Raw genomic sequence first — 72,089 nt, forward strand, 5'->3', positions numbered from 1 at the left:
TTTCCCCGCGAGAGTTCGAATCTCTCAGGCGACGCATCTATTTTGGTTTTTCTGGAAAAAAACATAGCAGTGAAATTTTTTTAAAAAAAAAATCAAGATCTGATTATTTGATAAAGTGAAACACCAATAAATTCACAAAAATTAAAAAAACAAATTCTAAAATTTGATCATTTTAATAAGGGTGAAATATTAGTAAATTTCAAATAGTGACACTGCTGGAAAAATAACTTTTAGCGGCGTTTCAAAAACGCCGCTATATGTCTGAAAACGCCGTTAATTCCTTTAGTGACGCTTACTACCAAACGCCGAAGACGCGGCCGTCGCTGTAAGTTTACGACGCTTTAAAAGCGTCGTAAAATTAGAATAATCATGACGTCAACATCAACGCTTTAAATGTGACAGTCAACATCAACATGACGTCACATAATCATTTAGCGGCGCTTCAAAAACGTCATAATAGCTTTTTTGTTATTTTAAAAATATAACTATAGTGGCATTTTGCAAAACGCCGCAATAGATTTTTTTTTTTTTTCTTCAACTACTAATTTTGTAAGATTTAACTTCAAAAATATACCTGTAAAATAGCAATAATGAACAAAACTTGTATAGACATATATTTATGTGAGATTAGTATTCCCTCACATCTATAATAGTACCCCATACAACATCCTTCAAGAAAAAAATCTAATAAGTTCAATCCCAAAAAGTAAAATGAGAATAATTTAAAGATAATACACATCAAATATTACCCTTCCTACATAAAGCAAGAACCACCATACTGCTAGAAATTTATTTTTTCACCCCAAGTCATGCACCTATACCACCGCTTCTGAAGCATTTGGAATCTCTGCCATAATCATGTGCGCATTTGAAAGACCAGCATCATCACCTTTTGTACAGCCAACCTGCTCACAGAGAGAGAGAGAGAGAGAGAGAGAGAGAGAGAGGATGAACTTATACTAATGGTAAAACTAGGAGGTTCAATCATGGTAAATCAACAATAAAATTCTGCTCTCAAAGAGTTTATCTTGCAAAGCATTTTAAGCAAAAAATAATAATTTAATTCTGAAACTAGTTTACTCAAATTGCATTCAATATGCCAGTATCACTTGTGTTCAACTTAAAATCTCAACAACCTATAGCAGTATTACATTTCATCGTACTAGAAGGTGAGGCACACACTGTGTGCCAAATTAACAAAATATATATATATATATATATATATAAAGTAGTTGTAACTATTTGTAAGTGGAAAGGCAGGTTTTACTTTTGGAAAATAAAAGTCCACAAAACTTCATGAACACCAAATTGGGTGCTCCCTCTATATATATATATAAGTATATAGCTAACATTTGTTTCTATTTCAACGAGGTACTGCTAAGGACAAAAAAGATATGATGGGACTTAAGTCTTAGTTTGGTTTGGTGTATATAAATACTTTACATGGAAGAATTTCTTACTTCACATGGCGACTGCGTTGTCACTTCTTTTAAGGTACTGCTCATATAAGGAATGATACTTTGCAGGGATATAATCCTTGAATCTGTCAACAATGACAACAAAAAGATTGAGATCCAGGAATGCTAAGGCAAGCAGATAAAAGACTTTCCACAAAAAATCAAATTGAGTAAACATCCATTTTTTGTAATATAAATTTGATTTAAACATATAATTATCAATATTTGATTATTTTAATTTTTGTATAAATATTCTACTCAACGAAATCGATTCCAAAACGAACCTATCAAATCTAAACATTCTCATTTGAAATGACCAACATGAGAAAAATTTAATCTTTTCTTTTTTGGTGAAAACTTTTTCCTTCAGATATTACCAACATCGCCATACTATCCCACCACCACCACCACGCCCTTACCATCACTACTACAATTACCAACACATTAGTTACAAGGTGATAATCAATCATATCAAAATATTTTTTGAAAGTTTTTCTCCGAGGCAAATATAAAGTTGTGAAAAATTTACTCCACACCCTCGTTTTTTTTTTGGTAAAAAAATCCTTATCCGCCTAAAAGGAAAATAATTTATTATTGATGGTTTCCTTATTTTTTTTAGTGATGCTGGAAAAATTGGCTACACATTGTCATCTTCAGTCCTGTGACAAGAGAAGCAGTCATCTTTGTAAAATGGTTTTCATTCTGCCATCATTTTGTGTCTCCCTTTCCCCAATTCTTAGGATCATGCATATACTCAACAATCGGCAAAGGTAGTTTTGTCGATGACATAACAATCAGCATTTCTATCCAACAAATATCAGTCTTTGATTGGTAGGCTCCACCACTGAACCGTGCGTGAGAAAGTGAAAGAAAAATGAGCATTTGTCTTAAGACATAAACTAGTGTCGTACAGGCTGCGTGAGCATGCATTTCATGTGTTTGTGTGTGTGCACATGTGTGTGTGTGTGTGTGTGTGTGAGAGAGAGAGAGAGAGAGGTACCAGTAATTCACAATCATCATTCTTAACACAATTTATGAAAAGCGGCAGCATATTCAGGAATGTAATTCACCACTATCAGAAACAACAACTTCGCTTCTGGGATCCCCACTCTGTCTGCCCTCAGCTTCAATCTTGGAGACAACATCCATCCCAGAAAGCACTTTCCCAAACACAGCATGATGCCCATCCAACCTGTACCCAAAATAAATAAAAATAAAAAACTGAAATTCAATGCAGTAGTTAAAAAATCTGCCAGGCCACAAACTATAGGCTTTAGTACCAGTAAATGCGCTATATTGATCAACCAGTAGTGCAGAATCTACACACTGTACCCTTGTTTATGAACATACTACCTATCTAGCCTACTTGCTGGTGTTTTCAATAATGTCGTAATTAAGTTGCCACAAACATTTAGATTTTGTTCATTATATCCTGAGTTCAAAGCTTGATGAGTGTTTAGTGTATTTTTTAACTTTAAACAAAAATAAAACTTAATAAATTGTATATAAGATTTATATAATATATAATTTATAAAACTATATATTGATAATCAGGCTGGCTCAAGAACTATTCCCAAGTGCAACCCATTTAATAAATGGGCTTAAAAAGTTCAGGCCAGCCTGGCCCAATAAGCCTAATTATCAATTCAAAGCCCTTAAAAATGTGGGCTAGATTAGGCAGGCCACCAAAACAGTGCCACCCCTATGCAGGATGTGTACTTCTCTAGTAAATGCTGGAAAAGTTCCTATAGAGAGGAGTACATAGTTAATTACCAGCTAGTTGTCACAGTAGTAATGAAGAATTGTGATCCGTTGGTGTCTGCAAATCACAAGTTCAAAATGAAACTGTGACATATATGACTGGGATAGAGAGAAAAACAATTAGCAGCCAATTATCAAAATATGAACTGAAGAGAAAATATGCCCAAAAAAACTTAAAATGACAATAGAGTAGACTTATAATTTAACTACCTAAGGAAGATCATGACAAAAATGTTTGGAAAAATGTTAACAGTAGCACCACCATCCACCCTAAGCAAGAATTCCCCCTTCTCATTTTTGACCTCACCATTCTCCCCTGCATCCTTATGCATTGAATCCAACACATCTTTCACCTGGAAACACATACTCTCAAGCACAGCTCAAGCAATGTGAAACTTGTTTGTAAACCTTGTAATTCCAACACAAACTCCACGAGCATCATCACGTCACCATGGAGCAAATAATCCATTAAATGCCGGCACAAAATAAATTCCACCAGTGGAGTCAACCTGCATAGCCAAGTCCTCAATCTCACTAGCAGTTTTAATTAACCCAAGACCGTCTCTGAGCCACTGAACAACAGCTCCTGCAATGGCAATTGAGCCCTCAATAGCATAGTTTGTCGGAGCATCTGGGCCAAGCTTAAAAGCGAAAGTGCTTAATAGACCATGAGTAGACTGAATCAACTCTTCACCGGTGTTTAGAAGTATGAAAGCCCCAGTTCCGTAAGTACTTTTTGCCTCTCCTTTCCTACAAGCTTGCCCCAGCATTGCTGCGTGTTGATCACCGAGACAGCCAGCAATTGGGATTCCTGGGATTGGCCATCTAGTTTATATTTTTCTGATAATCTCAGAAAGACTGACAATTTTGGGTAGAATGTCAGCAGGAATTTTGAGCGTCTGCAATGTGGATTTATCCCAATCAAGTGTTTTCAAATCCGTGAGCATAGTTCTTGACGCATTTGAAGAATCAGTGACATGTAAACTATTATTAGCCCCTCCAGTCAGATTCCAGATCAACCAGGAATCCAATTTCCTAATTTCCTGTACAAAATACAAAATATTATGGTAAATCTAAAATAAAATAAAAAATTATTTCTTCCAAGTTTACAAGTAAATTGAGTGCAATAGTATAACACCATATGATTACTAACACATTGTGTTACCATCCAATAATAGATGTAGAGGGATGGAGCCAGGATTTTATACACATTATAAATAAATCAAGTTACTTGTGTTCAACTATTTAAAAGTTCATTCAATATCGGCTCATTGTATAAATAAGATTGAGGAACAACAAATCTAAATTGATGCAATTCAAATTCTAGCTGTCAATCCATAATTAGTACTTTTCTACATCTGAATTGACAAACTCAGAACTAGATAAATGATAAATACATACCATTTGGTATATCCTTAAGCTGTGTGCCTTGACCCTGCATATTTACAAAACACAATGTGAGAAAATTCACAATTACTAAGGGGGAAAAAAGTATAGCATAAATTTACTGTCAACACCTTCTCAATGGACAATGCTTTGCTTGCACTTCTCCCAGTCGAAGGCTCCGAATACCGCTCGACAGTCTTCCTCTCCCTGATCGGCCTCTCAATTGGCGTAACAGGCTCTTTCGAGCCGGGCTCACTCTTCGCCGCCTTCTCATCTTTTGCAGCTTTCTTCGAACTACCCTTTCGGCCTCTCTTCGCCTTCTTGCTTACCTCCTCTGCTTCCTCCTTACTCTCTTCACCTTTCACCTCAAGTTCTTCCTTCTCCTCCTCTTCTTCTTCCTTCTCCGCCATTTCCGTATCCTCTTCTTTCTTTTCCGCTTCTTTCTCTTCTTCACCCTCCTCTGTTTTCCCTTATTCTTTCACTTCACCTTTGTCTTCGACGTTAGCTATTTCTTCTTGTTTCTTGTCTTCTAGGGTTTCAGACGCCATCGAAATGAACTTCCAGAAAAGAGCGAGAGACAGAGAGAGAGATATAGGGTGTGCTGTATGTATATGTATATAGAGAGATCAAAAAAGAACCTAACAGATCAATTCAACAATTCAACAAATATTGATGTATACAAATGTTATACATGAAGTAAAATTCGAAAGAAATAGAGAGAGAGAGAGAGAGAGAGAGAGAGAGAGTATTGATTAAAGTTCAGTAAATGAGGATCAAGTCAGAATGCCTCTCTCTGAATCTCTGCAAATGAGGTTCAAGTAAGAATGCCTTCAAAACATTGATTTCATAGATCTAGAGAGAGAGAGAGAGAGAGAGACGGTGGAGCTCGCTACCTCGCCGGTGCAGATGATGGTGGCGATGGAGCTTCGAAATCGCTTCGAAATCGATCTGAATCTTCGAAATCGCTTCGAAATCGCTCTGAATCTTCGAAATCGCAGGTGCAGATGGAGCTTCGATGAAGAAATGTGTGCATATAAAGATTGAGAGAGAGAGAGAGATGTGTGCGTATTCAAGCTTCAAGAGCAGCCGGTTGATCTCCTCCGTCTTCTTCGTCGTTGAGAGAGAGAGAGAGAGAGATGTGCGCGAAATTGCTATTACACTTTGCACTCAGATTAAAAAATAAGGGTTTCATAAAGGGGCGCGTGTAGCTACAGCATTCAGAGGCGCTTTTAAACGCCTTCAATTGGAAACGGTGCCGTTTTGGTTTTGAAAAATATGCGATGGTTGCAAAACGCCGTTAAAAATTAGCAAACGTGACATTTAATAAAACGCCGTTAATTAAACGCCGTTAATTGTCTTATTTCCTGTAGTGTGATCGTGTAAATTATTTGGCTTTATTATTATTATTATTATTATTTTTAGAGTGAATTACAGTTCCTGTCGTTTGGAGCTTGTGTCACTTTAGTTCATCACTTTTTAATTGTGATACATTTGACCTTAAACTTTGAATCTTGTTCTAAATAAAGATAATACAAAATGTTTCCGTTGTAAACGATTCATTTCAATGGAAACGTCATCATACAACTTATTTTGTTTTGATTAACTTCTATATAATTTGGGGCTTGTATCACTTTTGGTTCATAATTTTTCTATTGTTGTCACTTTACTTTTCATTATTGCTTGCAAACTAATTTTCTCATAACAACTCTCATATTGCTTTAATTTCTAAATTTATACTCTATTATTTATATCGTTTTCTTATTAATTCTACATTTTTTTGCTTGATTTTGTTATGAAAGAGTAGCAAACCAATGGAAGTTCAAACTCAAGCACAAATATGTCTGGTGATAGTAAAATCAGTGATAAAAATGTTAGTTTTTTCATGCATAATTTTTTTTTTCCTTTCTCGATTTTCAGTCGGACAACCAGTATCGAATTATTTCATTAATTCGGACATCAACTGCCAAAATTTTTTTTTTTTAAGAACAAATTTATCGAACTACTCACTTTTATTCAGAAGTTAAGTTCCGAATTAAATGTATAATTTCAGAAAACCAGTGCTGAAATCCCCAAACTAAAAAACATCAAAAAAAAAAAATTTGATAAATCAATCCAAAAATTTGAAAAGTAAAAAATAGAGACAAATTTGATGTCCTTGTTAAATCAATCCATTAAATCAAAAAATTAAAAATTAAAAATATTTCATATATTAAATATATTGATTACATATTAAATGCCTATCATTACAAATAACTATTAAAAAAATATCTGTTAACAACAAATATTACCACCTATTACTTGATAATCATCCAACAATATTAACAAAAAGAACCACCCATTATATCATCATCATCCAAACACATACTAAAAATTAATTTGGTAAAAAAATAGCAAAAATAAAAATGTAAAGATTTATCATTTTTATATAATTTTATCTTTGGTGTGTAGAAATAATTTATAAAAAATTTAAAATAATTTTTGACATTTTTTTTGTCAAACTAATTTATATTTTATCAGATTGATGACTTTACCTTTAAAATGGAGCAATAGAGTCCTCAATTGTTCTTATTTGGAACGAGATTCAAAATTCGAAAAATTCTATTTCACACACCTAGTTACCTTTGTGCACATATTTAATGAAATATTATTTTAATGGCAATTATACCCTAAACCAAAACAATCACAATAGATATCTAATAACACCCATAATATTATATGAAAATATTACATCTTTAAAAATAAAAAATCTTAATATACACCTTTTGAGTAGAAAAAAGCTAAACCCTAGTTTTTCTATTGTTGTCACTTTGCTTGCTACATATTCTATACTCCTTTATTGCTTGCAAATCAATACTCTTATAACAACTCTCATATTATTTTAATCTTTAGGTTTATACTCTATTATTTATACCCTTTTTTTTTATTAGTTCCACAATTTTTGCTTGATTTTGTTATGAAAGAGTTGTAAATCAATGGAAGTTCAAAGTCAAGTAAAAATGTAACGCCTCGAAATAATTACAATGAACCACCCACAATATTAATTACATGTGATGAAATAGTTATCTTCTATTAATCCTAATTTCTTGAACAAAAAGGTAACATATGCAAATATACATTCACAAGTCTAATCCTAAATCTATAGCATATGTTACAACAAGAGATAACATATGAAAATAAAATAGATAACAAATGCCTTAAAAGCTTACAACTTTCCAAGACTGTTCTTGGTTATAACAAAAGTGGAATTCAAGTCCAATATAGTTAAAGGCCCTTGGCCTGTACAAACGTACACACAAAAAAAGAACCAACAAAATGAAACTCTTACTCCAAGTTTTCCCAAGCTATTACCTTAGCGGATGCATATTATCAGCACCTGAAATGTTTTCTCACATATGGTGAGTCAAAGCTCAGTAGAAATAATCCAACACAGTATATGAATCTTAACGAAGCTATAAGGTGAATGCATATGCAATGCTCGTGCCAAAACATTTCATATCTCTTTCCAAAACTATGCCATGCCAAGTTAATATCATAATTCATAAATTATTTCATTCACAATAGAAAATAAGGTAGTAAATCACACTCTGAGAATCTTAAAACCAATACAACCTTTCACAAAAAAAATTCCCGCAGGAAACCGTGAATTGGCACCCATGTAAACGTAGGCTATACAAGTACTACTATTGTTATTGTTAGTTTTTATTCTTGGCAACCCCGTTTGACAAAACTCCTTTCAGTCGTATTTGTTTTCGCACTTTTTATTTCAGTGAGGCTATGAGTTTTTAGATGCGAATCCAACCCGAATTATGCTTTACAGAGAAATTTGGGATGTTAATGCATTCAAGATTGCCACTTCGCTGATTATGACGGGGATCGAGCTGCCCAGTCAGCTTGCAGGGGTCGAGGGGCAGCGCCCCCAAAACAAAATACAAAATTGCATTCGAAGTTGCCTGTCCGCCCTTGATCGCTTGAGCGAAGGAGTTCTTGCTCGAGCGAAGGACTGCGTTTGCATAAAGACCTAAAAGAGGTGTTTGTTCGCTCGAGCAAAGGATGCGTGGCTCGAGCGAAGCCACTTATGGAAAGCACGCGTTTTTGGTTCCTTGCTCGAGCGAGAGAGTCTTTGCTCAAGTGAGCATCGCGATTCAGATTTCTATAAGTACGTGTTTCTGTCAACTTTTAGGATTATTGCTCCAGATCTACTTTTTGGATATTAAGGTTTATATCTGGGGACATTTTGCTAGTTTTCTTTGATGTTTAATTGAGTATTCAACTCATGGGTTAAGAAGAATACATCAAATGTTTGTTTATTCATTCTATACAAAAGAGAGGGTTGTTCTTCGGTGGATTCTGAAGAATTTGAGCCTGAAGCTTTGGTGGATTCTGGAGTGGCTTATCGTCAAGACAATTCCGAGGTGAAGACGTGGTTGGAAGAGACACATAGGGGTTGGTTCAATTCGGGCGTGGATTCGCTAGGTAATTGAGAATATACCTGTGTAATTCCTTTATATCTTCTTAGTGGATTGTTTTGTGGTTGTTGCCCGTGGTTTTTTTTTATCACAATTAGAGGTGTCCAATTGTGGTTTTTCCACGTAATACCGTTGTGTCGATTTGTCTTGATTGTTTGATTGGGATTGTTGTTTACTGTTTAAAATTGATACATAATCACAAATCAACTTCTAGAGGATTTCTAGAATTTTCAGTTATTTTAAGAATATTTTGTCCGCGGGATTAACACTCGTGTATACGCGCGATTTTTAGGTCTTTCACCATAGACACTCAGGCCAACTTGTTTCAACGAGACAATACATGTTTCCTAGATTCACCCATTGTTTTCAAAACGATAAACATTTCTAATGTATAACTATGAAATAATGTTCAATGCAAAAGAGTGAGAAAATAGTTTCATTTCTCTTAATTCACATGCAACTTTTACAACAATTATAGCTATCCTCCACCGATAGCCCAAAACTGATATTTCTAAACAGGTACATAGTTCGCAATAAAGGTAAACTTTTAAAATTCTCAAGGTGTGAGTGACAATACATATCTAGCTCCACCGTCCTCTTCAATATCAACCCAATTTCATTTTCCCAACATTAATTTCATTATTTACACAAAATCAACATTTGACAAAATTAGGGCAAAATCCCCTCTTTATTCCAAAATCAATTTTACATAACAAAACCAACTATTTTTATCACAACTCAATCTCATTTTCAATTCCATAACCATTTCCACGAGACTATTAAAAAAAACCCCTTTTTTGAGTTTTGACCAAAAACCCTAGGTTTGTTTAAAATATCCCCAAAATCATAATATTGTTTAGAAATCGCAAATAACTAAGTTAAAACTCATAGAATGTGAGAAGAACCTCAAGCTTGGAAGACGAGAGAGAGAATGGAGATACTTCAAAGACGCCGAAACCTACCTTTGTTCAGATAAAAAGGAAGCCCACGTCATGCTCTACCTTTTTAACAAAGGGACACGGGTAAGGAACTCGACGAATCTAGGTGTATTTGTAGAGATAAGTAGAATTTTAGAGAGAGATAGGGAGTGCATCTAGGGTTTGGAAAAGTTTAGAGAGAGAGATATGAAAAAGTGACTCAAAAAAGGCTTTTCACGGACTGATATACACACAGATCGCTCGAGCACAAGAAGTGTCACTCGAGCAACCAGACACATTAAGTTGCACCACTTGAGCAGAAAATACAAACTCTTAGAAGTTTTACAGACAAAAGACTAATGCTCGAGTGTAATAAGGGCTACTTGAGCCAACATTGCTCAAGCGCAAGAAGCTCTGCTCAAGCGAAGAATACCACTTCCCAGTAGTTTTGCAGACCTGCAAAAATACTGAAAAATTCAAAAAGACTGCTCGAGCTTAAGAAGTGAAGCTCGAGCGCGGAGCAAAATTCTGGGCAACAACAGTTTGAAAAACAAGCTATCAACCTGTTCCAAACGTAACCAACACATCCTAATAGCCAAACTCAAAAGAAATAGGAGAGAACAAGACAAGAACAACTATACAAGGAAATGAAACCCGAATTCGAGATGTCAAATGGGTCAGGTCTAAACCCGAATCGCTATAAAAAAATATATCTGGTAACAACAAAATTAGTGATGAAAAAGTTAGTTTTTTCATGCATAATTTTTTTCCCCTTTTGCGGTTTTTAGTTGGACAACCAATACCGAATTATTTCATTATATTTGGACATCAACTGTTGAATTATTTCATTATATTCGGACATCAACTGCTAAATTTTTTTAAAAAAATTTTTTGGGAAAAAATGTATCAAACTAATCACTTGTATTCAAAAGTTAAGTTCCGAATTAAATGTATAATTTCAAAAAACTAGTGCCGAAATCCCCAAATCAAAAAACATAAAAAAATAATAATAATAAAAACAATTTTAAAAAAATGAGAGTTTTATGGCAATGGAGTGCACAGAGATCTAAAAATGGTAAATGCAATAACAAAATGATAAATACAATAACAAAATGGACAAAATGGAAAGATGCCTCATCTTTAACAATATTTTGGAGAGTTTTCAGTGGTGTTTGAATGGAGGTTCAATAGGGTCTTCAATGGAGGACTTTGTCTTCACTTCACTTTGCATTATGGTCTTGAATGGTCTTCATGTGGGTCTACAAATCTGGAAGTAGGATCACTCAACAAGTGTGTGGAAATGAGGGTTGAGTGATGTGTGTACAATGGTTATGAGTGAATGGTATAATTGTAGCTTTTAGTGTGTAGATTGAAAAAATTAATTAACAATCAAATTAATAAGTGTGTGTACTGAGAAAAAATGTGCGCTGAGGTAATTAAGTGTGTGGAAATAGATTTTTTTCTCAAAATTCAATATCAAATATATCACAATTGAAAGGTCAAAAACTAAAGTGACACAAGTCCCAAACTATAGTGTAATTTGCTCTTTTTCTTATGGACCTAAAGGTTTCATTCTAGTGTGAATTACATAAGCGTAAACACATGTGTTATGTGTTTAGGGACAAATGTAAATTTTCTCATAATGTTGAAATTACTAAACGTAACACTTCAAAAAAAGAAAAAAAAAAATCCATAATGTACTTTTTTCAAACGTAACATTTCAATGTAACACTCAAAAAACGTAACACTCTAATGTAACATACTAAAAACCTCCTTAGTGTACTTTTCTCAAACATAACAACGTAACATTCCAAAAAAATTCCTTAGTGTATTTTTTTCGAACGTAACATTCCAATCAATGTAACATACAAAAACTTCTTAGTGTACTTTTCTCAAACGTAAACCTTCAATGTAACACACTACTTTTTTGAAACGTTACAACGTAACATTTCAAAAAAATTCCTTTGTATATGTTTTTCCAAACATAACACTTCAATCAATGTAACACATAAAAATTTCTTAGTATATTTTTTTCAAACATAGCACTCTAATGTAACACTCCAATATAATATAAGAAAATCACACTAAATATAGATTTCAATACTCAACAACCAGCACTTCAGCAATCAATCCTCCTAAAAAGAATCTTCCACACTTCACATTTCTATTCCTATCCCAAAAGCGAATCAAAAAATTAGAAAAAGGTATTCACTTAAACTCAAATGACACCAAATCAAATAAATATAACTTTCTAAAGCAAAAAGTACTTGTTAGTTCCTAAGAAAACTCTAACATTCCCGCATATGAAATTTATGAGTAAAATTTCCTTTTAACAAATCAAACTCTAAATTTTTAATTGTATCAAGTTAAATGTTAAACTTTTAAATTGTAATTTCCGTTTATCAACAAACTAACGAATTTCTTTTTGAAATGCTGGCAATTTTTCATTGTTTATTTCAAAGTTAATATCAATCTCAACTTCACGAGGAATTTTCCTGTTTTTTAGGAATTTTGATTAGGTTATGTATTCTTCCAATTTTTTTTTCTTGGACAATATTGTCAGAGTAACATGTTACTGTTTACATCAATTTTGACGGTAATATTTTTTTTTCTTTGAAGTATTTCATAACCAATATGAATCGTATTTGATTAATCTTGATAAGATGATTCTAAAAATACTAATTTTATTAAAAATTGACATTTAAATCAAAAGTTATATTATTTTAAAGTTTAATATTGTGGTAATAGTAATATGTGTTAGACATTTTTTTAAAAATTATTTATTTATTTATTTATTTTAATCCTTAATACATTAAAATTTTATTATAAGAGAGTTTTGACCAAATTACCTGATTATGACCTTCCTATCAAAACATTCTAATCATCCTAACCATCCATTTAAATATTACCATGCACCTGACTTAGTGGATCAACTTTCTCTTTCTCTCTCTCTCTCTCTCCTTCCCCTTCTCTGTCGCCATTGAAACCCACCCTCCCCTTTACCCCACAACTGATTACCACCCTCTCCATCGCCAACAACCCACCCATAATAACCTCTATCATGGACCCATTGAAACCTCCACCACTAACGCACTGAAACTCTCCATCACCGGCCATCTATGAAGTATGTGGTACGAGTACGAGTATTGGTATTAGTACAATAGGAGTACGTTAATACGGTAAAATAAAATAAAAAAGTAGGGTACGGATATGGCTTGGTGCGCTTGTAAAAAAAATTATTTTTAATTTAGAGTAATGCAAAAATTAATTAAATGGTTTAATTTGTTAATATCCAATCTATAATTAATATTTAATGCGAAAAGTAAATGTATAAATCAAAATTAAATGTTAATATATTAAATAACTTACAAACCATAGTTTAATTTCAAAATTGATGGGCGTAGCCCATGAGGGCCCATCCCATGGCCCAGGTAGGCCCAATCCCCTCTTGTCCCTAGCTTTCTAGGCAGTCGCACGGTTAAAGCCAATAGCTTTGGAAAGCTATGCTGGGGCCAGGTCCAATAGCGTTTAGACATCTGTCAAAAAGGAAGTTAGCCACATAAGCAGACAAAGATACTGCAAAGTTATTGAGCCCACACATCAACCATTAAATGAGGCCATCATAGCATTAAATACAGCAGAACCCTCCACGCGGAGTATGCAGAATCACCGTGAACGATGACTACTAGACTATAAACTTTTGGCCAATAAGACACCTTGGAATATACAAGGAAATGATGAGCAAAGGATATAAGGAAGCTTCTGAAGTACGTTTGGCGAGATATGGCACTCCTCCTTTTTCTTCTACTCTCTCTAATTGACCACTATCTGCTTTTATTTCTCGACTACTTCTAATCTAACTTGATCGTCAGAGGGTCCACGAGGAGAAGCCACTCCAATCTTGGTACCTCCCCTTCGGACCTTTTTGCAGGCAAGCGTCAAGGATTCGAAGGCTAGCAAACCCGTTAAATGCATGGATCAGTCCGACCCATCCTCCATTGTCCATATTGCATTATCAGTTTGTGCCATCTGTGGGAAGTACCCCTAGTTGACAGTTGTGTTCATTGCCATCCGGACGAAGTTCCGCTATCACCCATCTTCTACAACAGGGTAGATGGTTACAACGAGATCCAAAACTTCACAACACAATACCAGTAATCCTGAAGCTGAGTCCTCAAACCTAAACATCACACCTCCGTATTTCGCAGAACTCACTAATAGCATCAACCGGCTAATCGAACAAAACCAAGCCCTGATTAATGTGTTTGCTCTAACGTGACCTACCTATCCCCCCTTTATCACCACAAGCAACCCCCCAAACCCGGAACAAGCCCACCATCATCATTCATTCCCACCACATGTGTCTCAAGGAACATCCCCGCCTTTCGTCCCACAACCTCAACCGTTGAATCTTGAAGATCTGCGTACCCCCCCACTAGGCTCGCAGCTCCACCAAGGGGGACCACCGCTCTTTTACAACAACCCTCCGCAGCACCACGCTGCTATCTATCAAGGGGAAGCTAGCAATGTTCAACCCTTGATTCATCCTAGTGGGGACAATGCTCCCATTTGGGACGAAGAACTATGGGCCATGAAGCTCTAGCTCCAAGTGGTCATGCAGAACATACAGAACAAACTAGCTTCCACTGTCACCTCTCCTTTTACCGCTTCTATTAGAGACAAAGCTCTACCCCCTAAGTTCAAATTGTCGTCGATTGACACCTTCGATAGTACCACCGATCTGATCAACCACGTGGAAGCATATCAGACACTCATGATCCTCTGTGCCTTTCCAGACAAAAAACATGTGTCACGCTTTCCTTGTCATGTTGAAGGGGTCAGCGCGACTCTGGTTCAGTTAGCTTCCGCCAGGCTCTGTCACTTCCTTTCACCAGCTTAGCGACTCTTTTTTAAAGCCATTTCATCGGTGCCCAGCGACAGCAACATCTGGCGACTTAACTGCTAAATATCTAGCAGACGAAAGGGGAATCGCTGTGTAACTTTGTCACCCGGTTCAATACATAGGCCTTGTAGGTGGAGGAGAATGATGACAAGGTCATTCTCATAGCCTTCATGGTTGGCCTACGCCTGTTGGATTTTCCTCCCTGCCTTCATCTCTACCACACTCTCTTTCTCTCTCATTTCCTCTAAGGGCGTAGGTTGACGGTATGTTCCTCTCTTTGCCTTTGCTCCACCGCCACCAACTCCACCATCTCCGCAATTGGGGGCTTAGACTTATCCTCAACGACCATCCCTAGCCTAGGCCCCACTTCCACCTTGTCATTCACCACCGCCATCACTTCTTTAGTCTTTTTCCGAGTGGCCACTCTCTCTACACATTTGGTTGTCACTTCTTTTTTTTTTTCCTCACTACCTTCTCCACCTCTGCCCTACTCGTCTTATTTTGCAAGTCCACTGGCGCTTTCAGCGGCACAAAGGTACTCAAGTCCTTGCCTGCCAAAGGCTTGGGCCTTGGGCGTGCCACTCTCTTCACAATGGCTTTAAGCGCTTCCCTTAACTCATTCTCCTTGTATTTTTCCGCCACCGCCAGGATCCGTCTCTCTTCTACTTTCTAGGCTCTCCTTGTCACATCTATTTCCTCAAGCGTAGGGTTTCCCTCTACAAGCTCCAGCGCCAAACGTAGGGGAAATAGGGCAGAGGGCTTCACTAGGTCATCCCACTTCAACTCCTCTTTTTCCCTCTATTGTCACACCCGTTTCACCATGTCCTCTGCCGTAGAGTCCAATTTCAGCTCCAGTGACTTGGTGGGGACTTTCTACATTGTCCGTACCCCTTTCTTCCCATTCTTTGTTATAAAGAACCACTTCTTCTACCACCCTTTGATAGACGAGGGCAACCTTATGACCAACCCTCTACCCGTCACTGCTTGCAAGGTTATCCACATCTCTTGTTGACTGGAAGCCTGGTAACATAAAAAAAAATTCCTCTACTGTCATCGCCCCCTTATCGGTCTCCAATGGCCAAAAGATCATGTAAGCCAATAGGATCTTCCATGCGTTTGGCATCAACTGGCTAAGCACTACCTCTAGCCAGTTCAATACATCCACGATGATTTGGGGAATTAGAAGCCTCAAATCCCCACGTAATGCCTCTTTATACAGAGTAAACTCCTAGGGCCTCACATTTGACACCCTCTCTGTTGTCGTTGGCAACCTCAACTCCACATTTGCTGGGATCTGGTATTTCATACATAGTCCCTCCAGATCCTCCACTGTTAGTGTTGACCTATTTGCTTTGGTGTGCCAATGGTCGAGGGCCATTTGGCTTAATGGTTGGATGGCCAATATCATCATCGCCGGAACGGGTCGTGGTGGCGTTTCCCCAATTCTTTCTACCAATCTCTTCACCTTGTACTTCTCTGCTAAAGCAATCCTGTCATTCTCACCCAAGGCGTCTAGAGTCATCACAAGGGCTCTCTCTTGTGCCATTTCTCTCACGTTTCTATAAATCGCCTCGGTTATAAGGAGAAGGAAGTTTGAGATGTGGAACAAGGGAGAATCACATGAGAACAAAGAGGTAAAGTCTGAGATCTGTCGATTTCTTGTAATCAAATACGATAATCGCACAAGTCCAAATGTCCAAAGTTTCCCTGTGTTCCAAGGATCACTGTTAAACTTAGCCAGTTTGAAAATCCAACAACAGGTTAAAACTCCGACCTTTTCGAAATCCCCCGCTGTAAAACCCTTTCCATTGATGATACAACATCTTAATCAATGGCCTAGATCACCCCACACGTATGGACTTGTGCGATTATGTGCGTTTCTATCATTAACTCTCTTTCTTTTCCCGTCTTTTTCACTTCATCTTAACATCTTAACAAAGAGGTAAAGTCTGAGATCTCTCTTTCTTTTCCCGTCTTTTTCACTTCACATCATTATGTGCGTTTCTATCCCTTGAGCCCTGCACATAATCAATGTCACCTTCATAGTCAGCAGTCCTGACGATCGACTACCCTTGTCAGTCGCCCACTTTTTTGGTCGGCTACCTTCATAACCAACTTTCCTCACGATCGGCTACCCTCATGATCATCCATCTTGACGGTCAACCACCCTCATCGGTCGGTCACTTTGTGGATCACCTTGTTGGTCGGTCAACCACCTTATCGATTGACCTTCCTCACAATCGGCCATTTTCACAGTCGGCCATCCTGACGATCGACAATCTTTATCGGTTGGCCACCTTGTTAGTAGGCCACCTTATCAGCCCGCCGTCCATCACGCTTGGCCACCTTCATGGTCGGCCGTCCTGACGATCGACCATCATCATCGGTCAACCACCTTGTCAGTCAGCCACCTTATCGATTGGTCGTCCATCAAGCTCGGCCACATTCACAGTCGGTCGTCTTGACGGTCAACCTCCCTCGTCGGTCGGTTATGTTGTTGGTCGGCCACTTTATCGGTTGACCACGTTCACGGTCGATCTTCCTCACGATCAACCACAAAGACGGCTTTCCACCCCCGAAAGTTGAATTTACCCCCCGCCTTATATACCCTTTCCTACCTTGAGGGACTACTTTCACCTTTCCTATTCCCTTTATTGGACTGAAGTTGCACTCGGGAATGGAGAACTACTGATGGGCGTAGCCCACGTGGGTCCAGCCCATGGCCCAGGTAGGCCCAATCCCCCCTTGTCCCAAGCTTTCCAGGCAGTCACACAGTTAAAGCCCAGTAACTTTGGAAAGCTATGCCGAGACCAGGTTCAATAGTGTTTAGACACTTGTTAGAAAGGGAGTTGGCCACATAAACAGACAAAGATCTTGCAGAGTTATTAAGCTCATACATCAGCCATTAAATGAGGCCATCATAGCATTAAATGCAGCAGAACCCTTCATATCGGAGTATGCAGAATCACTGTGAATGATGGCAAATAGACTATAAACTTTCGGCCAATAAGACAGCTTAGAATAGACAAGGAAATGATAAGGAAGGGATATAAGGAAGCTTTCGAAGTACGTTTGGCGATATATGGTACTCTTCTCCTTTTTCTTCTACTTTCTCTAATTGACCACTATCTCTTGATCGTTGGAGGGTCCACGGGGAGAAGCCACTCCAATCTTGATACCTCTCCTCCGGACCTTTTTGCAGGCACGCATCAAGGAGTCGAAGGCCAGCAGACTCGTTAAACGCATGGATTAGTCCGACCCATCCTTCATTGTCCATATTGCATTATAAAAAATCATACTTAGTATAAAACTAAAAATAAAAAAGAAGTCTAGTGAAAAGAGTTTTATCTCTGTAGTAGAAGAAAATATTGTTACAACTGAGATACTGTATGGTTTGGATATATACTAGGTACGCTAAAAATTAAGAAGAAAAAATTTGCGTACGTGTTTCTTGTATCCGAAACGTATGCAGAAATACTATACAAAATACCATATACCGATAAGTACTCGATATAGATACAACATATTTTTCAAAGTACCCATACTTCATAGCCGGCCATGAATCTCAACAAATTCATCTTTTGTTGATTTCAGTTTGCAGAGCTCAACAATTAATTCACCGATTTACAAAATCCTCAATTTGCAAAGATAGAAATCATACATGTGCTCTTCTATCAATGATACAAACAAATCTAATCAAGAGGAATAAAAATAATCACAGAAGTTATGTGGGTCCTGACAGTATCAAGTGATTGAATTCTGTATTATCACGTGTATAACAATTCACAAATCCTAATCAAATACTATTACAGCATTATATGTGTAGTAGAACTCATGATGAGATATAGAAGTCCTAAATAACTTGAGATTGTTTGAAAAATGATTTTTAAAACATTCAAATTATTTGCTAGGCAAATCACCAAATATTATAAATAGATCACACTCCATGAGTTGAGGTACGCTATTTGTGTCTATAAATTTATCCATTAAATATTTTGATAATATTGAAGGCTAACTTAGGGTTCGACTAGGCTGTTTTATCTTGTAAATGATGATTGTGTGATGGTGTTGATCATTAAATTTCTTTATCATCAAGTGAAGAATGTTCTCTGTTCGTACACTGGTTATCCAAACAAACAAATATACAAATTCAACCATAAACCCATCTTTCGTTCCTGTTAATTAGTTGTTTTGACAGTGACCCATTCATCTATTTAGTTGGCCTGAAGCTAATAGCACCACAAGTGGGAGAATACGGAAAGAAGTTGGTGTATATGGCGATGCGAAATCTAGGATTGTTGGGGGTGGCCATGAGAGAAGTTGTTGGAGTATCGCAGTGGGCAGCCCATGGTAGGAGGGGGGGAGGGGTCGGTTGCTGATGGTGGAAGATTATGCTGATGAGATTGTGGAATAGATGATGGTGGTGATGAGGTTGTGGAAGAGTGCTGATGGAGAAATGTGTGTATATATATATGTATTTGTATGTATAATTATGGTTTTTTATTTTTTTTTTTCCCTTAAAAATTCTAAAAATTTGAGGAATTCTTTGATTAAAAATAAAATTGGTCACTTCTCTTGAGTCGTGCATGCCAAGGGGTGCAAACCCAATCTGAACCCAATCCAACTGTTGTTTGTCTACCCCTACATACCACATGGCAAAATGAGTTTACACCCTGCAAATTGGCAATGCAGAGACGTTTTACTATCTTTATGTTTGGTTGTTTTTTTTATTTTGACTATTAATTTTTTTTTTTTTACTTTAACTTTTTATGTTTTAATTTTTTTTCAATGTACTCTTACAAGTTAATTTTTGTTCAAAATTAAACAAAAAATGTCACAATAACTGTCGCACAATATAAAAATACTAGCGTATGCCCGTGCCTAAAGGCACGGTGTAAATAATATTAAGATTAAAATGCAGTTATAAAAATATATTTAACAGACTGTACTCTACAATTCCAAACAAATCAAATATAAAAAAATTAAATATCAAATAATGCACACCAGCTAGTACTCTGTAATTTAAAAGAAATTAAAACTAAAATGCGTACCAGTTGTCACCCTTATTTTCGCTTGCCTTATTATCACCCTTATTTTCCTCAACCTATTCTCGTAGCCATAGAAATTGCGAGGCTGGTTGATTAAAATTGTCTGTTAGGATCCTCCCTCAGTTACCACTGGAATCTTTAGAATAGGCTCATGATTATTTGAACAAAAACCTACAAACAATATGCTTTTTACAATTCATTTATCTGAACTCGAGTATTTGATTTGTTTTGGAGTTTCGTTTTTTTTTATGTTTGTTTGTATTAAAAAGCATCCGAACTTATAAAAGTGCAGTGCAGTGCATAAGACAGCATCTTGACTCATAGTACAGTACTGTTGTATTAATGGAAGGCAAGAACGATTCATTTGTTTTCTGTGTGTTTGAAAACACTTTATATGATAGTTACATATCAGAAACAATTTCTGTTGGTCAACTATATTCAAAACCTCAACTTCTACAATTGGAATCTCTTCTTCAGATATGTTTTTCTATTAATTTGTTTTTTCCATTATTCTTCCTCTTTTTCTTACTTTTAAGTTTTATCACTTGAGAATCCAAAGAAGTGAGCTTAAGCTTTAGCACATTTCTTTCCTTGCTTAAGTTTTCAGATGTGATCCTCTCTCTCAATATTTTTTTGTTTTGCTATAACTACCCTTATAACTTATTTGTGCATATTTTCTCAGAAAAAATTGCCAGATATAAATTGCAGTTTTTACATTTGACATTTGTATATGGGGAAATAATTCCATTTCTTGTACTCTACTATATTATTTGAAAATTGTAGTTGCTTTACCAATTTAATTTGGATGAAGGTATATATGAAACGTTGTATCCAATTATAAAGAGACATATATAGAAATTTACATGGGCTTCTCCAATTCCTTGAAAGTATTTAAACAACTCTTGTATATGAAAACAATTCCAACCTTTTGATAATTTTTGTTTCCTTTTATAGGGGCCTAAAAGTTGAACAAATTGAATCATGGTAGAATTTATAGACCCAAATAGCACTTGAAAACTCACCTGAAAACTTTCTGCTTTCTTCGCAAGCCTTTCAAGCCAAAATCTAGAATTTCAAGCGGAAACTGAAATCATTAGATTTTATTTTTTAACATATCAAATGTTGATCAGCACAAAGAATCCCAATTGATGTGAATTCTCTATGGTTCTTTGCATTGAGATTGTTTGTTCATCCTATTTTTGCTTTAATTGCTGAAAATTTAGTTAATTGTTTATGGTTTTGACGATTTCTTATTGTGATGCGAAGTTCGGTGATTCTTTGTAAATTCATGTATACTATGTCTGTAAATTCATGTACACTCATGTACACTATGTTTGTAAAAATATTTTGAATACCTTTACCCATATCATAGTTTCAACAACAATAAAACTAATCATAAAATTAATCACAAAAGATACACGGGAAAAAAATATAACTACAGGACCATAGCAAAAAAATCTTCTCTTTCCAGAAGGGAAAAAAATATGTTCGCAATTAGAAAGGGAGAGATAAAGAAGAGGAACAAAGAGGGATTACTGTTTGATTAGTTTGTCAATAAGCAGCTTTCTTCTTCCAGCTATTCAACTGCTATTTATTTTACATCTAATATAAAATATCAATTGTATTGGCTGAATGTCACTGATGATTGACTGTAACTTTTTATCAGGTATTTTCTCAATATGTTTGGACTAAGGGGTTTATTTAGTCTCATTTTGGGGGAAGAAAATGGTTAGTATCCTTGTGACTTTTTTTTTTTTTTCAAATATATATTGCGAACAATTTGTTAAAGAAAAATGGATGAATAAGAAATTGCCTCATAAATGTATATATAACTCACACATTTAAGGCTCATAAGTTTTACAAAATTGATTGGGCAGTTTTGCTAGCATTAGTTGCCAGCCTTGATGGCTAGAGGCTCCTCCTCTCACCCCCATGGTGTATAAAAGGAGGCCCTATTCCTTGAAAAGAGATATAGAATTTTTCCTTGACATCCATACACTGTCAGTCTACTTCTCCTATAATTTTCTTCCTGAAAGAGAGTGCTGCCGTTGTCCGTTCGCTAAGCTAATCAGAAGGTGCTTTTGCTGTAGCTATTAAAAACCGTCGTATCTTGGGAAGTAGACGCCGGCGTACCTCCAGCACCCAACGGTGAGGTGGCAAATCTATTTTAAGGAGACTGTGGTATCACATAGGCTTCGGTTTGCTTCCTTTAACCATTTTATATTTTATCTGTATTTTATTCAGCATTTTATTTTTCCTGAAATTGAAGGTTTGTTTTGTTCATCTCATAATTTTGCGATATGCAATGTGAAATTATGTAATGTGAGTAATTTTTCCCAACAAGCTTAAAATAGATTCGACGCCTATCATAGAATTAAATTAATAGATTCATAGGTGTGTGTAATAATTTTGCATGTAATTGGCCACTGGTAGTACTAGCGAGTTAATTGGTTTATTAGATGCATGTACACAGGGTTAAGCTTTTGATTTTGCCATTTTGTGTATGCTACTGTTTGGTCTTCCCATGGCATGGAATAGGCCACTGTTATCAATAGGGAAGAAGAGTTCCATTGGTGCAACGTTAATTCACTATATTTTCTAATTAATTTATTAATTTATGGTGTACAGGTTCATGCCTTGTATTTCTAGATTTACATGCTTCTAGTTCACATGCTTCTAGTTTACAATACAAATTACATGTTCATTCGGGTTTAATTTTTAGTGTAATTTACATATCTGGCATGTTTATTAGGTAGTAAATTTTCATGTAACTTGTACCTATTAATCTTTAATTTAGGTGTGGAGTTGTAAAGTTTATAACTTGCCTATATTGAAATTCATGTTAATTTCTCTAGAATTATTTGCATGTTAATCATGTCATTTGCAATTCTTGCCTAGTAATGTGATTTAAGTATTTAGGAGTTATAAAATGTTTGTAACTTGCCTCAGTTAATTACATGTTTATTATGTAATTAATTTTTTACAGTTTTTTTTAGTTTAAATTCTAGATATGTAACTTAAGGGTTGGTTTTAATCTTTACTTACAGTTATTTATTAGTTTGTTTGCTAGTACCCTCCCCTTCAATCACTACTTTGCCAAAAGCAAAGAAAAGCTGAGGGAGGTTTTGTTGTATTTTGCTGCTAACTCTTTATTGCAGGAATACCTTTGGAAATGAGAAAAAGGATTAATTTGGACTAAATATTTGAAGCAATTGTTTGTTTGAGTGTTCATTTGTGGTTATTCACCAATATGTAAAGCATGTTTTATTTGCTTGTAATTATTGTAGCAATTTTGTTGTAATTGCTTGTACAGTTTGGAACTTGGTGTGTTTAACCTAGTTCATCCCTTGGAAAATTTAATTCTTAAAGTTGTTTCCCATGGACTAGGAGTCAATATGCTCTTGAAAGTTTTGTCTAAGGTTAACTGGGTTTTAAGTGGGACTGGTGTGACCCCTCCAGTCTTCTTGGAAACTTTCCTGACCATGTTCGATTCTAGGTTGCGTGGTGAGACTAATTTTGAATTAAATTTCCAATTGTGGGATTTTCTAGTGTTAAGTTTGATTTCTGGAAATACAGAATAGTGAAAATTTGGCTGTAATTTTTCAGAAATGGCAACTGTCTCTGATGCTGCTACTGTTGCTGCTAATGTTGGTGGGGATCCGAACCCCGGGATGACTGGCTTGCCAACCCCTGCTGTGACCTCTGTGGTCAATCCTCCTGTTGTTACTCCGGCTGTTCCGGGAGGACCGCTCAATCATCACGAGCGCCTGGAGAAGTTCACGGGAGTGAATTTCAAGAGATGGCAATAGAATATGCTGTTTTATTTGACTACTCTAAGCCTTGCGAGGTTTCTGAGTGAAGATGTACCAGCCATAGAGGAGAATGAGCAAGATAAACAAAAGCTCATGGCTCTGGACGCTTGGAAACAAGCAGACTTCTTATGCCGGAATTACATTCTGAACGGCTTGGCGGATCCGCTTCTCAACGTGTTCTATGCCAAGAAATCGGCTAAGGAGTTGTGGGATGCTTTGGACCAAAAGTACAAGACCGAGGATGCTGGGATAAAGAAATTTATCGTCGGCCTGTTCCTGGACTTCAAGATGGTGGACTCTAAAATTGTCCTGAGTCAAGTCCAAGAGTTCCAAGTGATTCTGCACGAGATACATGCAGAAGGGATGGTCCTAAGTGAGTCATTCCAGGCAGCTGCTTTGATTGAGAAGCTGCCTAACGGCTGGAAAGACTTCAAGAACTACTTGAAGCACAAACGAAAGGAGATGACAGTCGAAGAACTCGTTGTCAGGCTCTGGATTGAAGAGGACAACAGGAAGAAAAGAGGGAGTACCTCCACTGTCAAAGCCAACATGGTTGAGCATGGCGAGTCCTCGGGGGCGAGAAAAAAAACAACCGACAGGCAAAAGCTCAAAGTTGGGGGCTTGAGGAGGAATCTCCAAAATGCCAGCCTATAAGCCAAAGGAGCCTACTTTTAGGTTCGATGGCAAATGCTTCAACTGTGGAAGTGACGGGCATCGGGCAGTTGATTGTCTGAAGAAGAAGCCCTACAGGAAAAACCCTCTCCAACACAAAAACCGGGCATATATGGCTGAAATGGAGGAATTGTCACACGATGTGGACGACATGCATCTGTTAGCTGTCGTATCAGAAGTGAACATGGTGGGGTCAAACCCGAGGGAGTGGTGGGTGGACACTGGGGCCACTCGCCATATTTGTGCAGAGAAGAGAATGTTCACAACTTTCGAACCGGTTTCAAACGGAGAGAAGTTGTTTATCGGAAACTCTGCAACCTCAGCTGTTAAGGGTAAAGGCAAGGTGATACTGAAGATGACTTCAGGAAAAGAACTGACTTTGAACGATATCCTTTTTGTGCCGGACATTAGTAAGAACCTTGTCTCGGGGTCTCTCCTAAGCAAGCATGGCTTCCGCATGGTGTTTGAATCAGACAAGGTCGTGTTGACCAAGGGCGGGGTCTATGTGGGGAAGGGATATATGTCAGGTGGTATGTCAGGTCCCCTAATTTATGGCATGGTAGATTGGGTCATGTAAATTTTGACTCTTTACGTAGATTAATCAAGTTAGATCACATTCCATCTTTCAAGATTAATCCACAACACAAGTGTGAAACTTGTGTAGAAGCAAAATTGACAAGGTCTTCTTTTCATTCTATTGAAAGAAGTACCCAGCCTTTGGGTTTAGTGCATAGTGATGTGTGTGACTGGAAAGTTGTACAATCACGTGGTGGCAACAAGTATTTCATCACTTTTGTTGATGATTGCACTAAATACTGTTATGTGTATTTGCTTAAAAGCAAAGACGAGGCTATTGATAAATTTATTCTTTTTAAGAATGAAGTTGAGAATCAATTAAGCAGGAAAATCAAGGCATTGAGAAGTGATCGTGGTGGTGAGTATGAATCCCCGTTTGCCGAGACTTGTGCTCAATTTGGGATTATTCACCAAACCACAGCGCCTTATTCGCCTCAGTCAAATGGTGTTGCTGAGCGGAAGAACAGGACGCTGAAAGAGATGATGAATGCAATGTTGATAAGTTCTGGGTTGCCACAGAACTTATGGGGGGAAGCAATTCTCTCCACGAATTATATTCTTAATAGAATACCACGGAAGAAAGTGGACAAGACTCCCTATGAGTTGTGGAAAGGTCACAAGCCTTCATATAAATACCTACGAATGTGAGGGTGTCTTGCAAAAGTGGCAGTACCTACACCCAAGCGGGTTAGGATAGGTCCGAAAACCGTGGACTGTATTTTCATTGGTTATGCACAAAATAGTAGTACATATAGATTTCTTGTGCATAAGTCTGATATTTCAGATATACACAAGAATACTATCATGGAATCTAGAAGTGCATATTTCTTTGAAGATGTATTTTCGTGTCGTTCCCAAGACAGGGTTCCGAGTTCCATGAAAGAAATAGATGATCACGAAGACAATCACATAGATGATCACATGGATGATCAAACAACTGATCAAATAACTGATTAAGTAGATGATCAAGCTGATGAAGTAGATGAGCCAAGAAGGAGTAAAAGGGCTAGAACCACAAAGTCTTTTGGTCCAGACTTCTTGACTTATATGTTAGAGGGAGAACCTCGAACGTTCCATGAAGCTGTGACTTCACCTGAAAGTCCTTTATGGAAAGAAGCAATTAAGAGTGAGATTGACTCCATCTTATAGAACCATACTTAGGAGTTGGTTGATCTACCCCCAGGCAGTAAGGCCTTGGGGAGTAAGTGGATCTTTCGAAGAAAGATGAAAGCGAATGGGTCAATTGACAAATATAAAGCTCGGCTAGTTATCAAAGGATACAGATAGCGAGAAGGCCTGGATTACTTTGATACATATTCACCTGTGACAAGGATTACATCCATTCGCATGGTGATTGCAATAGCAGCTTTACGTGGTTTAGAAATATATCAGATGGATGTAAAGACAACTTTCTTAAATGGAGATTTAGATGAAGAAATCTACATGGAGCAACCCGAGGGGTTTTCAGCTCCAGGAAAAAGTAAGAAAGTCTGTAAGCTTGTCAAGTCATTGTATGGTTTGAAGTAAGCTCCCAAACAATGGCATGAGAAGTTTGACAATGCTATGTTGTCAAATGGGTTTGAATCAATGAGTGTGATAAGTGCGTATATGTTAAAGACACTGACAAAGGTTATGTCATTTTGTGTCTATACGTTGATGACGTACTCATTGTTGGTATCAATGATGAAATGATTAAAGCTACCAAAAGATTGTTAAACTCTAAGTTTGACATGAAGGACATGGGCCTTGCAGATGTCATTTTGGGTGTTAAGATCACCAGAACATCTGGTGGTATTGTACTTTCTCAAGCTCATTATGTTAATACGATACTTGAGAAATTTGGAAAGTCAGATACAAGTATGTTTAGGACACCGATAGACTTAAGTCTATATTTGACCAAGAATAATGGTGAGAGTGTCTCTCAACTAGAATATTCTCGGGTCATTGGGAGTTTGATGTATCTGATGAGTTGTACAAGGCCGGATATCGCCTACGCTGTTAGTAGGCTGAGTAGATACACGAGTAATCCTAATGCTACTCATTGGAAGGGCATTATGCGGGTGTTGGGGTATATCCGTTACACCCTGGATTATGGGCTGTATTATACCAGATACCCAGCGGTACTAGAAGGGTATAGTGACGCAAATTGGATATCTGATATAAAAGATTCCAAATCCACTAGTGGTTATGTTTTTACCCTCGGAGGGGTAGCCTTGTCTTGGAAATCTGCCAAGCAAACGTGTATCTCGAGATCAACGATGGAATCTGAGTTTATTGCTTTAGATAAAGCAACTGAAGAAGCTGAATGGCTTCGCCAGTTTGTTGAGGATATTCCACGTTGGCCGAAACCTGTGCCAGCTATTAGTATTCATTGCGATAGCCAATCAGCGATTGGTCGGGCATAGAGTAATATGTATAATGGAAAGTCTAGACATATCCGTTGTAGACATAATTCCATACAACAACTACTCTCAAATGGAGTTGTCTCTCTAGACTATGTCAAGTTTAGAAAAGTGTGAAGAGGTAAATCCTCTTGCCCATTCCTTTATACAGTGATGCCCTGTGGGGGTGGAAGGTTAAGCTAATGCTTTTAATGACCTTAGTGATGTGGTATAATGAAATACCGTATCTAGGTCACCTATGTGAGTGCGAAGTGGGGCCGCTTCTTTAAGAATTGCCAAGGCTGAATTCTTTAAAAACACTCACAGAACTAGGCTAGTGTTCTAAGGCCATACCGGACACACCAGTGAGAACAAGAACAATGGTTGGACTAACTCATGTGTGAGGTCTATTGTCTCGGTTTACATAAACGGCAGAACAGTTCAAGACATCACGTTCACTGGTCAGCCAGTAAATCCGATAGGCTTTCACTACGAAAGGTTCAAGCCAACAGCTACCTTTTCTGATGCACGGTTAGTCTATGTGCTCTCTCTCTTTCTGAGTCTTTGTTGATAAACGTTGAGCGTTTGCTGTATTCGATCAATTTTTGTTCATGTGGGGGATTGTTGGAGAAAAATGGTTGAATAAGAAATTGCCTCATAAATGTGTATATCACTCACACATTTAAGGCTCATCAGTTTTACAAAATTGATTGGGCAGTTTTGCTAGCATTAGTTGCCAGCCTTGATGGCTAGAGGCTCCTCCCCTCTCCCCCATGGTGTATAAAAGGAGGCCCTATTCCTTGAAAAGAGATATAGAATTTTTCCTTGACATCCATACACTGTTAGTCTACTTTTCCTATAATTTTCTTCCTGAGAGAGAGTGCTGCCGTTGTCCGTTCGCTAAGCTAATCAGAAGGTGCTTCTGTTGTAGCTGGTAAAAATCGTCGTATCTTGGGAAGTAGACGCCGGCGTACCTCCAGCACCCAATGGTGAGGCGGCAAATCTATTTTAAGGAGACTGTGGTTTCACACAGGCTTCGGTTTGCTTCCTTTAACCATTTTATATTTTATCTGTATTTTATTTAGCATTTTATTTTTCCTGGGATTGAAGGTTTGTTTTGTTCATCTCATAATTTTGCGATATGCAATGTGAAATTATGTAATGTGAGTAGTTTTTCCCAACACAATTCATGTTTGCATGTCAATCATCTTCTCAGAAGAAGGGTGTGTGATTGATAGTTGCTATTTCTGTGGATATTATAAAGAAACTGACATGATGTTCTGATGTAGCCACGGATGATACACAGTGTATGATGTAAATGAGTGGATTTGGCTTCAATCCTTCCAAGGTTTGTTTTTCTCCAAGGTTTTTTTTTATCTTAGCAAAATCAACAACCCGCAACCAAGCTTAGATATATACATATCTCTTCTCAAATCAACACTTCACAAATTAGAGTGCACCAAATAAACAGGTTATAAACCTAGATAAACCCAAATAAAAAATGGATATAAACCCAAATAAACAATCAAACCCAACCTCAGGAAAGAAATCATTTACCCCAATCGCAGAAGCTGTTTGATAAACAGGTTATAAACCCAGATAAACCCAAATAAACAATCAATATAAACCCAAATAAACAATCAAACCCAACCTTAGGTGGGAGAGATAAAGAAGAGGAACAAAGAGGGATTGAAGATTCAAAGCAGGGAGATGATGATAAACAGAAATGAACCCAAGTCAAGGATTTCAAAGTTAGAATCTCACGTGAAATTTTTCTGCTTTCTTCGCAAGCCTTTGAAAGCAAAATCTGAAACAACAGAAATGAACCCAAGTCAAGGATTTCAAAGTTAGAATCTCACCTGAAATTTTTCTACTTTCTTTGCAAGCCTTTGAAGGCAAAAAATTTTCTGTTTTCTTCGCAATATAACTACAGGACCATAGCAGAAAAATCTTCTCTTGTTAGAACAGAAAAAAATATGTTCACAATTAGAAAGGGAGAGATAAAGAAGAGGAACAAAGAGGGACTGAAGATTTGAAGTAGAGAGATGATGATAAACAAAAATGAACCAAGGCAAGGATTTCAAAGTTAGAATCTCACCTGAAATTTTTGTGCTTTCTTCGCAAGCCTTTGAAGGCAAAAGCTGAAACAACATAAATGAACCCAAGTCAAGGATTTCAAAGTTAGAATCTCACCAGAAATTTTTCAGCTTTTTTCGCAAGCCTTTGAAGGCAAAATCTGAAATTGCAATTCAAAGCAAAGGGTTTCGAATTGAAGCCAGTCGGAGAGAAGTGAGAGATAAAGAAGAGGAACAAAGAGGGAGATAGAGATAAGGATGAAATGGGAGGAGACGTGCAACAGAAAGGGAGAGAGATAAAGATGGAAGAGGGAGGAGATGTGGGAGAGAGAGAGAGAGAGAGTAGAGTGTGTTTGAGCGGGAAACAAATTACTCTCAACCATTAGATATTTATTAGGATTGATCTAAACCATTCAAATGGACTGTATCTCTGATACATTTTATATATTTTCAAAAACCATCCTGCTTTATTATATAGACTAGTGTATGCTCGTGCCTAAAGGCACGATGAAAATAATGTTGGGATTAATATTCTCCTGTCCAATCTTTTATGTAGTACATGAAAAATTTATTCACAAAATAATTTCGGAAAAAAATTGTTCTTTTCTTATAGTATCACTGTTATTCTTATCCAAGCTATCAATCTTTCTCGTTCTAATTGAGGAGGTTGGTCTCATTTGAACTTCGGCTAAAATTCAAAAAAGAAAATAATCTCAGTGATTGCAATATTAACAAACCATCTCTCCTATAATGTTTTTTTTTAAAAAAAGGCATGGAAATAAAAATCGTGCACTGCTACTCACCCCCATTGTGCAAAATTAAAGTATATCAAAGCCCAAAATGTAGCAAGAAAAATGTATCAATTAGTTAAATAAAATGTATGATTAGCAAACTCATGAACATATTACACTCAAGTCTCAGTGATATTGTAGTATTAATTAGTTAGAACACTCATTCCACTTTCCTAAGCTTAAGTGTCAGACTCTTCATATTACACTTCTCTCTTGGTAAAGCTTAGTTAATAAACCAATTATAGAGAAAAAGAAAAATAAAAAGTAAAAAAAATAGAAACTAAACCTTAATCAACAAAACCACCCCTCTTTGGGCAATCAACTAACCCTCCAATCAAGCATATATGTCTATGGATTACACCAATCTTAAAAGATCAAGCACTATCTATAATAGTTGCAAAAGAAAAAATCATCAAGCACTAATTGAAAGTTCTAAACACATTATTAGATTTTAGCTCTTAAACACATTATCAAATACTAATGTTTATAAATGACTCCCTCCATCATCAAGCACATTCAGTAAATATATTTAATTTCTAAACTTAAGCATGTCAGTCTTTTAGAGACATGGAATTCAGCACTTAGGTAGATACCTTTTCAAGAAGCAATTTGTCTCACACGATTTTATTCATTTATCTGCACTTTTTGCCTCCCTCTATCTCTACTACCCCTCATCCCACACCCACACACCCTCTCTATTTTTTAATCTATGTAGCAAATATTTTATGCAACCAGACATGCGGGGTTCACCCAGGAAACTACTATATATCAAAAAAATGTTTCAAAGACACATCCATATAGAGGGCAAAAAAAAAGAGAGATTTACTGACCAAGAAAAATGCTCCTTTGATAACCTTTATGGATATTTTTGGCACCACCATGCAAGGAGCATCCATTTCAAAAATCTTCAAACCACAATCTCAAAAGAAATATTTCATAGACTCACAACTAAGATCCAATTGAGAGCATTCAAACTATTTAGAAGTAATGCAAACAAAAAAAGCAAAAAACTACTAATTTTTTTACTCTTTCCCAAAAACAATAAATAATAATAAAAATAATTAACAAAGAGAACATCACCCAAAAAATAGATAAATTCATAAACTTAACCCAATCAAGCAAAGGGGAACCTTTTCCTCACCCCAATCAAAAGTTTAGCAAAGGAGAACTTTTTCCTCAACCAAAAGTTTGATCATTCGATTAATCTCCCCTCACCTTCCATTCCCTGTGAATTAATAAACACATCAAACACATCGAATAGAGAAAAAATTTATCAAGCATTTGGTGAACATTGTAGTAATAGAAATTATATAGTGGTAAAACCAATTATTTTGAACTTTAATTATTGCAAAACTTCAATTATTCCAAGTGACATGAAGAAGTTGGTCTTTGAACTATGGAAATGGAGTAAAAGATTAAATCATCAACTTACAACATGAATGAACAAAAAATAAAACATAGAAGCAAAAAAAGGGATGGAATCTTGATTACCTCTATTGATGGAGCCTTGAAAACTATTCTCTTCACCAAATTTTGATGCCTCCGTCGCATGTACAAAGCATTAAGAATAAAAACATCAGCCTTACATGACTTGCTAATTTCTTTGCAACACTCCAGCTCAACAAAAAATTGTGCATTAATTTTAGGAGAAAATATCTTCATACTTAAAACTAATTCCCTAGATAACAACTATCCCCCCCCCCCCCCCCAAAAAAAAAAAAAAAAAAAAAAAGAAAACTACAACAATAAAAGACGGGTGTGTCCAACACAGATGAGGAGCTGAAGGGTTTGCACAATTCGAAAGGAAGATTCATCTTAATTTTATATATATTTCAACAACAACAACAACAAAAATAAAGAAATCTATAAATAAAACTAATAAAACTCCACTGACTTATGGATATAATGTTAAAGGGAATAAAGAGATATGAACAACAAACAAAAGAGGGAGGGAGAAAGTCAAATGATGGCATATAGTCAAAAGAAACCCTGGACGACATTTACAAATCAAACGAAAGGAAATTGATAGTTATATTTTCCATTTTAATCGACCATAATGAATCTAAGGAAAACTTTAACAGAGATACGTAGTAGGATCAAAATTTAAATTAAAAAATAATAAGAAATTAATAAAGATTAGTCATGCATTGTGTTTCAATATGCATTATGAAACGTAAATTTAGTGAAACATGCATTACTTTATCAACATAAATGGGACTACAGAGCATCAATCATAGAGTACACAACTAAAAGCAGTCATATAATATATATTTCGACAAAAGTTACGGTTGCATTCCCATAAAAAAAGACAAAATGAAGTAACCAAACATGCATATCAATGAATTTGAAATGTAGAGGTACCTGCATGAGAAGGTTAGATAGGAGGCGATGTTCAACTCCGGTAGATGCTAAGGGTGAAGCCAGATGCTGCAACCCGGCAGACTGGAGCCAACGTGCCATGACTGCATCTCCACCATCGCTCTCTGGACGACATTTACAAATCAAATGAAAGGAAACTAACATTTATATTTTCCATTTTAATTGACCATAATGAATCTGAGGAAAACTTAACAGAGATACGTATTACGATCAAAATTTAAATTAAAAAAATAATAAGAAATAAATAAAGATTAGTCTTGCATTGTGTTTCAATATGCATTATGAAACTGATAGCTATATTTTCCATTTTAATCGACCATAATGAATCTGAGAAAAGCTTTAACAGAGATACATAGTCGGATCAAAATTTAAATTAAAAAAAATAATAAGAAATAAATACAGATTAGTCTTGCATTGTGTTTCAATATGCATTATGAAATTGATAGCTATATTTTCCATTTTAATCGACCATAATGAATCTGAGAAAAGCTTTAACAGAGATACGTAGTAGGATCAAAATTTAAATTAAAAAAATAATAAGAAATAAATAGAGATTAGTCTTGCATTGTGTTTCAATATGCATTATGAAACGGATAGCTATATTTTCCATTTTAATCGACCATAATGAATCTGAGAAAAACTTTAACAAAGATACGTAGTAGGATCAAAATTTAAATTAAAAAAATAATAAGAAATAAATAAAGATTAGTCTTGCATTGTGTTTCAATATGCATTATGAAGCGTAAATATAGTGAAACATGCATCACTTTATCAACATAAATGGGACTACGGAGCATCAATCATAGAGTATAGAACTAAAAGCAGTCATATAATTCATAGTTCAACAAAAGTTACTGTTGCATTCCCATTAAAAAGACAATGAATAACCAAACAGGCATAGTAATGAATTTGAAATGTGAAGGAACGTACATGAGAAGGTTAGGTAGGAGGCGATGATCAATTCTAGTAGATGCCAAAGGTGAGGCCAAATGCTGCAAACCCGACGAACTGGAGCCAGCGTGCCAAGACTGCATCTCCAGCATCGCTCCGGGCACCCTCATTGCGCATGGACCCTCTGCCAGGGTGATCATACGGAGCAATTGTCGTAGCAGCATTGCTCTATTGCATCTGGCCATCCATGTGGCGCTGCTGGCGTTGGGGAGCCAATTTTTTAAGATCTATCAAACAAATGCTACAATCACAGCACACACGAACAATTCAGTCAATTCAAAAATATACATCAACAAATCTACTAATCCAAGTAAAATATGCTCACCCGTAATTGATAAATTAAATTCAAAGCAACCACACAAGAATGTGATTTCCTTTCAAATGAAATTCAAATCCACATCAAACAGAATTTAATTGACTTCGATTAAAGCCTTCCAATGCAGATAAAAAATTAAAAAACATTGCGGAGAAAATAAATGTAGGAGATAATGCAATTGAAAACAAAGACAAACATACTTAAAGTACCAAATCCAGGGGAAAATGAACAATTTTTGGAGCAGATCGTGATTTCGACCTGTTGAATTGAGTGGTTCGGCATAAGAATTGTTGTTAGATCTGAAGCACCCATGAACAATTTAGTCAATTCAAAAACATACATCAACAAATCTACTGATACAAGTAAAATATACTCACCTGAAATCAATAGGTTAAATTTAAATCCAACAGAATTGTTCAAACAGAATTCAATTTGAAGGGAAATCACGATTGTAGGGAAATCACGATTTCAGAATTCAATTTTGGAGCAGATCGTGATTTCGATCTATTGAATCAAGTGGTTCGGGATACAAATTGTAGTTAGATCTGAAGAAAATTGTCAAAATTTGAACAGCAGCGAAAGCTGAACCTATTTCCTCCGTATGTGAAATACAACAGAGAGAGACCAAAATTACCTTGCAAAGGAAACAACCGAGAGTGGGAGAGAGGGAACCTTGCGAGTGGTGATGATGAGCAGCGGCAAATCAACTTCAACAAAGACAACAACGATGAACAACAGAGCTAGATTGAAGATGAATTTTGGAAGAGAGATAAATAGGGAATGAGGAGGAGACGTGAGAACAGAGAGGAGAGAAAGACAAAGAGAGAAGGTGGGGAGGAGAAGGGGGTATGTGGGAAGGGTAAAGCAGAGACGTGTTTAGCCAGCTGTGAGAGAGAGAGCAGAAAGTGTTTGGGTGGGAAAAAATTCATCACAACCGTTGGATATTGATTAGGAATTATCTCAGCCATTTAAATGAAATGTATCTATGATACATTTTATATATTTTCAAAAACCGTTCTGTCTTATTATATAGATATTATTATATTGAGATTTGAGTTTGTATTGGTGTGAATTATATATAATAAAATATTTTTATATTAGGTGATCGTTAATGTGTCATTTTCTATCTAATTTTTAACAAAAGTTAACTTTATGAGTTAATTAGGAAAAACATGAAATAAAAAAGGCTAAAGGGAGAAAAATTAAAATTTTAAAGTTAAAGTAAAAAAGTAATTAAACATAAAAGAGACAAAATATAATTTATCCTGTTTATATTTCATACCTATATGTATATAGGGAACCATTCATAAGTTCATTAAGCTGTCCCTATCCTCAACTTTGAAAATTTTTAGCTGTTAAACCACACTTTAGTGTTTTTTGGTTGAATACCACACTTTAGTTTTGGTATTTATACGAGCATAAGAAAAGTCATTGGAATCAAACTGGTAGTATGAAGGCAACTGACACTACACTTTTGGCGATTAAAAAAAATTTAGTCGCCAAAAGTTGTGGGATTTACGACCAAAAATTATATTAGTCTGCAAAAGTACAAGATTTAGCTGCTAATTTTTTTTTTAGTCAGGGTATATTGCTTATTGGCGACTAAATTTTGTTTAGTCGCTAAAAATGCCACAATTGGTGACAAATGTTTTTTTAGTCGTTGAAAAGTTAGTTTTGGTTACTAAAATTATTTCGTCGCCAAATGGAAAACAAAAAATTACTTTTTATCTTTGGCGACCAAAATTTTCAAGGACTAAAACATATTTAGTCGCCGTAGAGTTAGTTTTGGCTACTAAAATTATTTAGTCGCCAAATGGAAAACAAAAAATTACCTTTTATCTTTGGTGACCAAAAGTTTGGTTTTCAAAAATTTATTTTCAACGACTAAAACATATTTTTAGTTGCTGTAGAGTTAGTTTTGGCTGCTAAAATTATTAGTTGCCAAATAAAAAAAATTACTTTTTATCTTTCGGCAACGAAAAGTTTGGTTGCCAAAAATTTATAATTATAAGTTTTGGAGGGAGAATTTCGAATTTTGAAGGGATTCTAAATTAATTGGTGACTAAAGTATTTAGTCAGGAAAAAAATACACATCCATTTCTTATTAGCGACTAAAACAGTTAGTCGGGAAAATGTGGATTGCTAGGGTTTCAAAATCAATTACCGTTTTAATACAATATTTACCTCTACGTCCCTCTCACGCCTATCTGTCTGTCTCTCTCTGTCTGTCTCTCTCTCTCTCTTTCTCTCTCTTATGCATAGTGACTCTCTCTCTCATGCATCTGTCCTCCTCCTTCAACGCTATCTCTCTCTATGTCTCCATAGCCGTTGAGTATAGGAGCATCATCGTCATCGCACCAACGTCGATCCACCATTGGAGCATTACTCCAGGTATGTCCCTTTCTCTCTCTCTCTCTCTCTCTCTCTCTCTCTCTCTTGCTATCTCTATTTTCTTCCAGTCGCATACCTTCACACAAACCCAGCCCCAAATTGACCCATCTACTACCATTGAGTTCAATCCAGATTCCTCCTTCACCATGAACAACCACCATCAGCCCTATTTTCCCTTTTATCGCTACTTCTCTCTCTCTCTCTATATATATATATAATTGTTATATGAATTTGGCTATGGTGAGAGTATGCGGATGGCTTGTTCGATGAAATTCCAAAACAGGTTTTGAATTAGAGAAATCATGATAGTCTGTTGGATGACTTGGGTTTGAAACTAGTCCGTAGAGGACTAGTTTATCGGCATCCTTTGTTGTTGGAGGCACTAATTTGGCCTTCTCAGCAATTTCTTCAAACTCGTCTTGTCAATTGCCACATATATGTATATATAGTATATAATAATTTGTGAAAAATGCAATGTTAATTAGGGTTGAAATCTTTCCAGATACAAGAGGAACAAAGTAGAAAATTTTGTCACAATATAGAGATTGCACACTCAGAAGATTGCCAAAACATTTGATGGCATGAATTTATTGCTTTATAGTTATGTTTAGCTTAGAGTGGACAAGTTAGGTGGATATAACTTATTCTCATATTTATGGTTATTTTTTGGATTTCTTTGAGCTTCTATTATTTGTTAGAAAAAGAGTAAGAGACATGGCTGCTGAGTTTTGCTTTGAATTTGACTTATTGTGCATGTGTTTGATTTTTGTAATGGTTGTGATTGAGGTGTTCTAGAACTAATTTCATAGAAATAATTTTAAACGAAAAATTTATATGTACTAAACTTGTAAGCATTTTGATTTGGGCATTTGGACTGAGAAGTTAACCATAAAAACCATCACATAATAGAGCATAGCAAGATAAGATGGCATGTTGCCTGGATTTTCTTAATCGGTGCAGTAAGTGCATGACCATGGTTCAATCCCAAGTTGCTGACAAGGGCTGGTTATACTTTTCAATATCAATAGCATAGCTTATGATTTTTTCTTCTTGTAAAGTGCACTAATTAGTTGTATGTTGCTTTTTGAGTTTTGATTGCATTAAATATATATGTATCTATGTACCTCTATCTTTGTTCCCTTAAGTTCAAGCTCTAGGGTTTTTTTTCCTTCCATTTGCATACCTTCTTCTCGCAAACCTACCCCCAAATCAACCCAGCCACCGCCATTGATATAGTGGGCAAATGGTTTCCTCTACTCTTCCCGTCTTCACCTCCATATCTGCGAAATCTATTTTTGAAACCCCTCGAAAAACCTTCCTTTCCTAGACAATTAAAAGCACCAAGTATTTATTTTAAATGTCGTATAAAAAGCATGATATGAGATTAAACATTTTGATTTAATTGCCTTGTATTTGTATAAAGTTGGGTTTGCTCTGAAACTGTGTAACAAAGCTGATGCTAACATTTAGAGCCCTCAATTTTGCTTATTGCAACTGTGTAACATTCAGTCACTATAGAGTTCAATAATCTAGATTTTAACAATATGAGTCTAAATAATTTGAAAATTGACTGTATGCTAGCATCTGTTAACTGTTTACATTGTTACTTTTAACTTCAAATGAAACTTGGATTTTAAATTGTATAAAGAAGTTGTGGGAACAGATGGTATGTAAATAGGACAACCCCCAAACCACTTAGGGGATGTTTCTAGGTTTGAATTTGCACTTAGGGCTTTGGGTTCATTGCTATCTTGCGCAAAACTACTTGCTGATGTGAGAAATTATGGAAGTTATAGTATTTGATAGTACAATCTTCATAGCTATGTGAGGTTAGATTCTGCTACCATGAGGGCTCTAAATGTTATGGACAGCAAAACTGATGCTAACAAACTCATCGTCCATTTGCTATTTTCCTGGGTAAGCTATCTCTTTTGTTGTAGTTCATGAATACACACTTAGTCAAACAATTAAAGTCTCACATGTGCATCATGTAGAGGAAAAAGACATGAATTTCTTATTTTACTTGATTTTGGTTTAGTTTTGTTATTGCTTCTTCAATTGCCTTAACTTGTTCTTCAAATGCCTTAACTTGGTATATCATCAATCTTGATGTCTATGAGTATAAATTATAATCATAATTGCATCAACTTATAGTTCTCATATTGTTTTTAACTTTTGACTATGAAATTGCTGACATTTCATTTTGTTTGTGTTCACAGTTGCTTTCTTGGATTATTTACTTCAACACTATTTTACATTACTTCTGTACACTACAAGAATTTTCACTTTTGGCGACTAAATTTTTAGTCGCCAAAAGTCAATTTTTAGTCACCGAAGGGCTTTAGCGACTAAATTTTTTGGTCGCAAAATTAGTAGCCGAAGAGTAGTCGGGAAAGCTAATTGGCGACTAAAATTATTTTAGTCGCCAAATATATTCATTTGCCAACTAAATATTTAGTCGCCAATAGGTTGGACATTAAATTAAATTAGACCATTTTCGGCGACCAAACTTTTAGTCGCCTAAAGTCCCACCTTTTTAGCTACTAAAATTTTAGTCGGCAAAGAGTTCTTTTTTGGCTACTAAAAATTTAGTCGCCGAAAGTTTCCATCTTTGGCTACTAAAGGTTTAGTCGGCAAAGAGTTCATCTTTTGGCTACTAAATATTTGGTCGCCTAAAGTTCTACATTTTTGGCTACTAAAATTTTAGTCGGCAAAAGTGTGTTTATAATTTAGTTTTTTGTTTTTAGCTACGAAATATTTTAGTCGCCAAATGTTTGATTTTCTTTTGGCTACCAAAGTTTTAGTCGCCAAATGTCTAATTTTTTTTTTGGCTACTAAACTTTTAGTCGCTAAATGTCTTTTTTTCTTTGGCTACAAAACTTTTAGTCGCCAAATGTCTTTTCCCAATTTCTTTTTAGCTACTAATTGTTTTGTCACCAAAAACATGATATTATGTTTTATCGCAAAATTATAATTTCTCCACAATCTGTCTATATACAATGCAACTTGTAATACGTATAAAAACAAAATGATACATACTATCAATCATTCCACAATCTGCATCCATATACCAAAAATAAATAACATTAAATATCAAAGTCTATACAAATCAACTATTGTCCAAACTAAAATAATAATTCTATATAAAATATATCATACAAAAATCAAAGCCCTCCGTATACAAAAAAATACATTTACTACCAAGCGAAATTACCATTTGGCATAGTACAAATTACCATCGTAATCTATACCACAACAAAAGGTGATATATGTACCACGACAAAAGTTTTTTATGGACCATGACAAAACATCCTATATGTACGTCGACAAATGGTATACATGTACCACGACATAAGGTGATCTATGTACCACGACAATCATTATCTGTTAATTGCCAAAAGTTTTCTGTATCAGTAACAATGAACTACACAAAAGCTGAGGACAACAAAAGTATTATATTAGTCCTACACAAAAGTGAAAATTCTTCTCCATACACCAATATGGATTATCCACAAGTCCACGCAATAAAGCCATCTACAAAGAAAAACAAAAAATGAAACATTAGAATTGGTTACAAAATATCAATTCAGTCAGCCATATGGAACATGTTCTAACATGCATTTAAGGTAGAACAATCGAGAAATGTCTTCTTGAAAATAAAAGAAAGTATTTATATATATATATGTATCATGCAATATTTATTCCAACCAACACAAACAATGTAATATGTAATTTCTTCGTCCTATAAATATATAAAGGTAATTATTAGAATATTTAGATGTTATTTTAATAAAGTTGTTTCTTTTTGAATTAAGTGTTGCAAGTTTTTCGACTAAGTATAAGGCATATTCAGGGGTTGTTATGAATTTTCGTCCCCAGAAAATCCTTTTTCGAGTAAGTTTAGGGCGTATTCGACTCTAACTCCCAACCTACGGGTCTGAATTACATTCCACCATATCTCACAAGTCCTATTTGTCATGGAAAAACTATCCGTGTGAGCCACACGGTCGTTCGGGGGTTGTTTTGAATTTTCGCCCCCGAAACGTCCTTTTTTGACTAAGTTTAGGGTGTATTCGACTCTAACTCCCAACCTACGAGTCCGGATTACATTCTGTTAGTTGTCACAAGTTCTATTTGTTATGGGGGAACTGTCTGTGTGAGTCACAAGGTGGTTTGGGGCCTGTTTTGAATTTTCACCCCCGAAACGCCCTTTTTCGATTAAGTTTAGGGCGTATTCAACTCTAACTCCCAACCTATAGGTCCAAATTACGTTCTGTCTATTCTCACAAGTCCTATTTGTCATGGGAGAACTGTTCGTGTGAGCCACACGATCGTTTGGGGCTTGTTTTGAATTTTCGCCTTCAAAACGCCATTTTTCGACTAAGTTTAGGGCGTATTCGGCTCTAACTCCCAACCTACAAGTCCGAATTATGTTTTGTTAGTTCTCACAAGTCCTATTTGTCATGGAAAAGCTATCCGTGTGAGTCACACAGTGGTTCGGGGGCTGTTTTGAATTTTCGCCCCCGAAACGCCCTTTTTCAACTAAGTTTTTGACATATTCGGCTCTAACCCTCTACCTACGGATCCGAATTACATTTTGTCAGTTCTCACAAGTCTTATTTGTCATGATGAAGTTATCCGTGTGTGCCACATGACCGTTCGGGGGCTGTTTTGAATTTTCGCCCCTGAAACACCCTTTTTCGACTAAGTTTAGGGCGTATTCGGCTCTAACTCCCAACCTACAGGCCCGAATTACGTTCTATTAGTTCTCAAAAGTCCTATTTGTCATGGAAAAGCTATCTATGTAAGCCACACAGTGGTTTGGGGGCTATTTTGAATTTTCGCCTCTGAAACGCCATTCTTCGACTAAGTTTTGGACGTATTCAACTCTAACTCTTTACCTACGGGTCCGAATTATGTTTCGTTAGTTGTCACATGTCCTATTTGTCATGAAGGAACTGTCCATGTGAGCCACATGGTGGGTTGGGGGCTGTTTTGAATTTTCGTCCTCGAAACGCCCTTTTTCGACTAAGTTTTGGACGTATTCGACTCTAACTCTCTACCTACGGGTTCGAATTACGTTCCGTCATTTCTCACAAGTCCTATTTGTCATGAGGAATCTTCTTGTGACATCTATAGAGTGGTTCAAGGGCAATTTTGCATTTTCGCCCCCAGAATACATTTTTTCAACTAAGTTTAAGGCATTTCCGACTCTAACTTCCAATCTACGTGTGCTAATTACATGTCATCTGTCCCTATGGATACTATTTTTCATGAGAAAGCTGCCTGCGACATTCATGGAGTGGTTCGGGGTCTGTTTTGTATTTTCGACCCCCTGAATGCCTTTTTCCGACTAAGTTTAAAGCATTTCGACAAAGTAAACCAGTTGTTTGGTTTGCTTTTGCTTTTTTTTTTTCTTAGAACAACTAAAGAAATCTTGGTTTGATTGAATTCAAGTTGTACAAAGCTTTGTTTGTACTTTCAGAAGCTCAAAGTAAAAAAGTAAGCAAAAATAGTTTGAAGAGAGCTGCAAGAAGTTCAAAAATACTAGAGCTTCATATAAACAAATAGTCTTAAGGGCATTATATAGCATGAAGATAAATTGGGCACAAACATTTTGATGAACATCAATCAAGATAGTTTAAAGAGAGCTACAAATCCGATCATCACGAGCAATTAGTTGAATAAGAATGATGTAATGAGAAGAGGAAGATATAATGATACATAGTAATAAAATTGTAATCAAATATCAATTAATATAAAATCCTGTAACAAGATAAATGGGATGTAGAGATAAACCACTTGGGCTTTTTTTTTTAGTTGAATTTGAAGAAGTTTCAAATGCAGCAAATGCCTCTTCCCGTGTCACCCACCTGCCTGTTTCATTTCATGCAAGTAAATATTATATCATAAGAACACATAACCAAGAAGGATATTTTGGGAGGGGCAACAAAAAATGACTCAAAGTAAATCTACAAGAATAATCAAATATGAAACACATCACTACTTTTTAAATGCAATTGCTAGCTTATGAGTTCTGAAACAAAATCATAATTGTGTATCCAAGTGAAATTTCAGAAATATTACTTAATCATTATATTACATAGCTGTAGAATCTTATCATGATCATCATCCTCAGAAACAATATCATGATCATCATCCTCAGAAGGATGCCCAAAATGCTACACACCATCATCAATTGCTATCAACATCAATAAATCTATTAAAAAAATCTAATATTAAATTGAAGAGTTTGTCTAAATTTTATATAGGTTGAAGTTGTATGACACTACATCAGACAAACCCAATGTAGAAAGCACAAGGAGACAAGAGAGCCTTCTAAAGCAAGAACAAACAGAGGAAAAGAATCAATGACAGTAAAACTGCTGCATGGTTGGCTAGTGAGTCTACAGTGAAATCATGGTAATAATGTATGCAAAAGAATGACGCACTCATTAGGAAAACAAGTAATGAGTCTTTGTCATATACTGATCTTCCAAGAGGCCTGCAAGCACTTTTGCTCAATAAATAATATTTGAAGGAGTCCCATTCATCAAAAGATCCTTGAAATTATCACTATCACAATCCTCAAACTCAAAAGGAATAGGCATTCCACTCAGTTCCCTCTCCCTAGCCTAAGGCACAGTTATAAGATATACAAATTTGGAAATAAAGATCATAAAATAATCTAGAAATATTTCCTAACTGTAAGAGTATATTATTTAAATCTTCTCAAATCAGCAGCTATATAACATGTAGTATGCTTACAGGAACAACACACAAATAATGAAAGTTATGAAACCATAAAATCTTGTGAGTAGAAAAGTGTCTAACAACCACTAGAATTATTTGATTTGTAAGAAAATTGACGAAACAAACCATTCATTGTGAACTTGCTAAAGTCATTAATTAAACAGAGCATAAAGTCATTAATTTAAACAGAGCATAAAGTCATTAACTAGTTTGTTATTCTAATAAATCCTACATACATGTGACAGATGTGCAAATTTATTTTAAAACTAATGACCTTAACTATTCAAATGAATAAATAAAATTACATGATCCTATTTAACTCAAGCATTGACAATGAAACAACTAGTCAAAACTTTGAAATTATAAGAAATTTAGACATTGTGTTTGTTCACAAGACAAGAGATTGGGGGTATACATGTTGTGACCAATTGACTTACAAACTATCTATCCATCATTTACGAATTGCTGCTTAAAAATTTTACTTTACTTAAACCATGCAGCCAAAAAGTAAAAGAATTAAATAGTTCTACTCCTTCATTCACAATTATAAATCATGAAATAAATTTTGCACTTTAGAATGGCAAGATTGATGAGCAACTAGAGAAAAAAGAAGCTGTTACTATTATTTTTATGAAGAAAAAAATTGTAAACCAAATTAATATTTCTACCTCTTTTATATATTAAAAACATTTATAGTACTTGGACAACTAATTTTTTGATAAAAATTTACAACTGAACACCATATGAAATCAATAGTGCAAATTCAATAAGGGTTGTTAACCCAAGTTCTTGTTTGTAAATGGAACAGTTAGTAGTTCTATAGATGCAAAAGAATAAAATCGCCACCAGGATAGATAGCAAGGATCTCTCTACCCCAGGCCTGCTAACCAATCCCCCCCAATGCAAACTTTGACTTTTTGCAAGTTGAAAATAATATCATTAATTGAAAAATCCAAAAAAGGGCAAGATACTTCGATCCACATTGCAATCCTTAATTTAATAGTCTCACACAGCTCCCCTATATATGGCTACGACCCCTTAAAAATGCAATTATTCCTCTATTTCCAAATGGAATAGAGCATAGCCAAAGGAATGGCCCTCCAGATGATATTATTCTGTTTTTTAAATTTAATACCAGCCCACCATTGTAGTAAGCAATTCACAGAGCTAGGTAGTACCAATTGCAAGCCTCACCATCTGATAATATGAGACCAAACCTTCTAGGTTAAAGGATAAAAGAACAACACGTGGTTTAAGCCTTCTCCCTTTTCATTACAAAAAATGAAGTTTACATTAGCTTCACCACTTAGAATGCTTCACGTGATGGTGTTACTCATGCATATATCTAAGGTGTCTTGTATAATAACCCATGTAAAAAAAAGTTAGAAGTCAAATAAAGCTAGTAAAGAAATGGTGATGAAGAAGGAAAGCCTGCAATGCAAGGCAGGGATTGAATTTGTCATAGTTAGTAATGTGATAGGACAGAGTGATAATTTCTTGAAAATCAACAATATTTTTTCATAGATATATTATGAAAGCTGATCCATTTCTGGATAGATCAGCTAAAGTTGATTAGATTTTAATTGTTGCCTTTTGTTTTAAGCCTTTTGCTAAATCCAATTTATTTATTTATTTTCCTGTAAGATGGGGGGGAAAAAACTCTATTTATAAATGCATGTGTTACACACAAACACATAAAGAAATATATCTTCTACCTTTTCAACTATCCCTCCATTAATGTAATCACCAAAGCTTTAGGTAGAAGTCAAGCATCATGCGTAGAAGAAACAACTGAGATAGCCTCATTTAGAAATTTTCCCCAAACAAGCTCAAGTGGTTTATCAGATTGTACAAATCAACCCCCAAAAATAAATATAAAAAAATGGCAAAAGAATCAATAGATTTGAAGCAAAGAGACCCATTTACTTGATAATCAGTTCAAAAAACCCTAAATCTAGAACAAAAATCAAAACCCATTTACTCGAAACATAGAAATCAAAATCCTACAGCATCAAGGAAAAAACCTGAATGTCGATGGGAGGCGAGGCAATGGTGAGCTGCGGTGGCGATATTCGACAGTGGAAGATTGACGGAAACTGTGGTTGTCTGCGATGGCGAGATGAGGGGCAGTGGTGATTGATTCTTTATGAGAGAGAGAGAGAGAGAGATAGAATAGAACCGCGTGAAGACTAACAGATTTGGGCAAAAATTTAGGCGTCTATATGAAATATTTCCCACTAAATTTTTATACACATTTGGCGATGAAATTTTAGTCGGGAAATATTAACAAATGACGACTAAAATTATTTTAGTAGCCAAAACATGAACTAATGCTAACAAAATAATTTTTTAGTCGCCAAAAATAATCAATGACAATTTTTCTCTTTGAAAATTTTAATTACAATTGGCGACTAAACATTTTAGTCGGAAAAAGTGAGCTAAAGGTGACTAAAATAATTTTTTGACCCTGAACGTTTTTGGCGACTAAAACTTTAGTCGCCAAAGAGAAAAAATAATTTTTTTATTTTCTATTCGGCGACTAAATATTTTAGTAGCCAAAAATCAGTATACGACGACTAAATTTTTTTTTGTCGCAGAAAGTAAGTTTTTGGCGACTAAAACTTTAGTCACCAAAGAGAAAAAAATATTTTTTTTATTTTCCATTCGGCGACTAAATATTTTAGTAGCCGAAAGTCAATATACAGCGACTAAGTTTTTTTTTTCTCGCCAATTCTGGTATTTTTAGCGACTAAATTTTTTTTTAATCGCTAATAATGAATATACCCCGACTAAAAAAAAATTAGTAGCTAAATATTTTACTTTTGGCGACTGAAAAAATGTTGGTTGCCAATTCCATAACTTTTGGCGACTAAATTTTTTTTGGTCGCCAAAGGTGCATTTTGTTGTAGTGGTATGTGGAATTGGTATAGCGATTTTGGTTTAGACCCGACCTATTGGTTCAAATTGTTGTTGCCTAGATTTTGGCCTCTTCACTGGAGCGAGCTTTGTGAGCTCCCAGTACTTTTGCAGGCTTGCAGAGATACTAGGGAGGTAGTGTTTTTCGCTCGAGAGAGACTTCTTGTGCTCGAGCGACGGTCTTCTATCTGTAAAACTTCTAGGAGTATGCATTCTACACTCGAGCAAAACAACTTGTTGTGTCTAGTTGCTCGAGCGACAACTTTTGCGCTCGAGCGAGCTGCGTGTATACCAATTCGCAGCAGCACATTTTTACATCACTTTTTCATATATTTTTCTCTCAAAACCCTAGATTGACCCTCACTCTCTTTAAAACCCAACTTCTCTCTACTTTTGCACCTAGATTCGTTGGCTTCTCTACCCTAGTGTCCTTGGAAATAAGGTAGAGCGTCTCAAGAGCTTCATTTTGATCCGAATAAAGCTTGGTTTCAGTGTCTTTAAAGTTCCTCCATTTCTTCCTTGGTCTTCTGAGCTTGAAGTAGGGACTTTCTACACTCTTCTATGAGTTTTAACTTAGTTATTTGTTGATGTGTAAATAATATTGAAACTTGGGGTGATTTTGAACAAACCTAGGGTTTTGGTTTAAAATCGAAAAGGGATTTTCAAATGTATGTATTAAAAATGGTTATAAGAGTAGATATGAGGTTGTGGTGTGATTAATTTGTAGATTTTGATACTTGGGAAGGATTTGGAAGGTAATGGAGTTTTGCCCTAAAATGTCTCAAATGGTTATTTTGTATAAATAAATGAAATTGGTATTGGGAATGTGAAATTGGATGAGTGTTTATATAAATAATGAAGTTGGATGTGTATTATCTCTCACCTATGGAAGTTTGATAATTTATCTATTATGGAGATTGTATATCTGTTTAGAAATATCTATTTTGGGCTATTAGTGGAGGATAGCTATGGTTGTTGTAGAAACTGCATGAGGATTAGGTGAATTAAAACTAATCTCTTATCCGTTGTCATTGAATATGGCTATGTCTTTAATACATTGTAAATGTAAGATGTTTGAGAGAAGAAATGGGATGTACTCCATGTTTGGGAGAAGAAAAAAGATGGATTCCATTAAATTAAGTTGGCCTACGTGTCCAGCGTGAAAGTCCCGCATATACATGTATGCCGATTCTCGAGGACGAAATATCCGTAAAATAGCATAATGGAAGTATTTGTATAATGGTTGTGTTCATTAGAGACCCCTGAGTTGTACCCTCAGTTTGGTTGTTTGAATGAAATGGAAAATGATTTATGAGCTGAGATAAAGTGAATTGAGATATAAAGTCGGCATAGCATGGTTTTGTAGAAGAATTATGAATAATTTTATTATAGGCATTGTAGATGTACATCATACTTATATCTTTGTTAAGATTCATACATTGTGTTAGATTGTTTCTATTGGGCGTTGGCTCACCTTATTTGGGAAAATCATTTTCAGGTGCTAGTGATATGCCACCACCAAGGACTTAGCTTGGGAGGATTGTGGAGCTGAAGGCTCAGTTTTATTTATTTTATACTTAACTTTTGTACAAGGCCAGGGCTTTATTTATATTGAACTTATGACTCATTTTTTATGTACTCAAACCTTGGCTTGGAAAGATATAAGCCCTTAGGACATATGAACATTTGTTTAGCTTATTTCTTATTCCCACTTGTCATACATGCAGTAGATTCACGATGAACTATTTATGAATATATATCGCATGTATCACCTTTTGTATATCAATTTTGATTAATGAAAGCTTATCATTTCAATTATGTCATCTCGTATTAGTTGTTTGGAGTTGGATTATTGTGATTATTTTAGGGCATTACAATTGGGATGATGTATTCACTCTATGTCCCCAAACCTTTATGCACTCTTAACATATTTTTCATCTCGTGGACTGCAATTTTGCTTTTAGTGATGCTTGCCATATCCTTACATTCAAAGGTATGTCTTTCACATGTTGTCAAGATTGGACAGTATTTTTAGTGGAATTCCTCAAATCACATATTTTTTTTCATAGGTCAGATACTGAAAGTGTGGTCAGATACTTCCTCATTCCTTATTGCTATAATTTGGACTTGCTCAAAAAAAATTTTAGTGATTAACTTTCTACTTTATGCTTATCTTCATGCATTTGGTGTACTGCAGTGTCTTGGATCTAAAATGCAACCATGTGGAACCAATTTTTGTTTTTGCAACAGCATCTAGAGGGTACATTCTTCATAGACTCAATATTTTGTATCGAATTTTTGATTTCTGTGAGTGGGAATGACAATTCTTTTCATGGTTTAGTGTACATAAAAATTATCATTTGTCTATGTGCAAGGAGACTAAGGCTGAAGAGGATATGGATTGAATTTTTTTATATATAATTTTAAATATGCCAATAAGTAATCAATACTAATGATTTGCATTAGTTTCACAGATGATTTTTGACGTGGAATTGTGGATACGACTTTTATTTGTCAAGTACGTAAAACATTGTGTTTATACCTTCATCCTTGTAATTGTTCGTACAAATTACTTTTTTGGCCTGGTACATATCTAAAATTTGGTGAGGTTATTCACCCAAAAAAAATAATAATAATTTGGCGAGGTATAGATTACCTTTGGATGTGGTACAACTTAGTTTTTTGGTGCGGTACAGATTACTGTTTTGTCATGGTATAGATTACCTTTTGGATATTAAATTTACTTAAAAAAATGTTATGTATGGAGTGCGGTACAGATTACTGTTTTCGCATGATATACACTACCCTTTGGATATTAAGGGGTGGTTTGAGATGTTCTAAATAAGTGTACTTCTTGATTTTTTATGAAATATGGGTTGAGTTTGGATTGGGTTTGAAGTGATGTGGTACAGAGGTGATGTAACTTAAATAAGATGATGTGACTTAAATAGGATAGTGACTTTTTGACTTTTTAGCTTTTTTAGTATATGACAAACAACGCCTAAATTTGCTTAATCCTATGTTATCTATGGAATTATATTTTTGAGGCTGGATTATACTTGGTCGATATGAAATTTCTATTACATTTATAATTTTCTATTAAATATGAATTTTTTGGATGGTTGGAAGTTAATGAATGTGTGCACGTTGTCGCGTAGTTGCTAATATAATCAATATTCAAGGATTATTTTGTTTATATATACAGGGTACAGGTTGTATTAATAATGGAATAAATACAGGTGGTTGAGAAATTAAATTTAAAAAAAAAATTATAAAGTTTTTGGCAACTGAATATGTTGGTAGCCAAAACGAATCAGAATGAGAGAATAAACTATTGCCAACTAAATATTTTGGTAGCGGAAAACACGGGTATCCTTTGGTGACCAAACAATTTGGTTGCGAAAGAATGAAATGAAAAAGATCCACCCTTTTGGCAACTAAAATGTTTACAATTTGCTCGCGAAAGAATGAAATGAAAACTTCCACCCTTTTGGCGACTAAAATGTGTTGCCTCCAATAACTGAATATCACTTTTGGCGACTAATACTTTTAGTTGCCAAAATATTTTATTTGCCGACTAATAAAAGTTTAGTAGCATAAAGTATAGTATTAGCGACCAAGCAAAGTTTATTATCTGCGACAAAATTTCTATTGGCGACTAAAACCTTAGTCTCTAATAATTGAATTCAGTTTTATGTGAGAACTTTCAGTGACTAACATTTTAGCCGCCAAAAGATAACCTTCGCCGACTAACCAAAGTTTAATAGCCAAATTTTCACTTTCGGCGACTAATCTTTTAGTCGCTAAAAGATAACCTTTTGCCGACTAACCAAATTTTAGTCGCCAAACGTTCACATTCGGCGACCAAAAATAGTTTAGTCGCCAATACTATCACTGATAGGGTATAGGCAATGACCTTGGCGACAAAAAAAATTAATCGCTAATTAGTTTTGGTGACCAAACATGAGAATTTTGGCGAACAATATTTTAGTCGCTGAAAGTGTCATTTCCGGTAGTGTGAAATTGGTCTATTTAATTCTGAAAAACTATACATCAGTACTGATTAACCAAAATAATATATTAAAATATTTTTTATATCGGATTCTTTATTATAACATAAGCAAGCAATCTTTACATACTTTGCAACAAATGTTAGGAAATGAGGCATTTACATGACAACCCGTATCTGCTCTTCATTTATTCTTAATGTGGGATTTCATTAGTTTTTATAAAAACCCATAAAACCTATAAATCTCTCCTTTATATTAGACTAAAACCAATAAAAAACATGCTAAATGTTTTCTTTAACTCAAACCAAACCGATTGCACTACTAATTCAAACCAAATTTAAGATTAATTAAAGAATGTCTGCTGAAGTAGTTGATCACTCGTGTCCTACAGTATTGTCTCATTGTATGGTTTAATGCCTTTGTCTTGTACTTTCAAACGTTATTATTCTTTTGTTATTCAGAGAAGTTTTGCCCACATTGAAAGGGACTTGAGTTACATGCTAATCTCAAACATAGAAGTCATGAGAGTTTTGGAAAATTATTAAGACACTAATGTAAAGGACAACCTCACATGAAACGTGAGATACAACTAAACTTACCAAAAGTCATAGTCCTAAATTAAACTAAGATATAGGTTTGAATTTTTCAGAGCCATTTGGTTCATTATAATAATAAAATAAAAAACAACAAAGAAGTAGCGGAAGGAAATTGAATTGGAAATGAGGAAAACTATATGTCATGCATGGGAATAGTTAGTGTTTGTCATTGAGCTATTTAACTTGAAATTTGAAAACTTGAACCACATCTAACAAAAACTGTCTGTTAGTTATTTGGTGGGAGATTTCAACTAAAAGGGCAAGAGCTTCAGCTTTTGATGTGTCTATGTGTTCTTGGAAGCTTCTAGGATTCAAAGATGCCATTTTTGGGTAGGGAACCCGCCCCCATCTTTGTGGGTATTTTATATTGGGTCGAGGTTATTTTAGGTGGAGTTATTTATTATTTTATTATAAATAAATGTGAATAATTTTAATAAAATAAAACATTATAAATTAAAGAGAAACTTTCAAAAATATTCTAAAGTTTAACCTTTTGAATAAATTAACTCTGAACTTTTAACTGGTTTAGTTTAAACCTTGAAATTCTGAATTTGTTTCAATTTAAAATCATTTGTCCAACTTCATGGATGTACTGATGGTTTGAATTGTAACATGTTTATAAATTTGGGATTTAGATTGAAGAATTAAATAGATTAAGCATTTAATTTATTACGAGAGCCAAATCTTGAGATTTTTTGTAATTTTTTTTAAATAATTTTTTAACAATACAAACAATCATCAACAAGTGAGATAAAAATGTCTTCCAAAATATATATATTTTTAAATCGTATAAGTAAAACATCAATATTTTATTTTATTTTTAATTTTAATATACTTAAATTGGGATTGGGGTGGGCTATAACACCCATTTTCCCCCATAATCCTTTTAAGAGAAATCTACATATTTTGAAACGGGTACGGGCAAGATGGGAGAGGCGAGACAAAATAGTGATTCCTACTTTGAGAGAGAGAGAGAGAGAGAGAGAGAGAGAGAGAGTAATTTATGTTGTTTGGGGAAATGAGAGAGTAGTCTCTAAGATACACTAGTTCCTTAGTTAACCAAATATTTAAGAATACTTCACTTGTCATTTAATCAGTTAAGAAGTTCGAACAAGACATGGGTATATTGACAAAGATTGATTAGAAGTACTAAGATTGAATCAATGCAAGAGTTGACAATAAACTATGTGCTACAATGAAACAAGGAAAAGGTGACAACATTGCTTTTCTCCTTCACCCTCATTCTCACTTTTCAAAACTCTCTCTCTCTCTCTCTCTCTCTCTCTCTCTCTCTCTCTCTCTCGTATGAAGCAAGTTGATGCTTCTGCTTGATGTCAAAGCTTTGGAAATTTCAGTGCTCAACACGAATCTCATTGTAAAAATTCATTAAAATATAATTTCAAAGTGACTCAATAAAAACAAGTCTACAATGATTTTGTAAATTTAGCTCATAAGCTGCCAAGATGATATGGTTAATTTCCTAGCTTGGGGTGTGCAATGCACAGCATTCTTGCAGTTCGAAACCAAAAAATACGCATTATCAATGGGGTACATGTCATATATATGTGCATATATAAATAATTAAAATGAATTATGTAGCCAAAATTCTCAAAATATGAAGGGGAAATATTAGGTAACGTTTGGTAACGTTTACGTTTTTTGTTTATGTTTACAAAAATTTTATAAAGTGGTTTTTGTTTATTTTTAAAAAAATATAAATTACAAACGCGTTTGATTTAAACAAAATATTTAAAAAAATTTAAAAACATAAACTAAAAAATATATTTGTTCAAGCCTAAAACATTTATATTTATTTTTATTATTTATGACAATGTGATCACACATATTATAATTGAAAAAAAATTAATTAAAAAAATAATTGAAAAAAAATTTAATTGGAAAAAAATTAATTGAAAAAAAAAATTTGAAAAAAACTATTTGAAAAAAATGAAAAAAAAATTAATTAAAAAAATAATTGAACAAAAAAGATTAATTGAAAAAAAATTATTTGAAAAAAAAAATTAATTGAAAAAAATTATTTGAAATAAAAATTATTTGAAAAAAAAATTGAAAATAAATTTATTTGAAAAACAATTAATTGAAAAAGAAAATTGAAAACTGAAAACGTAAACTCATTTTTTGAGTTTACGTTTTTTCCTTAAATTTATAAACTGAGATAACCATTTATAAATCAAAAAAATTATCAAACAAGTTTTTATGACAATTTTTAAAATTTTTATAAATATAAACTAAAAATTAAAAACGAAATGATTACTAAACAGACCCAATAAAAGCGTGTAGAAAAGTGTCCAGGAAATACATGTTGGGTGTGTGCCCTGCCTATAATGAATCTACTCCATACATTGCATTTTCTAATTATTTTTTTTTTAAGAATAATGTTATCTGTACTAATTAATGTACTAACTAGTATAGTAACCGATTATATAACATAATTTTAAAGGTTGTGGGTACTTGTAATTTGTATAAGAAGTGGGGTCAATAATAATGGGATAACACTAGTTGGTACACTAGTGTGTATATTAATTGATGCATATAGTACCACTGCTTTTTTAATGTGTGGCATTGGTAAATACAATAATTGTATACAAGAAAGGTAAAGTACTATACATAAATATATATTTTTTACTTGACTTTTTTATCGGTGGTACTACATACATCAATTAGTATACTAACTAGTCTGTCAATACTAGTTATAACATTATTATTGATCTCACTCATTAATTATATTTTAAATACCAAAAATCTCTTAAATTATATCACATTATCAATTGATATACTAATTATAATACATTAATTTGTACATATAACACAATTCTTTTCTTATTACTCCTAGACAAAAGATATAAATCTATATGTATTTATGTAGACTCTACTACAAAGTTTAGTGGGAGAAATCTATTTATATATAATAATACGCATAATAAATATCATTAATAGGGTTTGGGATTTATTATGAGTCTAGAAAAGTAAGACATCATATTTATCACTCCACGCGATTTATGTTATTTAGCAGTTATTAGCATAATTTGGGGGTGATTTTACACGTGAGGATGGGCAAATTACAAATTTGTATGGGCAATTATAAAATTTGTATGGGCAAATTACACTCATTTATTGAGGTTTGAAGAAAAAATAATAAGTTATATAAGTTTGACATAATTACATTAGGCCCTTTTAAGATTTCAATTCATATAATATTTGGTCCAATTTTTCATCAGAAATACATTGGTCATATGAAAAAAAACAAACTACTAATAAGTTCTATTTTACTCTTAAGATTACTATTCTTCAGTTTGAATATGGACAACTAAGTCTTATTTGTCATAAAATGTCTCCAAAAAGTTCATTACTCTGTACTGGTATATCTTATCTCAATTTTACCCTTTTCATTTAACATGAACAATAATTTTATAAATAATTTTAACTTAATTAAAATTAAAAAATTTAACTGAATAAAATATTAATATTATATTAAAAAATATAACTAACAATTAAATTGAAACAACTTTAGTAAAAAACAAAAATGCGTCAATTTTTGTTATTTCCAATTATGAATTTTATTTAGTAGAAACAATCTAAAAAGGCTAAATTTTATTAAACTTCTAAAGAGTTATGAAAAACAATATTATGATAAATTTATATATTTTTCAATGCATGAGATAGTTGATGAAGATTCGCCTTGTTTAGAAACAAATTATTTTAGTAATTTTTTAGTTTTTTATAAAAAGATGTGCAGAAAAATAGAGAGAGCGATGTGACAATTTATAGTGACTTTTTGAATTTTTAGCTAAAACATGTAGTTGCCAAACGAGGCTAATGAAAATTCATTTAATTTCAACAATTAAAAATATTATTATTATAAAATTTTAAGTAAATTAAAATTATTTATGATTTTTTTTTTGTTCATATTTTAATGAGAAAAGTTAAAAAAAAATTAAAAAAATACTATTACGAATAACTGAATTTTTTTTATAACAATTTATAATATAAAAAAGAAAATAGAATCTGTTTGTCAATATTAAAATTTGATGTAACTCACTAATAATTTTCAAAACAAAATAAAACTTATCAATTAATTTTTCATTGTGGTTTACTAATATTATGATTAAAAAATATAATTTTGCTTAGATTAAAAATATTAATGAAATTATTGTTCATATTAAATGAGGGGTGTAAAATTGGGATAACATAAATCATTATGGAGAAATTTTATTTCAGCACACATCATTTCTCAGTATACATATTTATATATATATATATATATATTTGATCGATACACACTTATGAATTTGATTAGTTATTATTTGTCTTATTGTACACATCACATATTCCAATTATAACCCTTAACTCAAATATTATACACACACTTTCAACTTGCTCTGCAGCAGCATCAATCAAATTACTTTGCATCCTCGCTCTATTGAACAAGAAAACTTCACGGTCATCGGACGTTTATAGGCTGAAACTGGCCGCTGTGACTCAATTTTCATGTCCAAGCACAAAAGCAACTGGTCATTTAATGGAATCCCCCGATTCTAGGAACCATTGGATAGCCTCAACAACAATATATTCATCACACTCAAGTTCAAACGAGTGTACATTTTCAGCAATTATGAACTTGAAGTTTGCCTCTCTGAACTATAGCTTTTGACACATTTGAACTCATCTTATCCTAAAAAAACAATGGATTCCACACCCAGAAAACAAGATTATCAGAATCTAACAACCGATTCAACAATTACCAAGTAATGATATCAAGCAATGACCCAACTCAACAATTAACATAGAACAACCAATTCACTTCTTTCCTGTTGGTGAAAATATCAGAAAAAATTATATTTTATTAATATGATGCAAAGAAAATGAGATACAAATAGATCAAGCTGAGGTAGGGATATCTCGTTTTCTTTAAGGAGATCAAGCCCACTACGGTAAGAAGAACTCCAATACCGATGCAGCAGTCACAAAACTATGACTTGTTCCCTCCAGGATACAACAGCCCAACCACTTGTCGTATGGTTTAGGTCAACTCTACACAAGATGGTGAACCCAAAGCTCCACCAATAAAACACCCTTCTTTGTTAGTAATCTCTCTTATATAGAAAATAGTTGATGTGTTAGTAGTGTAGAAAAGAGTTGATGAGAGGGACTATTTATAGACCACTAGGACCTTACAGACCATTAAATAAGAGAAAATGGTTACACCAAAATAATGACCACTAACCTAGTTCATGAATTCTATTTAACCTCCATTTATGACCAAGAGGTTACCAAAGTAATAAAATCTCATTTATGAATCAATAAATAAATATAAGATATTAAAATGGTCCAACAATCCCTCACTCATTTTAATATCAAAAAATAAAAATAAAAATAAAAGAGATTACTAAACAAAGGTAGACTAGTATGCATCATGAAGGTGTGTTCTGCATTGAACCTTCATTAGTGAAACAACAACCTCTACTCCTGAGTCAGTAGTAGTCTCAAACTTGAATGATGACTGCTTAGGGGAAATAAAGAATTACTGCTCACACATAATAATTCAGGTGTTAACATGAGCTTTTAATAGCCAGCACATTACGGCCTTGTGCTTATCCCAGTTTTCATTAGCATATTTGAGAATAAGTCTTGTTCTCATAGAAAGCGACCCCACTTTCATGCTCACATAGGTGAAATCTGTCAAGGATGTGCCTGTAATTTACACACCCCACTCAACAAGAGCTACAAAATTTCATTAAGAGTATAAAAACTCAACCCTCCAACATTATAGGACAAATGCACTTACATCATAGGGATGGATAACAAAATATTAAAGAGTGTATTTTTTACAACCACTATATGATTCGTTCTTCCCATTGAACCTAGTTACAAGATCTCTGGTCCCTAGGTTGGGCATCCTCATACATGGTTTATGATTTTATAGGTTTCAAACCCATCCCCCTCGATGTATTCCAGACCCTATTTCTCGCCAAAGCCTTGGTTAACGGATCCGCAAGATTATCACAAGATCTTACATAATTTACAGTTATGATGCCATTACTCAAATAGGATCTCACATTATTGTGTTTTCTTCGAATAGGTCTGGATTTCCCATTATAAAAATGGTTGTTCACTCTACCAATAGCAGCAGTGCTATCGCAACGAATTAACACAGGAGGAATTGGTTTTTCCCAAAAAGGAATTTTATGTAACAAATCTCTCAACCAATTCGCTTCCTCACATGCTGAAGCTAACGCTATAAGCTCAGCTTCCATTGTAGAATTAGCAATTACTGTCTGTTTTTTAGACTTCCAACATATAGCACCACCACCCAAGGTAAAAATAAAACTCGAGGTAGAGAGAGAATCACCTGACAAAGTGTTCCAATCGGCATCACTATATCTCTCAAGTACCGCAGGATACTTGTTTTAAAACAAACCATAATTTTTTGTTCCAGATAAATATCTCATAATTCTTCCCATGGCTAGCCAATGATCTCGACTTGGCTTGCTAGTAAACCTGCTAAGCACTCCAACAGCATATGCAATATCAGGTCTAGTACAGTCAGTGGCATATCTCAAACTACCAATCATGCTAGCATATTCCTTTTGATTAATCACTTCTTTTTCATTTGTTACAACAGACAAATGTATGCTTGCATCAAAAGGAGTAACAACATGTTTACAATCTAGAAAATTATATTCTTTTAAATTTTCTCAACATAATGCGACTGATCAAGAAAAATACCATCATTAGTCTTGGTAATTTTAATTTCCAAAATAAAATTAGCTTCACCAAGATCTTTCATATCAAAATGGCTATTGAGCATATTTTTAGTCTCATTTATAATATGCAAATTAGAGCCAAAGATAAGTAGATCATCCACATATAGTCTAATAATCACATGTGCATTCTCACAAGTTTTATAATATATGCACTTATCACATTCATTCGTCTTATAGTCATTCTCAAGCATGCAAGAATCAAATTTCTCATGCCACTGTTTAGGAGCCTGTTTTAAACCATAAAGGGATTTAGTTAGCTTACACACCTTGCTTTCTTGGCCAGGCTCTACAAAGCCTTCGGGTTGGTCCATGTAAATCTCCTCATCTAGATCTCCATTTAAAAATGTTGTTTTTACATCCATTTGATGAATTTTTAAATCATGAATTGCAGCCACTGCAATCAACAGTCTAATGGATGTAACTCTAGTAACCGGAGAAAAAGTATCAAAGAAATCAAGATCAACTTGTTACTTTAAACCTTTAGCGACAAGCCTCACTTTATATTTATCTATAGTTCTATCCGGTTTAAGTTTTTTACGAAGGACCCATTTACACCCAATAGTTTTACAACCTGGAGGTAAATCCACTAGCTTCCATGTTTTATTTGAAAGTAGTGAGTCTATCTTATCATTTACAGCCTTTCTCCAGAAAATAGCATCAGGTGATGATAAAACTTCTTGCACCGTAAGAGGAATTTCTTCCACATTGTAAAGATAATGGTCAGGGCCAAAATCTTTTTCAACTCTAGCTCGTTTACTTCTTCTTGGTTGAATTTGAAAATTTTCTTTTTCTTGAAAAACTTGAGGAGTAGAAGAGCTAGGCATAGATAAAATATTTTCAAAAATTATTTGACCCTCACTATTTCTGATTTGAAAGGAAATTTATTTTCATGAAAAATAGTATCACCTGATTCAAAAATAATATTATTTCCCATATCAAAAAATCTATAAGCTGTACTATGCAACGCATACCCAAGAAAAGCACAGGTGGTAGCTCGTTCACCCAATTTAGGTCGTTTAGGATCTGCAAGTCTCACAAAAGCTAAATAACCCCAAACCCTCAAATAACCTAGATTTGGTTTATGCCCCCGTCACAACTCATAAGGTACAATTTTAGTCTTTTTGTGTGGCATTCAATTTATCACATGGCAAGTAGTCAAAATAGCATCGCCCCAAAGATTTGAGGGAGCACATGAATCAATAAGTATAGCATTCGTCAAGTCAATTAACGTTTTATTTTTTTCTTTCAGTTACGCCATTAGATGAAGGTGAATATGATGGAGTAGTCTCATGAATAATTCTCAATGACTGAACAAAAGAGTTGAATCCTAGAGATTCAGACTTCCAGCCTCTATCACTTTTAATTCTTTTAATCTTTTTACCGAATTGATTTTCCACTTCAAGAAGGAATTCTTTAAATTTTTCAAAAGCATCACTTTTATTTTTTAATAAATATACGTTTGTGTATTTTGAAAAATCATCAATAAAAATGATAAAATATAGGTTACCACCCCGAGTTAAAATTCCTTCAAACTCACACAAATCAGTATAAAATAATTCTAGCAATTCGGTATTTTTTTCAACACTTTTATGAGGCCTCTTGGTAATTTTTGCTTTACTACAAACTTCACATTTCTCAAAATTTTTTGTCACTTTAGGAATTAACTCTAAACTACTCATGCTTCCTACATATTTACTGTTAATATGACGCAAGCGAGCATACCAAAAATTAATAGAAGACAAAGTATAAGTGGTGTCATAGTAATAATCATAAAATTAATCAGCAAGGAAATTTAAGAGATAAAAGCGATATTTATACTCATTTGTATTGTACGAAACCACTTTTGCTTCATGTGCCTCGTAGTCTTCATCATTCATCTCCTCGGTTGGGATTTTGTTTGGTTCCTTCTCAGTAAGAACATATGCAACTTTCAAAAGGCTAAGGTAAAAGAATATTTTTCCTTTCCACCTCTTAAAATGAACTCTTTTGAACTTGAAAGGTTTGTTGAGATCTCCAATTCCATCATTGGTTTTTTCTGGCACTTGTTCCATGTTTGAACTCCTTAAAATTGTTGGTGAAAATACTAGAAAAAATTATATTTTATTGATAAATGATGCAAAGAAAATGAGATATAAATAGATCAGGCTGAGGTATGGATATCTCGTTTTCTTTAAGGAGATCAAGCCCATTGCGGTAGGAAGAACCCCAATACCGATGTAGCAGTCACAAAACTATGACTTGTTCCCTCCACGATACAACAGCCCGACCACTTGTCTTATGGTTCAGGCCAACTCTGCACAAGATGGTGAACCTAAAGCTCCACCAATAAAACACCCTTCTTTGCTAGTGATCTCTCTTGTACAGAAAATAGTTGATGTGTTAGTGGTGTAGAAAAGAGTAGATGAGAGGGACTATTTATAGACCAGGACCTTACAGTTACACCAAAAAATAATGACCATTAAATAAGAGAAAATGGTTACACCAAAATAATGATCATTAACTAAGTTCATGAATTCTATTTAACCACCATTTATGACCAAGAGGTTACCAAAGTAATGAAATCTCATTTATGAATCAATAAATAAATATAAGATATTAAAATGGTCCAACATTTCCAAACATACCCTCACCCAAATAGAAAATTTTCCAATTCTAGGCTTAGCCCTCTATTAAACCCAAAAAAAAATGTTTGGTAGTCCGAATTTTTGTGATTCGAATGGTTCAAATGTGTCAAAATGATTTCGTTTTATATCTAAAACGACATCGTTTTAAATATTTCGAGACATTCTAACCATAATTTTTTGAATCACCTATTATTGTTGTAAACCTAATTATTCATGCACCACCATTGACATCTACAAAACAGCCCAAAATCTAGCAACCCCGAAAAGGATCTTATTGATGAAAATCCAATTTTGAAATTTTGCACAATGAAACGCTAAATATCTCAGACCCACCAAGGAAACATAATTACAGCAAATTGCCCCCCCCACAAAAAAAAAGAGGATAAAATTACGTCTACCCACCGTAGAAATTTGCAAAAACAAATGCCCAAATCTTGGAAAAGCCTACCATGATATCATCAACAAACCCTAAATTTGAAGGGTCTCAAAATAAAATAAAATAAAATAAAATAAAATTGAATCAATCAATTCCTACAAGCACTACGTCAAAATTGGGCTTTAGCGGCGGTTTTTTACCGCCGTTAAAGGCTGTAAAACCGCCGTTAAAGCCTTTAACGGCGGTATTAACGGCGGTTTCGTTATCGCCGTTTATGCGTGTGTCGGAAAAAGTGAAACCGTCGTAAAAAGGCAAATTACCGTCGTTAAAAGTCGACCAAAAACGGCTGTAATATAGGACAAAAAACGGCGGTTTTTTACCGCCGTAAATAGGTTCAAATTTTTCAAAAAATAATTCTTTCTTCTTGCACTCCCCAAGTTTTGAACCCAAGACCTCTCATCCACCAACACCAACCACTCTGTCATAGCCACTCTTCATGAAATATATTCCCTAAATAAATATTTAAACATTACTTTTACTTTATTGTAGATGGTTTCGCCGGAGCACGCCGGAGTTTCGCCGGAGCTCCGCCGGCAAAGACCGCCATCATTAACGGCGGTAATGATTGGGCATTAGCGGCGATTTTGTTACTGCCATTAAAAGTGGGCATTAATGGCGGTTTCGTTACCGCCGTTAAAAGTGGGTTTCATTACCGTCGTTAAAGACACTTTTAGTGGCGGTTTTTTAACGGCGGTAACAAAACCGCCGTTAATGATACATTAACGGCGGTATTAACGGCGGTTTTCGTTACCGCCGTTAATAGTACCTTTAACGGCGGTTTTCGTTACCGCCGTTAAAAAAACCGCCGTTAATGCCCTGTTTTGGCGTAGTGAAGGGAAGACCACAAAAACATAATAAGAAAAATACATTAAAATAAAAAATTACACAACGTACTTATTGGTCGTCGTCGGTGATGAAGGCCGGAGTCAACTTTTTATTTATTTATTTATTATTTGTTATTATTAATTTTTTAAAACTTTTTTTTTTAATAAAACTATGTACTCATCCATTAAGATGTGTATTGTAATTTTGTGTATGAAGAAAATTTGAATATAATATTATGAGTGTATTTTAATATCTATTTATAGTCATTTTATTTTAGGGTGTAATTGTCGTTAAAATAAAGTTTCATTAAATATATACACAGAGATAAATAGGTGTGTGGAAATAGAATTTTCCATCATTATTGAGGAATGAACTTGTTAGAAACATTTTATGAAAAATATGGCTTAGAACATCTCTAATGGTTGTTGCTATAATACCATTGTTATTGCTATAAATTGGCAATGAATAATGCTATTTTGCTAAATTATAGCAATGGTGCTCCAATGGTCACTTGCTATTTTGGCAATTCTCAACCAATTTTTTCTCCAAGTTTGTAGGTGTTGTTTGGATATAAATTTTTTTGTGATTTTATTTTTGTTTATTTTTTTGGTCTTTTGTGACCTTTTTTTAACTATTTGTAAAAAAAAAATTATATATTTATATTATTCCCGACTAGACAAATATTAAAAATGAAAAAAATTGAAAAATTAGAAAGAAAAAAAAATATAATTCACCCCACCAAAAATTTTATTTTGTTTTTTTGAAAAATTATATATTTATATTATTCCCTCCAATTTTGTTTTTTCAACTAAATTTGGAGCCACAAATCTGTTCATATTTGTTGATGTGGCATATTTGGCAGTTGCTATTCTACTTGTCTAATTTAAGAACAGAAATGGCAGATGCCATCTTTGACAACTAGAATAGTAAGTCATTGGAGACTCACTTTTTGTCACTATTGCCAAATTATAGCTTTGGCAAGTATTTTGAGAGCTCCATTGGAGATGGTCTTAATTGTCCATATTGAAAATTGATTGATAGGACTCAATTGTAATTTTAAAAGTAAAATAAGATTTATTACTAATTTTCTCATCAAAAAATGATGTTATTAACTTCTTTACCTTGAAATCTATATATCATTATTTTGTGTATATCTTTATGTTTTATTTGCATTAGTTTTGATTTATTTAACTTTACTAAAAGGAATGTCAGTGTAATTTATGTCAAAATTGTAAGTGTTGATACAGTTTATCCCAGTGAATGGAGCGAACTGGTCCAAGCTCTTCAAGCCCAAGCCCAAATGATCGTGCCCGCTGGATAACCTGCAAACAAGTTCAACGGGGAATGGGGTAGTCCCCCAGTGAACCCTTCGACGAGCAAGTTAGGAAGAGAAGTAGAGTATAGAGGGAGAGATTAGAGATAGAAAGCTTAACCTTTTTCTTGTCTTAAACGTTCGCTTATATCCTTTGGCAATCATTTCGATGTCCCTTCCGACCTGCTCTCCTTGCCGAAAGCCTATGTTGTAGCTTACCTTGCTTAGGGTAAGGGGGTCTTGTTCCGGCAGAGAGGTGTTGTCGTAATAAATGCTGTGATGGGCTGCATTAATGGTGATGTGCAGTGGCTATAACTTTGCAGATCTTTGTCTGCTGATGTGGCTCGTTCTTCTCTTGCCATGTGTCTGAATGTCATTGGTTCTTTATGCCATGTTGGACTCCAGCTATCCTGGACCTCACCAGCTGGGTTATGCACTGGGCTCCAAGTGATGGGCTTGGATTGTCCATAGGTGATTCGTGGCCTTTATGGGCTTATACATGTCAGTAGTCCCCCATTCTCGAGTGCAGCTTTAGTCCAACGAAGGGAATATTAATGACGTAGATGAGTGTGTTAGGGATTGGCAGGATGGAGGTCGACCTAAAGGGGTGATCGAGGGGGGTGAACCGACCGGGAGGTGGTCCGACTACGTAGGGCGACCGAGTGGAAGGGCCGATCACAGAGAGGACCGACCGCAAGGTTGGCCGAGTGGGATGGTCGACACCAAGGAGGGCCGACCACCAAGGGGGGGCCGACCGCGGTGGTTGGCCGAGCGGGAGGGCCGACCGCGAGGAGGGCCGACTGCGGTGTTGGCCGAGTGGGATAGTCGACAGTAAGGAGGGCCGACCGTGGTGGTTGGCCAAGCGGGAGGGCCGACCGCGGCGTTTGGCCGAGCGGGAGGGCTGACCGCGAGGAGGGTCGACCGCGGTGTTGGCCGAGTGGTGTGGTCAACAGCAAGGAGGGCTGACCGCGAAGGGTGAGGTGGAGGGGCATAGGGCTCGAGACGCGGCGTGTCACGTGGTGAGTTGAAGTGGAAAAGACAAGGTAAGGGGAGGAGACAGTGGATCGTGGTCGTAGACGTGGCAACATCCCGTAGGGGGGAAGATTAGGCGTTGGATCAGAAATGAAACAGTAAGTCATTATGGGTGTTGAAGAGACAGTTTTGGCGGATGATTTTGAAAATTTTTCAAACTGGCGAAAATTAATTGGGATCCTTGGAATACAGGCAAACTGTGGGCTTTTGGCATTATTTGATTCACCTACTTGTTTACGAAAATCAAAATATTCCAAGTGTGAATTCTTTTGTTGCTCACAATACACCTCTGCAACACTTTTTCGATTTCCTTGTACCTGCCGCTGAAGCGATTCGCAAACATACCACAGAAATGGCCCAAGAAGGAAATGCGATTGTCAGGGTGGACCCACTTGGAGATGATGATGCAGTGGAGCTAGCGGCGCAGTATAGGACAGAGAGGGTGGGGAGTCGGTGGTACGATCCCATGGTTCCACCATGATAGCAGCTCCAAAGCCACTCAGCCAGGCGGAACCAGATCATTGGCACACAAAGGCTGACAAATCCACGATTACTGCGGCGGAGTTGGAGGCTATCCGCGAAAAATACCAGATCCCTAGGGAAGTGGAGTTATTGCTGCCGACATCAACGGAAAGGCCGTCTGACGCCAGGCCAGGAGAGTTTTCCCTTTATGAGGAAGCTCTGAAGGGTGGACTGAGGTTGCCACTGCCGCAAGTGGTAGTGGATGTGCTCAACCGTCTGGAGGTAGCACCGGGGCAACTAATGCCCAATGCATGGAAGATCCTGCTGGCCTGTGCAAGTGCGTGGCCGAAGGCGAATGGAGGGGGGCCATGACAATAGACAAATTCTTTGCATGTTATAAGGCCTCGGGGCAGCAGGAGACGTGGGTCACTCTGCAGGCAGCAGTGGGGAAAGGGTTGGTGGCGGGGCTGCCGTCGTCGATCAAGGGGTGGCGACCATGATGGTTCTACGTGTCTGCCAATGGGGGCCTTGGAGTGCGCACCATTTGGAAAGTACCCATCAGGTCTGTGGAGCCGAAACTGGGAGCAGCCGCGGAGGGAAGGGTGAAGAGGGTGAAGGAGTGGAGAGAGAAAGAATGGGCCAAATGGGACGAGCTCGTTCAGCCGTCTACATTGTTTGAGGCAGGGTTGGGTCCAAAGCCAAGTAGTGGGGACCTTGACCGAGCGAAGTTGGAGGCGAGGAGAAGGGCTCAAGAGGCGGAGGATCAGGCCATCCTTGTTAAAGCCCAAAAATTCAAAGAGTCCCAGGCCGACCGACCACCAAAACCGGCTGCGAGGGAGAGGATTCGACCTCGCCCCAAACCCTTGGGAGAGAAAAACTTAGGCAATTTTGTGCCACGGTCGCCCCCAACAGACCCTTTGAAGGAGAGGTCTTTGAAGGAGATGGAGGCGTTGGGTGTGGGGAAGAAGAAGAAGAAGAGGGTGAGGCGGAGTGAGGAAGTGCCTGCCCAGAAGAGGAAGAGGGAGACAAGTGTGAAGGAAACCAGTGCTGCCAAGGGGGCTGAGGGGGGAGAAGTGGAGGGGACCCCAGGAAGGATAGGTGGCCCAAAAGCGGTGGATGTTGCTTCGGAGGGCATGGAGGTGGTGCTAGTGGTGGCGGCGATCGCCGCGGGGGTCGCGAGGGCCGCCCCTGAAGGTCAAGGAGAAGATGGGGCAAGCGGCCCTGGCTCAAGAAGAGAAGAGCAGCCCCAGGGGGGCCCTACACCCCAAGGAGGGGGAGTTCGTCTGACCACAGCAATCTACTACACTCGCGCGGTGGCTGGGCGGCTGGAGGGAGAAGAAGGCCCAGCTAGGGTAGGGGCAAACCGCCTGGTGGGGATCGTAGAAGAGGCAGCCCTGCGCTTGGCATCCAGATTCAACGAGGCTGAACTGCTGAGGGGGTTATGCTCTGCCCAAATGGAGGTAACCACCTTAGTAGGGGCTCTGTTGAGGAAAGCGGGGGCTACCAAACTCAAGGCAGATGAGGCCAAAGCCCAGCTTGCGAAGTTAGAGAGGGAGAGGGCGAGTTGGAAAGCTGCCCATGTTGGTCTGCAAGCAGTTGAGGTGGAGCTGGAGAGCACACGCCGCCAGGTTATGTCGCTCGAGTTCCAACTTGCTGGCGAGCAGAAGAAGTTGGAGGAGGCCCAAAAAGCCTGCGCCGTCGCGGTCGAGTGACATGAAGAGGCCATGAGCAGTAATGAAGAGCTGGTCAGGCAAAAAGATGAGGCCGATAGCAAAGTGGGCGATCTCTAGAAGGAACTGGAGGGCGAGTGCGCCAAGGTAGTAGAGGAGAAGGGGAGGCTTCAGAAGGAGTTGGAAACAGAGAGAGCACAGGCGACGGCGGAGAAGGAGAGCCTGAAGAAGGAATTGTAGGTGGAAAAGGCAAAGGCTGCGTTGGAAAAGGCGACCCTGCAGAAAGAGCTGGATGAAGAGAGGGCGAAAGCAGCCTCTGAAAGGGCGGCTTATCCCGATCTGTATGTCGTAGCAGTGGAGCAATTCAAAGGGTCTGCCGAATTTCAGATGGCGGTTGATGCCGCGGTCGCGAGCAGCCTGACTAGGCAAGAATCTGGGGGGGGCGAGCCCATCGAGGACGACTGCTGGAGGTAGAACTGAAGTATAAGTTATTGAGAGCTTCCAGCAGTTAGACTTTTATAAGCATGAAATGGCTGAGTATTGGGACAGTGGCTGGAAGACGTTCAAACGTTGAGCTGAAGAGCTGTTCCCAGACTTAGACCTTAGTAGCGTAACGATTGGCGAAGACAATGTGGCCCAAACCCCTCTGGATGAGGGCATTGAAGAAGAAGGCCTCCTCTCCAGTGAGGAGGAGTAACTGGGGAGGAAAGAGGAAGAGACTGTGCACCGATGTTGTTTTCGCTTTTTTTTTTTTTGGTTCGAATTGCTGTAATGAGCTTATGTACAAGGTTATGAATAAATAAAATTTCAGTTGTGTTTTGCCTTTGACTGTTTTGCTTGTACGTCTAAAATGGATGAAAACATGTGATAAAAACTTGTGGTAAACTTGTGATAAAAGCTGCATTTAGGAATTCCTCAAGACAGAGTGGGATTGAAATTGTAATAAGGATTGGGTAGACTCCTTAAGGCAGAGCGAAATTGGACTTGTAATAAAAACTCAATGCAGAGTAAAGTTAAACTTGTGATAAAAACTCAATGCAGAGTAAAGTTAAACTTGTAAAATGTAGTAAAATTACAAGTGTGTGTTTGCCACATTGCTCAAGTAAGTTAGTGGTTCATGGAGGGAGGCGTGGTTTGTAAGGAAGAGAGAGCTAACTTGTGAGGGTTTGATTGAGGAGAAAATAACCTGTGTCTGACCCTGGGGCGGTGACACTCGGTCTGGCTAAGACTTGTTAGGCAGGCCGAGTGCCTCTTGCTTGGTCTGGCAGAGGCTCTTATTTCTCGGTCTGGGCGAGGTTCTTAGTGCTCGGTTAGGCCGAGGTTTTTGATGCTCAGTCTGGCTGAGGCTCTTGTGCTCAGTCTGGCTGAGGCTTTTATTGCTCGGTCTGGACGAGGTTCTTGGTGCTCGATCGGGCCGAGGTTTTTGATGCTCAGTCTGGCTGAGGCTCTTGTGCTCAGTCTTGCTGAAGCTTTGGATGCTCAGTCTGGCCAGGGCATTTTCGTGCTTAGTCTGGCTGAGGCTTTTAGTGCTCAGTCTGGCTGAGGCTTTTAGTGCTCAGTCTGGCTGAGGCTTTTTCATGCTCAGTCTGGCTGAGGCTTTTCGTGCTCAGTCTGGCTGAGGCTTTTTGAGTGCTCAGTCTGGCTAAGGCTGTTGACGGTCGATCTGGCTGAGACTTGTAATAAGTCCTGCAAATGAGAATGTTATTGAGACAACACATAGATAGCCAAGATATAGAATTATTGTCATGATCAGTGTAATTCAGTCGATACAAGTTTACATTATGTAACAAAACAAAAAGAAAATACAACAACTGAGCAATACAATAGTAGGGACTTATTGAAAGTAGCGCTTCAGGTGTTCAGCGTTCCAGGGGTGAGGGAGATCTCGACCTTCCATGTCCTGAAGTCGGTAAGTGCTTGGACGTGGTCGGGCCTTCACAACGTAAGGTCCCTCCCATTTGGGTGCCAGTTTACCCTCGGTCGGATTTTTGGTGGCAAGGGTTGCTTCTCTCAAGACAAGGTCCCCTACAGCGAACTCCCTTGGTCGGACTTTGCAGTTGTAGTGTGTTCTCATTTTTTGTTGGTATGAGGCCAGTCTGACAGCAGTGGTTTCTCTGAGTTCTTCAATTAGGTCCAGGTCTGCCCGACGAAGCTCTTCCGTTAGTGTTGGATCCGGATGTAAAACTCTAGGGGTAGGCAGACCGACTTCTACCGGACTAACCGCCTCAGCGCCGTATGTTAAGCGAAAAGGAGTTTCTCCAGTGGGAGTCCGTGCTGTAGTTCGGTAAGCCCAAAGTACATTTGGTAGTTCCTTGGCCCAAAGTACATTTGGTAGTTCCTCGGCCCAAAGCCCCTTGACAGCTTCTAGCTTGGTTTTGATGATCTTCAGAAGAGAATGGTTGGTGACCTTAACTTGGCCATTGGCTTGGGGATGTCCGAGGGAAGAAAAACATGGTTGAATTTGGAGGTCCGCACAGAACTTCCTGTACTTGGCGTTGTCGAATTGTTTGCCGTTGTCGGAAACAATGGCCTGGGGAATGCCAAATCTGTAAACGATCGACTGCCAGATGAACTTGGTTGTGTTCTGCTCAGTAATGGTGGCAAGGGGTTCTGCCTCTACCCACTTAGTAAAATAATCAATGGCGACAATGGCAAATTTGGTCTGGCCTCGGCCAGTGGGTAAGGGGCCAACTAGGTCAATCCCCAACTTGGTGAACGGGTAGGGGCTGCAAAGTGTGATCAATTCAGTAGGAGGGGCACGGGGGATACTGGCAAAACGCTGGCACTTATCACATTTGAGCACGAAGTCAGCCGCATCTTGGTTGAGAGTAGGCCAGAAATATCCAGTGCGAAGTATCTTGTGGGCCAGGAACCTGCCGCCCGAGTGATTGCCGCAGATACCCTCATGAATTTCTTGCATCACATAAGTTGCTTGAGTCGGATTGAGGCACCGCAGATAAAGGCGTGAGAAACCACGTTTGTACAAAATGCCGCTGACGAGGATGTAATTGGATGACCGGGCCCTGACTTTGGTGGCTTGCTGTTGGTCGTCTGGAAGTTCCCCCGTTGTCAGAAATAGAAAGATGTCCGCCGCCAAAGGGATGGGCTCATTTTAGAGGAATTGTATTTCATGCTGGTCGGGGGAAATGGAGGAGTGGGATAGGTATTCAAGGCGGACACCACTGCTGAGGTCGGACTGGTCTGCGGAAGCCAACTGGGCCATCTCATCTGCCTTAGAGTTCTCCGCCCGAGGAATGTGCTTGATGTGGAAGGTATTGAAGAGGCGAACAAGGGGAAGTGCAAGATCCCTATAAGCCCGCATTGTATCCTCCTTGGCATCGAATTCTCCCGTGATCTGTCCGACGATGAGCTGGGAGTCACTGAGCACTCGGATGTGGCTGACACCAATGTCCCTGGCTAGGCGAAGGCCTGCTATCAGTGCCTCATATTCGGCCTCATTGTTACTGGCCTCAAACAAGAAACGGAGTGCACATTTGAAATAACCACCCTTAGGGGCGGTGAGGATGAGGCCCGCCCCACTACCTTGCCTGCGGGATGATCCGTCGACGTTGAGAGTCTAAGAGTAAGGGTCTTCTAGCTCGTTGGGAGCTGGTGGGGGTGGAGAGGCAGTGGTTGGGGTAGGATTAGTGAATTCCAGGATGAAGTCGGCTATAGCTTGCCCCTTAATTGCTGTTCGGGGTCGGTAAGTGATGTCAAACTGGCTGAGTTCCACTGACCACTGCATGAGTCTGCCGGAAAGTTCTGGTTGCTGTATGACCTTCTTCAAGGGTTGGTCAGTGAGGACCACTATGGAATGGGCTTGGAAGTAAAGACGGAGTCATCTGGAGGTGGTGACCAAGGCCAAGGACAATTTTTCTAACAGTGGGTAGTTCTGTTCCGCTCCCCTGAGGGCCCGATTGATGTAATAGATCAGTCGTTGGATAGAGCCGTCTTCCCTGATAAGTGCTACACTGACAGCGATGTTTGACACGGCTAAGTAGAGGAAGAGGGGCTCGCCCACGATTGCCTGTGAAAGGAGGGGAGGGTTGGCCATGCACTGTTTCAACTGTTGAAAAGCCTTTTCGAATTCAGATGTCCATTCAAAAGTTTGCCAAAGAACTTTGAAGAATGGTAGGCACTTATCTGTGGCGTAGGAAATGAAACGATTGAGGGCTGCTACTCAGCCAGTGAGTCTTTGGACCTCTTTAACCGTTCTGGGTGACTACATCTCGACCAAGGCCTTGATCTTTTCAGGGTTAGCTTCAATACCCCGCTGACTGACCATAAAACCCAGAAACTTCCCGAATCCTACGCCGAAGGCGCACTTATCTGGGTTGAGCTTCATTTGGTACTTGCGTAAGGTGGCGAAGGTCTCCCGCAGGTCGGTCAGATGATCAGTGGAGAGTTTGCTCTTGACTAGTATGTCGTCGACATATACTTCCATATTCCGACCTATTTGGTGATGGAAGACGGCATTGACCAATCGTTGGTAGGTGGCCCCAGCGTTCTTCAATCCGAATGGCATTACTCGGTAATGGTAGGTACCTCGGTCGGTGATGAAGGATGTATGTTCCCGATCGGACGGGTGCATCAGGATTTGGTTGTAGCCAGAGAAAGCATCCATGAAGCTGAGCATTTGATGACCGGCCGTGGCGTCGACCAGCAGATCTATGCGGGGCAGAGGATAGCTGTCTTTGGGGCAAGCTCGGTTCAGGTCAGAGTAATCGACATAAAGTCGCCATTTGCCATTGTTCTTGCGGATGAGGACCACGTTTGATAACCATCTAGGGTAGTCGACATTTTTGATGAATTGGGCCTCAAGGAGCTTGTCGACCTCTGCGGCTATAAGAGTATTGCGCTCCGGATGAAAGATGCGCTGCTTCTGGCGGTAAGGTCAGAAATGAGGTTCAATACTGAGGCGATGAGTTATGAAAGAAGGGTCAATGCCTAGCATATCTGAATGAGTCCAGGCGAATACATCATTATGCTCGGTTAGAAGGGCAGTAAGGTCGGCCTTAGCTTGGGGGGATAGTTGGCTGCCGATCTTAGCAGTTTTCATTGGGTTGGTGGGATCGATAAGAATCTCAACGAGCTCCTCCACCGGTTCGCCTCTGACTAGCTCGTCCTCATCTCGGGCGTCAAGTCCTTCAATGATCATGGCCTCCTTCAGCTTGACTTCCTTGAGTGAGGCGACATAACATTCCCTGGCTATGGTCTGCTCTCCCCATACTATCCCGACGCCCTGGTCGGTGGGAAACTTTATGGCGAGGTGGTAGGTTGAAGTGATAGCTTGAAAAGCGTTGAGGGCGGTGCGACCAAGGATGATGTTGTAGGCAGAGGGACAGTTGACCACAAGGAAAGTGAGCAACTTGGTAGTTTGCCGTGGGTATTCGCCGACGGTGATGGGGAGATCGATGGAGCCGATGGAGGTCACCCGGTCACCAGTGAAACTGACCAAGGGGGTTTGGAGGGGAGACAGACTCTTCTCCCCAATTTTGAGCTGGCGGAAGCAGCTGAGGAATATGATGTCTGAAGAACTGCCGTTGTCGATGAGAACCCATCTGACTTTATAGTTGGAGAGAAGGGCAGAAATGACGAGAGGGTCATCATGAGGATAACGGATGCCAGTATGGTCGGCGTCCGTGAAGATGATGGGCTCTGTCCACTGCTTGGGCTGTTTGGAGGGTCGGTCTACCGTGTCCACTACTCTGTCCGAGCCTTGCCTTATCTTCCTGAGCTCTGCCCTCTGAGCAGAGCGGGACGGTCCGCCACAAGCAAGGCCATCAGAAATGACTCGGATTTCACCAACTAGCGGAGGGGGATTACCTGGGGGCCGAGGCTGTTGTGGGAGGCGGTCATGGCCTTGGTTAGGTTGGGCTGGTTGCCGGGGTGGGGTACGCTGGCGGTTATTTTTGAGGGGCTCGATTCTTTGCCTCTGTTGTGGGCGGGTGTCCGTGAACCGACTGAGACACTCTTGGCGAATGAGGGTCTCGACCTGATCCTTGAGGTTGATGCAGTCGTTAGTGTTGTGGCCATGGTCCTGGTGGAAAAACGACAATATTTGGACTGGTCTTTCCGGTTGGAAGGGGTCCGTGAGGGTAGGGGCCATTTGAGGGGGTAATCCCATTGGATCTGGTGGAGGACTTGTTCCATGGGAGAATTAAGGAGCGTGTACCGCTCGAACCGACCGGGGGGTCAGGCTGGTGCCGACCGGTCAATGCGAGGAGGTCGGTCGGTATATTGGGGTGTTTGGCTGTTATATTGGGTGTTTCTGGGTTCTGAGTCTTTTCTTCTCTTTTCTCTGGGAGTTGGGTTTTTGAATATTGGATCCTGCCGAGCGACTAGTGAATCTTCGGCATTCATGTATTTCTGGGCTGTGGATAGTA

General features: G+C 36.9%; 1 long non-coding RNA gene, 1 other non-coding gene and 1 pseudogene across 2 annotated transcripts in view; 1 reads left to right on the forward strand and 2 right to left on the reverse strand.

Moving 5' to 3' along the window:
* The window catches only part of TRNAS-GCU (transfer RNA serine (anticodon GCU)), an 82-nt gene extending 48 nt beyond the window's left edge, over positions 1-34 (forward strand). Inside the window, exon 1 of the tRNA in view lies at positions 1-34. This exon is cut by the window's left edge and continues 48 nt beyond it. This is a non-coding gene — a tRNA (tRNA-Ser).
* A 2,476-nt stretch (positions 35-2,510) lies between these two features.
* LOC145805610 (glycerol kinase-like) lies at positions 2,511-5,014 on the reverse strand (annotated as a pseudogene).
* A 28,545-nt stretch (positions 5,015-33,559) lies between these two features.
* On the reverse strand, positions 33,560-34,756 carry LOC145805947 (uncharacterized). The gene is made up of 3 exons (XR_014348296.1): positions 34,269-34,756; positions 34,092-34,149; positions 33,560-33,816 (listed from the first exon to the last, which is right to left on the reverse strand). It is a non-coding gene; the product is annotated as an uncharacterized LOC145805947 (long non-coding RNA).
* Between the last annotated feature and the right edge of the window lie 37,333 nt (positions 34,757-72,089).

Source organism: Camellia sinensis, chromosome 13 (genome assembly GCF_055761805.1).
Source record: "Camellia sinensis isolate YWXY chromosome 13, ASM5576180v1, whole genome shotgun sequence".
NCBI lineage: Eukaryota > Viridiplantae > Streptophyta > Magnoliopsida > Ericales > Theaceae > Camellia > Camellia sinensis.